General features: G+C 49.2%; 3 protein-coding genes across 3 annotated transcripts; 2 read left to right on the forward strand and 1 right to left on the reverse strand.

Annotated features, from left to right (window-relative positions):
• Positions 1–11275: 11275 nt before the first annotated feature.
• On the forward strand, positions 11276–26528 carry CHRNB4 (cholinergic receptor nicotinic beta 4 subunit). Its single transcript, XM_047101125.1, has 6 exons — positions 11276–11330; positions 15020–15168; positions 21191–21235; positions 21338–21447; positions 22559–23507; positions 26388–26528. The coding sequence occupies exons 1-6, from the start codon at positions 11276–11278 to the stop codon at positions 26526–26528; spliced, it is 1449 nt and encodes a 482-aa protein (XP_046957081.1).
• Positions 26529–29330: 2802 nt separating this feature from the next.
• Positions 29331–44308, forward strand: CHRNA3 (cholinergic receptor nicotinic alpha 3 subunit). The gene is made up of 6 exons (XM_047101120.1): positions 29331–29427; positions 30838–30977; positions 31091–31135; positions 32237–32346; positions 37121–38132; positions 43886–44308. Exons 1-6 carry the CDS (start codon positions 29331–29333, stop codon positions 44012–44014), a joined length of 1533 nt encoding a protein of 510 aa, XP_046957076.1. The 3' UTR covers positions 44015–44308.
• Positions 44309–47766: 3458 nt separating this feature from the next.
• CHRNA5 (cholinergic receptor nicotinic alpha 5 subunit) lies at positions 47767–59889 on the reverse strand. Its single transcript, XM_047101121.1, has 5 exons — positions 59743–59889; positions 54195–54239; positions 52980–53089; positions 50284–51115; positions 47767–47928 (listed from the first exon to the last, which is right to left on the reverse strand). The coding sequence occupies exons 2-5, from the start codon at positions 54219–54221 to the stop codon at positions 47767–47769; spliced, it is 1131 nt and encodes a 376-aa protein (XP_046957077.1). The 5' UTR covers positions 54222–54239; positions 59743–59889.
• Positions 59890–70655: the final 10766 nt, after the last annotated feature.

Consider the following 70655-nt stretch of genomic DNA (forward strand, 5'->3'; position numbering starts at 1 on the left):
CAGGGGTGGGCAAAATCGTTCAGGCTGAATCTTCAGTTTTTCTGACCTAGTTGAGAGAGGCCTCGGAGGAGTCTGGGTGAACATGAATTTGGGGGGGGGGTGTCGTCCAACCCAGCGCACCCCGCAGCTCTCCCATGTCACTGAGTGAGTCGTTCACCCAGTTCACACCGAGGGGTCGTCCTTGACCCTCCCTGCCCCCTCACCTCCCCCACACATCTGTCCTCCAACCTCCAGCAGCTGCGTTTCCGGCGTGGACATTGCTCTCCATCTCCACCTCTCCCACCCAGGCCCGAGCCACCATCACCTCCAGCTGGTCCCCTGCTACCACTTGGATGCCCAGACTGTCGTCTTTATCCAGCGGCCAGGACAAGCCAACTACAGCAACCACGTCACGACACTCCCCTGCTTAAAGCCCTCTGGAAGAAAATCTAAACCCCCGGCTCGACTGCAAGGCCTTAACTGAGGTGCTTCCTGTCCGCTCTCCCGATGCTGGACGGTTCTCCCCCTTGCTCACACCATGCCAGCCGCACATGCCATGTCTGCTCGTCTGTGCAGAGGGGCCATCTTCTACCCCTCTGCCTGGATCAGCCTTTTCCCGGAGTCCCCCCCCCCCCGTCTCCGTCACAGAGCCAGCACCCCCCACCCCCCATCATGCCACATGAATCTGTTGTACTTTCGCCACAATCAGACACTCTCCTCTTCATCTGTGTCTTCACTTGTTCATTGTCCCCCGCCCCCCCCAAACCTGAACAAGAGTAAAACTTCACTTTCTCCCTTACTATATCCCTGAGACTTAACACCAGCTGGGACACAGTAAGTGTGCAGTCGACCCTTGCAAACAAAAAGAGGAAAGACAGGCTTCCTCTCTGCCCTCGTGAGGCTTCTGTGCGGAACCTTCCTGTTGGACTGTTCCGGAGACTGGCTGTTCACCACACCAACCACCCCAAAGCAGGAGTTACGTCACCTCCAGACGAACACGTGAATTTCCAGGGGAGGCCTGGAGAATCTTTATGTGCAGACCACCGTCTTGGATGACCAAGAGCTGGTTCAGGTCAGGGTCCCCGGAGAGAGGCACGTCCCCCCATTCCTGTGGCTGACTGTATGTGCTCTCAGAAGGACATTAACAGCCGTATGCAATCTTCGTTCATCCGGTTATCAATGCCTGGCATGCAGGGTGCACTTAAGAACCATTAGTTGGAAGGAAAATGAAATGAAATTTGTACTTGGCAGTCACATCTTTCCTGGTGGGGGCTGGACACAGTCTGGGAACCTGGATAACTAGGTTTGCACCCCAACATTGCTTTCTCATCTATAATCAGAGAGTCATAGTACTTAGACCACGGGGTTGTTCTCTTTGCTCAATCATGGACGCGTTCCTTCAAATGAATGTTGGTACCATCTGCATTCCAGGACTGAGCACAGGTGACACGGAAATGAAAAGGCGGCGGCCATCACAGGGAATAATGACAGATGTGTCCCTGGCAACAGAAATGCCCCCAGCCTGTCCCTGCTGGTCGCTGCGGTCTTGCTGAGGCCCCAGAGTGACGCAGCTCAGGCACGCAGAGCTCCATGGAGCTTTATTTGAGCCGTGATGCCTCCAGCACTGTGGGAACAGGCCTGGGACTTCCCAAGCCAGCTCACTGAGGCAGCTTCCCTGGAAGCTACAGGCCAAGAAAGACCACTTTCTAGACCACAGGCCTTCACTCACTCATCCTTACAGCAAGTGCTTGTTGGGAACCCCCTGTTACCCCTCTTGGGAGCTGTAAAGGGAGCACAGGATACGAAACAGCCTTGAGGGGAAGTAGAAGTTTGGCTCTGAGGGTGCCGCATTGGGGGGCGCTGTGGGGGGCACGTGCCTGGAGCCAGGGGAAGTCTCTGGGGGTTCCGGGGTCTCGGGCTCCTTGCTGTGCTCACTCACTGGCAGGGAGCTACCCAGCGTGGCCGCATTCACAGGCTGAGGTACGGCTGGCAGACGCCGGCCACGGGAGGCGGGCAGCTAACTGCACCCTTGTCGCTTAGAGATCTGAGCATCGTGGGAGCTGCGCCACACGGGAAGAAACACACCCAGCACCTGCCTGCCCTGCTCGCAGCACCGTTGGAGACACAGGATCTGACTAGCATCTACGCCCCAGAGGCCTAGTGTCTGAAGAAGAAATGACCATCTTTGCCAGGGTGCCCAGGAACACCTGGGGGAGAGGGTGGCACGTGGGATCAGATATAAAGAATCAAATACTGACTGAGGAGGACCGTCAGGAGCTGAGACCATAAAGACTGGGAGTAATCAGGGCAGGCTTCCTGGAGGGGACGCTGGAGGGGAGCCCTGAATGCCCAGACACGTCTGATAAACGGGAAGTGCAGAGGAGACCATTGAGGACAAAACAGGGCAGACACTTTAGACTTAAACCAAGGGTTAAAAGAGTTTGATTTCCTGCCTCCCTCAGAACTCCGAGACACAAACCCACATCATTAGTTATGACCCTGAGGGTTGAAGAAGCGAAAGTCAGGATTACTTCTTAGAAGGATAATCCAACTACTAAGCACCTACTGGGTGCCTGCAGACTATGGAAGAGACAGAGGAAAGAAGAGGGAAGAGGCTGTGTGCTGCCTTCTGAGCCCTTCACAGCCATCATGACCCCGACCAGCCCTGCAGGGAGCAGCTGTGATTATCATCCTCTCTCTGCACATAGAAAAGCCAGGACCCAGAAAGATAGCTCACCCACAGCTGGTGAGCTTACCTGGGTAAGTTGCCCACCACAGCTGCTAAGTAGCCACACTGCGATCTGAACCCACGTCAGGCCGACCAAACATTCTTGCGCCTTTCCCAAGCCATAGATGCCCCCCTCGCCCCCCCCCCCGGGGCATCACTCCCGAGCACTAAGTGCCCAGTCGCTGTGCTCACCCTTGTCCCTCACACAGCTATCGGGACAGTCCTACGAGGACAGGAGAAAGTAACCTGGGGGCAGGTAGCTCCCGAGTAGCAGAGCAGAATGGGAACCCCTGTCTGCCGACCCCACAGCCTTAACCACCACCCTACAGTCTGAAAGCCCCAGAGTCTGGGCCTGGAAGGACAATGGAGACCCGGCGAGGTGTCGAGCTAGCAGCGGGCACCGAGGTGGCACGGAGCCCAAGGCGAGCCCTCAGAGATGCCTGGGTCGGGGCGGCTGGAGGGGAAGGACCAGCAGCCGGTCCTTGTGGCTGCACATGTGAGGTCTCAGTCTGAGTCTGTGCCCCCAGGCCCGACTGTGTCCCCGAGCCCCAGCTGCAGAGCCAGGAGCATTGCTGGCTCTGCCCCCACACTGAACGGGGCTGCAGGAGAGAGGGAGCAGGTGGAAGAGGGAAGCGGAGAGCAGCTGGGTCAGGGAGCGGGCCGTGGGGCCCAGAGGCCAGGCATGGACGGATCAGGACTCCACTTCTCACGCCGGCTGTGGACACGTGGAGGGGCCATGGGCTCGTGCCTGGTAGTCCTGAGGCCACACACCAGCTCCAGAAACCACCCTCCCCTTAGTTTGCTGTAAAACGGGACGCCCAATTCTTGTGAGGAGAAAACGAGAGAATTGATCACAAAGTACCTAGCACTAGGGTGCCTGGGGGGCTCAGTCGGTTGAGTGTCCGACTTCCGCTCGGGTCATGATCTCACAGTTCATGAGTTCAAGCCCCGTGTCGGGCTCTGTGCTGACAGCTTGGAGCCTGGAGCCTGCTTCAGATTCTGTCTCCCCCCCTCTCTCTCTGTTCCTCCCCTGCTTGTTCTCTTTCTCTCTCTCTCTCAAAAAAAAATTTTTTTAAGAAAGATTAAAAACAAAATAAAAAAAAAAAAAAGAAACAAACATAGCACCTCACAGAGGTCTGGCACATTGTGGCTTCCTCCCCCACCTACCCCAAGAAACGAGGATCAAAGAACCCCATCTGTCTGTCCCGGAGCCCTTTCAGACTGGTAGGGGGAACAAACAATCCCACCAAGGGGCCCTTGAAACCAACAATCCCACCAAGGGGGCCTCTGGAGCCAGTCTCCCCGTGGAGCTGCTGAGGGACAGAGGGGAGGACGGAATATTCTAGCAGAGTGCTGGCCACTTCCACCTGCCTGGAGGGAGTGTCAGGGTCCCACCAGGGAAGAAACAGGCCACCAGGAGGGATGGGCCAAGGGATTTAGAGTAGGAAGTAGACCGCATGCAGCCGTGGTAGCGCGGGGACACAGAGGTGCCGGACCATCGGAGACGAGGTCACCAAGAGGTCAGTCGGAGAAGCCAAGTCCAGCCACCCTAGTGGGAAGCCCAAAGGGAAGCCCCGAAGGGGTCTGTGGGCGGCTGTGACTCCCCACTGTGAGCTGGGGAGCTCCCACACCTGCGGGTCTGCCCCGAAGCATCTGCTGGTGGCCTGGGGCCAGCGCCCGCCAGCAGGGCCAGCAGTCAGGAAGAAGAGCTGGACGCCCAGGGCACCACTCCGCCTACCACTGGACATCAGCACGGCCGCCTGCAGTAGTAACGACTGCCTCCTCTCCCTTCCAAACCTCATGCAGATCCCTCTCTTGGCCCGCTCTGCCCAGAGCCAAACAGGGAAGGGGATTCTGGAAAATTCAGTTCCAGCTCAGCCACGCTGACACAGGATAAACCACACAGAGGACGAGTGCACCTAACAAGTCACTTTAGTGCGTGCAATTCATGGTATTTGGTGCATTCACAGTTCGTGCAACCATCGCCCCCACCTACCCTGCCCACTGTCCCACTGTCACCACTGTCACCACTGTCGTCATGGTCATCGCGGTCATCACTGTCACCACTGTCATCATGGTCATCACTGTCACCACTGTCATCACTGACATCACGGTCACCACTGTCATCACTGACATCACTGTCACCACTGTCATCATGGTCACCACAGTCACCACTGTCATCACTGACATCACAGTCACCACTGTCACCGCTGTCATCATAGTCATCACAGTCATCACAGTCACCACTGTCATCACTGACATCACGGTCACCACTGTCACCACTGTCATGGTCACCACGGTCATCACTGTCACCACTGTCACCACTGTCATTGCTGACATCATGGTCACCACTGTCACCACTGTCATCATGGTCATCGCGGTAGTCACTGTCACCACTGTCATCATGGTCATCACGGTCACCACTGTCATCACTGACATCACAGTCACCACTGTCACCGCTGTCATCATGGTCATCACAGTCATCACTGTCACCACTGTCATCACTGACATCACAGTCACCACTGTCATCACTGACATCACGGTCACCACTGTCACCACTGTCATGGTCGCCACGGTCATCACTGTCACCACTGTCATGGTCGCCACGGTCATCACTGTCACCACTGTCACCACTGTCATCGCTGACATCATGGTCACCACTGTCACCACTGTCATCATGGTCATCGCGGTAGTCACTGTCACCACTGTCATCATGGTCATCACGGTCACCACTGTCATCACTGACATCACAGTCACCGCTGTCACCGCTGTCATCATGGTCATCACAGTCATCACTGTCACCACTGTCATCACTGACATCATAGTCACCACTGTCATCACTGACATCATGGTCACCACTGTCACCACTGTCGTCATGGTCGTCACTGTCACCACTGTCATCACTGACATCATGGTCACCACTGTCACCACTGTCGTCATGGTCATCACTGACATCACAGTCACCACAGTGACCACTGTCATCATGGTCATCATGGTCACCACTGTCACCACTGTCATGGTCATCACAGTCATCACTGTCACCACTGTTGTCATGGTCACCACTGTCATCACTGTCACTGCTGTCATTGTTATCATCAGTGTCATTGCTGTCACCACTGTCATCATCACCATGGTCACCACGGTCACCACTGTCACTACTGTCATCAGTGTCACCACTGTCATCACTGTCATCACTGCAGCAGAACCCCCCCCCCCAGTAAGGAGTCCCCAGTAAGACAATTTTAAGTAGAGATAAAATACAGGTTGGGGGGGGGGCCTGGGCGGCTCAGTCAGCTGAGCATCCAACTCTTGGTTTCAGCTCGGGTCACGATCTCATGGTTCAAGATTTCGAGCCCTGCATGGGGCTCTGTGCTTGGGATTCTTTCTCTCTTCCTCTCTTTCTGACCCTCCCCCCACTCTCAAAATAAATAAATAGAACTTTAAAAAAATATAAAGGTGGTGTTAAATGTGTTTTATATATATATTTTTTTAATGGGCCATTACCCTGAACACCTATTCCTTTATATTCCAAAGAAGGAAATTCAAAACAACATTCTTTTTTTTAAGTTTATTTATTTATTTTGAGAGACAGAGATAAAGAGTGAGAAGGGGAGGGGCAGAGAGAGAGAGAGAGAGAGAGAGAGAGAGAGAATCCCAAGCAGGCTCCTCATTGTCAGTGTAGCCCTGACCCCGGTGCATCTCACGACCCCGGCATCATGACCTGAGCCATATCAAAAGTTGAAGGTTTAACCGACTGATCCACCCAGACACCCCCAAAATGGCACTCTTAAAATGATTTATTTAAAATTTCAGCTCCAAGCCTTTCCCCCTTGAATTTAAGAAGAGTAGGACAGGGAGGGAGGTGATTATTCATCTGACTTCTTATAAAACGAGAAGAGAATTGGGGCACCTGGGTGGCTCAGTCAGCTGAGCATCTGACTTCAGTTCAGGTCATGATCTCGCAGTTTGCAGGTTCGAGCCCCGCATCAAGCTCTGTGCTGACAGCTCAGAGCCTGGAACCTACTCCGGATTCTGTGTCTCCCTCTCTTTCTGCCCCTCCCCTGCTCGCACTCTGTTTCTCTCTCTCAGAAATAAACATGAAGAAGAAGAAGGCGAAGGGAACCAAGTGGACCTTCCTTGAGATAAGTTGTTAAATCAAATCCAGAACACCGGTCAAATCTGAGTTTCAAATGAACAATGAATAAATATGTCCCCATGCTTATATCTGGGGCATATTTTGCTAGATTTGACAACCTCACATGGGTTGTGTGGAGAATCACTCGAGATGCCAGGAAACACAGCGTTTCTAAGTTTTGGTGCTTGTGGGGAGACAGCCTTTGGATGCTGCTTCTATGCCCCAGAGCAGCACCCTCCTCCTGTCCTAAGACTGGACCAGCACTAGACCTATCCCCCTGTCCCCCACCCCACCCCTGGCCTGGGGACTGCAGAGAAGTCACAAATACTGGAGAATGCTTTAAGACTCTGCATGGCCTTCCCAGAATTTTGTCCTGATCTTTTCCTGCTTCCTTTCATGCATCCCCAGCAGTGGTTGATCAGGTCTGGTTTGGAGGTGGTTTTGTTTGGTTTTCCTTTCCTTAATTTGTGCTGGTTGCTTATCACCTTTTTTCCCCAAAATTTTAGTATACACAATTTCAAACAAAAGAGAAGTTGACACAACTTGCAGTTTCAAAAGAAGACAGTACCCATCCATATCCTATCACGAATGCAGCCAAAACCCCTTGACCAAAGACAGAGAGAAGGCAGACTGGCCAGGACCCTGGGTTTTCCTTCTGCCTGCTACACGCCCAGCTTGGAGCTAGAGAGGCCAGCAACTCAGAAACACCACTGGGCACAGACAGAAAAGTCTAACCATAAGGCTGTTCTCTGTAAGCACACGATGGGGAAAGGCATAGCCCTGCAAGACAGAAAGATAAACAGTGTCTGTGTTCCAGCCTCACACACCTGCCATTAGCAAACACCTCCATCCCTGCACCCCCGCTGGGGAGGGTGACGGCTGGGGTCACTGAGGAAGAGTCTCCTCTCCCCCTCCCACCTTCCCAGCCAGACTGAGGTCAACCCTGCGCCCGGGCACCTGGGCGTCCACCCACCTAGCACGAAGACGCACACTGAAATAAACTCCAGAGTTTCAAAACAACGCATGTGAATGTCCAGAACAAACCTAACACTCCCCCCCCCCCCGACCCCTGTTGTACAAGCACCAGGAAGAATACACTGTGAATGACAGAGACCAAAGGTGCCGGGGCACCGAGCTGACACGGATGTCTTACCATTCTCTCATCACGACTATCAAACAGCCTCACAAAATGTTTCAACCGTGTTTCGACTGTGCTTGAAGCAAATATAAAAGAAAAGTTAAACCATTTCACGGTGAACCGCAAACTACCCATCACTAGAGTCACGATTAACCTCTCACGGCTCTTACTTCCTCGCCTTTCAACCCATCTGTCTGTCTGTCCAGCACGTCTCTGTGTCCCACCCGGAGCCTCGGGGCAGGGAGACTTACAAGGCTCCACAGATGAGCTCTCCTTGGAGTGGGGATGGGCGAGCAGGCCTCTCGTGGCTGGATGGTACCCAAGAACACGTGTGCGCGAGTGTATGTGCACGCGTGTGTGCTGACGTGCACGTGTGCGGGCGGGCGTGTGCAGGTGTTCTGTGTGTGCATGCTTGTGCGCAGTGTTTCTTTCTCCATAAGAAGGAAAGGCTCCTCCACGTGGGGACCAGCACTGATGGGAAAGGCAGTGCAGGACGGGGGTGAAAAGGCAGGAATTTGGAGCCCAACCAGCTCACCACTATGACCTGGGGCTGGAGCCCACACCAGCAGCCACAGGCCCCGGGACCGACCCCAGACCCAGGGAGACTCGGCTGGAAGAATCCATGCAGACCGTGAAACCCACCGCGTCACTGCAGAAGGAGGAACCAGCCCTGGGTCTTGCTACAGGTTCGTGGCAGATCCCACACTGCTACGCTGTCGCTCTGGCCACAGCCTCTGCAGCCGGGCCTCAGCTGTGAGCCACCCAACCTCACCCACTGCCAAGGCGACTGCAGAGGGAGCATGTGGCGGTCGTGGGCAGAGTCCTGGGCCAGGACGTCAGCCTGTCTGGACCATGGACGACTGCTCAGCCTGCAGCTGGGGCCAGGCCGTCTGAGGGACCAGGCATCCAGCAGGAGGGCCCTGCCATGTCCACGAGTCATTGTTCTCCTGGGCCCCACTCACCAAAAGCCACTCCTTTGACAAGAGACTTCAAATACACATAAATCTGTAGGAAATCCTATAACGAACACCTGGGTACCACTGTCTGGCTTTATCAGAACTTACTAACATTTAGCCATAATTGCCATAGACCTTCTTTTCTTACAGAGATAAAGCATTTTCTTTTTCTTTCCATATTAAAATCTTTTTTAATTCCGGGGCACCTGGGTGGCTCAGTTGGTTAAGCGTCCGACTTCAGCTCAGGTCATGATCTCGTGGTTCATGGGTTCAAGCCCTGCCCTTGGGCTCTGTGCCGACAGCTCGGAGCCTGGAGCCTGTTTCAGATTCTGTGTCTCCCTCTCTCTCTCTGCCCCTCCCCCACTCATGCTTTCTCTCTCTCTCTCTCTCTCTCTCTCTCAAAAATAAATAATAAAAATAAATAAAATTTTAAAAGTAATTCCAATATAGTTAACATACAGTATTCTATTACTTTCAGGTGTACAAGATAGTGATTTAAGAATTCTGTACATCGGGGTCAGTCGGACAAGCATCTGACTCCTGATTTAGGCTCAGGTCATGATCTCAGGGTTGTGAGATGAAGCCCCATGTCAAGAATTCCCTCTCTCTCCCTCTGCCCCTCTCCCCAGTTCGCTCATTCTCACTCTTGCTCCCTCTCTCTCTCAAATAAATCTTTAAAAAGGAATTAAGTATGTTATTAACATAACTCTAGATCAGGAGTCAGCAAACATTTTTGTAGAAAGGTAGATAGTAAGTATCTTAGGCTTTGCTACATTTGGTCTCTTGCTGCATATTCTTTGTTTTGCTTGTATTGTTATTTTGATTTTTACAGCCCTTTAATAATGTAAAACCCATTCTTCTCAGCTGGGGCCTGTGCAAAACCAGGCCATGGGCCAGCCTGGGCTCTAGGTCCTATTCTAATGTATGAATATCCCACAGTTCATGCCTCCATGTTCCTACAGATGAACATTCCAGAGGCTCCCAACTTTTCACCATCACACACAGGACCATGTTCCCTTCTAAAAGTTTTTAGTTTTTCATTTCACAGCTAGATCTTTAAACAACATGGCCATTTATCTTTGATATGATGTGAGCTAGGGATCTAACTGTATTTACTCTTCACATGGATAATCCCCTGTCCCAATACTGTTCACGACGATTCCATCCTTCCCCACTGATCTACAAGGCAACCCCTGTCCATTTCAAGTGTCCACGTGTCCTGGGTCCATTGCTGTGTTCTCATTCTCTTTCCGTGGCCTATTTGTTAATCCCCTTGACAACACTTCACTGTCTTCACTTCTGTGGCGTTGTATCTAACTACTAACTGCGTCTTAATAAGCTCCATTACCCACGGCCCCCATGTCACCTTTATTGCTTAAAAATGGATTCATTTGGGTTCCCCTAGATGCCGAGCCTGAGACAAGGATTTGGATGCAAGGATTTTCTGTAGAAAGTGATCTAGGTGGACACACAAGAAGGTGGGGTAGTGAGACAGTGGAGGGCTGGGGGCCAGGGTGGGCCACGGGCTACAGGAATCACCCGAGGCCCTTTTAGATCCCGGACTCAAGCACCAATTCTGGCCAAGTCCACAGGTAGGGTTGGCTCCCCTGGTGGTCATGCCTGTCCCCGTGAAGTCCCGAACCCCCAGGAAGGATCCCAACACCTGATGAGGACCACCAGGCTGGAGGAGAGAGTGTTTGCCCCCTTGAGTCACCTGAGCTGCCTCAGGTCAGGTCAGGTTGCAAGGCCGAGGGGGGAAGGGGAGGGGACACAGGCAGCCCACCCCGGGCTTTCCCAGCTCCCCAAGCTAGGTCAGGGGGCCCTGAGCTATTTCACCCTCCCCAATGGCACACACTTTTCCTGAGCGCCCCCCCCCCGCCCGCGTCTGCAGAGAGCTGAGCCCCACTCCTGCCAGCTCACTCTCTACTCCCTGCAACGCTCCTTCCTTCCGGCAAACCCCAGGGGTAGGACCCTCCTGGACCACAACCACATTCCCCAACAACGCAGGGACCCCGCGCAAACGTCCCCTGGTCTCCCCACCGCACGAGCGGGGCGGGCGGAGTCCGACCCGCCTCGCGCGGAGAAGGCTACGCCGCGGGCGCTGCGCGGAGCCGGGTGGGGGCGACCACCCGGGGCCGCAGGTCCCGGAGCGCGAGCCGGCCCCGCCCCTCCCGGGTGGGCGGGGCTCGGCCGGGCCCTCCGCTGGGTCCTAGTGCCCGCCGGCGGCGCCGTCAGACTCCGAGGCCGGCACCCGCGCTCCCTCGCTGCTCGCGGCTCTCCCGCGCCCGGGTGGTCCGACAGCTGGGCTCGCCGAGGCTGCCTCTCGGCCCCCGCCCGCCATGAGGAGTGCGCAGCCCCTGGTCCTTTTCTCCCTGGTTGCCCTTTGCCGGCGCGGTGAGTCTTTTTCGGGAAACGAGGGAGGGGCGCCCGGGTCCTATGGCCACAGGTGGGAGGAAGGGGAGGGTGCGGGCGCCCGGGGGAGCGGCCGGAGGTTGTCCCGGCCGGACGGGAGCCCGGGCGGGGTGAGCCCACTGGCCGAGGCCTCGGGGGCGGGCCAGGGCGGTGGGTCTGTGGGGTTTGGGGCGGGGCGGGGGGGTGGGGGGTTGTGCACCTGCCCGGGCAGCCTCCGCGGCGAGTACCTTTGGGCTGAGCCGGGACCGAGTGGCACGGGCCCTGCACCAGCGCGAGGGGAGGCTGCGGGCCACCGATTTCAGGTCCCAGCAGGCTCGTCGCCTGCCAGGTGTAGACGCCAGGGAGCACACCCCGCTGCTCGGCCTTGAGAGGGGCTCCCTGCCGGTAGGGTAGAGATCGGGGAAACTCAGCCCAGGCGGGAACGGACTTGCCCAAATCTCCAGACTTGCCCAAAATCTCCAGTTTTGCAGTTGCGGGGAGGGTCTCCCAAGAAACACACTTTTAAGACACCACTGTTCCTGGTTACCGACCCTTGGGGCTGGGCTGGCTTGGATTGGACAGGGTCAGGCTGGGTCAGGCTGGCAAAGTGGACCCTCTCCAGTCTCTGACGCCTGAAGGGGAGACCCAAACAGCCCTTCCCAGGCAGAGTCCAGTTGTGATTTGGACTGCCTTCTCTGGGCCTCAGTTTCCCCATCTGTTCTATAGGGATAATACACCTTGCCTACATACTTGAGGACTCGGGTGTGTCAGCTACTTCTTAAGCATGGTCCTGGGGCCACCTGCATCAGAATTACCCCGTGCAGATTCTTGGGCCCCACCCTAGCCTCACGGCATCAGAATCTCTGGAAATGGAGGCAGGGAACCTGCCTTTATACAAGCATCCGGGTGATTCTTACACATGACTGGAGAAGCCACTGATAATATATGGTGAGCTTTTTGTAAAAGGTAAAAACTTCGATCTTTTTTTAAAAATCTATAGCCACGTTTTAAAAATACAAATCTCTTGTTCCTTTCGTCACTTAAGACCACACGCCCCAAACTGAAAATCACTCTGCCTCTTGGATGCCAACTTGCCAAGGGTATGCTGTTGGTCTTTTCTTCCTTCCCTAGTTTGTATCCAAACGGTAGGTGTTATCTTTTCAGTTTTCCTATATTAGACTTTTAAATCATGCTTTTTCGACCTGTATACACATCCAACAGAGTCTGGAATTCTAGCTACGGCTTCCTCTCAGACTTTAAGTCCCTTTCTGCTCTGCATCAGTGTTTCCAGGAAAGGCCTCGGAAGGCCAGGCCCTGGACAGAGACAGGTCAGGCCTCGACTCATCAGAATCACTGGGTCATGACCGACCCCTAGTGGTGGCTTCTCTGGTTAACAGGGTATGCCCCAGGGCTGGGAGGTGACCCCCCCCAATGGTGCCCTGGAGGCTTCCACTCATTCTGGACCACCATTGTCATGCAGGGGTGAGAGGTCAGTCCCTTGTCCTTTGAACTCAGAGGCAGAAAAGAACAGAGTGGAAAACCTAAATATGTGTTGTTCTGGGCTCCCACAGACTTTTGGGGAGTACAGTCCAGCCCACAGCAGCCCTGTTGGTCATTCCCACCCCCTCCTACACACTCACACATACAAGCGCAAACACAGGCATGGGCATGAACACACACTCGGCTTTGGTTACCAATAGGGCCTCTGCAGGGAGAGTCTCCTTTGGGGGGAATTAGCGAGGGCAGGAAAGAAGGCACTGGGGGCAGGGAGGCCCCCGTCTCTGAAAGAGGCTCTGAGACCTGGCTCTGCCTCTGACTTGCTGGGGCTTCCCCTCCGTGGTCTTAGTTTCCCCACCTGAGAACCAGGGAATTGGACTAAATGCTCTAAGGTGTTCAAAACCTTTAGCCCATCCTCAAGACTGGGGAGGGTCTTTCAGGCCAGCTGAATGCCCAGGAGGCAACACAGCCCCAAAGGGGAGCAGCCGGAATGTCCCAACTGGGCTCAGAGCTGGAATACAAGCCCCCACAGCCCACAGAGCAGCGCTGGCCTGTCAGGAACCCGGTGGACCAGCCTCCTGGGGCTGCAGAGATGTGGGTTCCAGCGTCCCCATCCTGTAGGACCTGGAGCTGCAGATTCTGACCCCAGAACTGCCTCAGAAATGCCAGATGGGCTTAAGCAAGTGATACCCCCCCCCCAGCTTTCTGAAATGACAGGTCAGCCCAAAGACACATACTAAAGAGGGGCTCTGGGAGGGACCGAGCTTTAGCCTGGGGCTACAGACTGGCTTCCAGGGTATTCAAACAGCTGGCCTCTGGGAGGGGTCAAGGGTTTGAGAGGCAGAGCTCCGAATCTAGGCCAAGCATCCAGAGGACCCCCTCTGGACAGCCCCAGGCAGTCTGGGGGAGGGATGGCGGGTAGCAGGTGCACCCGGGAGCATCTTTCACGAGGCACTAAATATTGCATGTGCTCCAGATAGGCAGCGACTTGGAAAGTGCACAGAGCAGACTGGAGTGGCGGCTGCTCCCCAGGCCACGTGTCCAGCCCAACCCCCACCCAGGAGTCCACCTCAGACTTGCTCAGCGGGCAATTCACACCACGGGCCCACTGGCCCCACCCAGAGGGAGGGATTTGGCAAAAAGCCAGCAGGCCCTGCAGAGAAGGATGTAATCTGAATCCCACCCTGAGGAGACCCAGCCCCTCCTGGCAGCCTCACTCCCACCCACCTCCTTAGCCTCCCTGTTCCCCAGTCCTCCTCCCACCGGCCCTCCTGCCCCTCCTCTGCTTCCTCTGCACAACTCCTCCTCTTTCCCTGCTGCTCTCCTGCTCCAGTGTCCTCGACCTTCCTCAGAGTCTCTTTCCAGGGCACCACCCCCACCCCGGCCCAGTGCTGACACATTCTCCCAGATGCCACAGTAAACAAGACCAAGTCCTGGAACCTCACCTTCACTCCCAGACGTGTGAAGGAGTTGGGACAAAGACCCACATACCGCTTGGCAAGAGATCTAGGGCCGCGGGGGCTCAGGGGGGCCCACGGCTAGGCCAGGCCTCCTGCAGGAGGCTGGATTCCCCGCGTCTTAATTACGGCTCTGAACCCAGGCCTCTCCTTTAAGCTCCAGACCAGGAGCCAAAGGGACCCCGACATGCGCTGTTTTAAAGGCACTTTGCACCCTGAAGGTCTGAACTCAGGACATATCCCGTAGTCAGCCCTGCTCTCCCCGTGTGAAGGCACCACCATCCACCACACTCTGCACATAGAGCCCACAGTAACAGCTCCCCTCCACTGTGCTGGAGGCTGAGGTGGGAGTCATTTCTGGGTTTCTGCTTGCTGTTACCGAGGCACGTGACACGGTACCTGGCACAAGACGGGAGGGGCGGGCGGGGAGGATGGACGCTTGGAGGCACCCAGTTTCTGGACCAACCATCCGCGTGCGTGCGGGCTGCCATTCATCCCAGAGGGAGGTGGGAGAGGAAGAGACAGAGCTGAGCGCCACCTTGGATGCACGGGGTCCCGTGGAGGGGCGGGCCTGCCAGCCCCTTGCTGCTTTGGCCAGCCCGGAGGGCAGCTGCACGCCCTGGCCCAGAGCTGGCCCCTTCACCGCCAGGACAGGCATCAGCACGCTCAGGGCCCAGCAGGGCTGACTGTGTGTGTGTGTGTGTGTGTGTGTGTGTGTGTGTGTGTGTGTGTTCCCAGGGGACTGCCGCGTGGCCAATGCAGAGGAGAAGCTCGTGGACGACCTTCTGAACAAGACCCGCTACAATAACCTGATCCGCCCGGCCACCAGCTCTGCCCAGCTCATCTCCATCCAGCTCCAGCTCTCCCTGGCCCAGCTCATCAGCGTGGTAGGTGCCCGCAGCGATGGCTCCGCAGCCCCGGCTCCAGGCACAGGAGGGGGGCGGGGGGCAGAGCCGAGCCAGAGGGTGCAGGGTTTCACCTCCAGCTCTCCCAGGCTCGTAGACAAGCTCAGATTATTCACATGCATAAATTAAGGAATCTGCCTAAACTCAGAAGGTCCCGACTGCCTCTAAGTCATGACTTTTTTGTTCCAGTCTGTGCCTTTGTGTGTGTTCTTTCTGCTGGGCGTGCCCTGCCCGTCTGTGCACACTAGTCCACAGCTTGGAGCCACCTGCTAGCCCATGATCTCTATATTGATGACAGTGCCTTAACTCCCCAGTCACAGGACATCCGAGTACAAGTGGCTAAAACAGTAAGGACAACCCAAGAAAAGAGCAGGCCAATGGTGTCAATGTCAGTGTCAGAACCCAAGGCTGCTGTCCGTGATGGCAGGATTCTGTGATTCCGTTTCTCCCCCACGATCGTACGATTGTGGCCACCGCTCCAAACAGAAGATCCTCACATGATAACATCTGTGGCGGATCCTTTCTTGGGTGTCGTTTTCAGTCTGAGGAAAACAGTCCCAGAGACCTGCCCTGTAGGCACCCGGGGCTACAGCTCATGCCTGGGCCTTACCCGGAGCTGGCTAAGACTTGTGGATACATGGCAAGGAGGCTGGAGAAAGGTCCGTGAAGCTCATGAGTGTCCAACATCTAACAAAGTCACGGTTTTGTTAACAAAGGAGATGTGGAGGGGGAACGACCGTTGGGTAGACAGCGAACGGGCTTGCCATTAGCAGGTGGGCCCCCAGCATGGCCAGAAACTCCTCCTCGTCCTTGAAGCTCTACCCTATTATCGCCTCCCCTGGCCTGTTCAATAGATGACCTCACATTCCCCCACTTGTTGGGGGAGGTGGGAGCTGGGCTGTGGGAACTGCCTGCAGAGGCCCAGGTGGGACAGGACCAGCTGCCGTATGGGCCCAGCCAAGTGGGCGAGAGTCCGGACAGAGGAGGGCAGCTGTGCAGCCCTGGAGAGGAGGAACGGGTTGCAGAGTTCACAAGTAGGTTGTCAGCTCTTGATGTGTGGGTGTGGGGCAGGCGTAGGGGTGCTGAGGAGGCTGAGGTATCAGTGAGCTCCCCTTCCCCCCCCGGCCTCTGAGCTGGGGGTGTCCAAAGGAACCATGGTCCACAGTTAACCTTCCCTGTGTGGCCCTTCCCGCGTCCCCACCCACGGGCTTGGACCCTGTCCCGAGCAGTAGCTCTGAGGGGAGCATTGTAAGGCGCTGTGTCCGGTCATGGGAAGGAGATAATCGAGGGGCTGAACCTCCTGGGGACAGGTGGCTGCCTCCTCTCTCCCGAGCACAACCGGCCCCCACAAACCCAGCCCCTCCAAGCAGAGCCCTGGGAGGAAGCACAGCCCGAGAATGGGGGAAGGACAGAAAGCCTCTCTGTCCTTCCTCCCTCCGCAGGCCGACTGAAAAGAATAAGGGCTTCAGGCCAGGCCCAGGCTGGTGTCTGTTACTGTCCAGCCAAGGGCTTTTTGCGTAATGGGGTGAGCCCAGCTGCCACCTTGCAGCTGTTGCCCTGGTTAGGGGAAGCAGGCAGGCAGCTCTGGTCATGCCTCCAGGCTAAGGCTGCCCCCTGCCAGATCTACTCCGTGGGCCCGTGACATAACAGAAGTTACCAGAAGGAGGGGACACAGCCTCCATCCCTACGCCTGGGAGTGTCCCCCTGTGTGCTGTTATCACCCTGAAAGCTGTGCACAGAACGAATATCCAGTTCTAGGGGTTTTACCTTCTGTATTCCAGGGTCAGGCTTTCGAGGAGGGAGGATTATGGGCACGACCAGTTTAAAGACGGCAGTTTCTAGAGGGAAAGCAAGGAGTATGTGTTGGGTGAGCGGGCAGGTCCTCAGAAGCAGCTCCCTGGGGTGGCCGGGGTCTTGGGCTGGTATCCTCAGGTGTGTTCAGCAGCCACTGGGGAGTGAACGGGAGTGAGGGACAGGAAGAGGTCCACGACAACTTTCTGAGTGATACGCCTTGAAAGGAGACGGGCCGTGTGGGCAATATGTTTGTTAAAAGTCATCACACTGTACACTTAAGACCTGTGCGTTTCACGGTGTGTAAATTATGCCTCAACTTCAAACAAAAATGTTTTAAAAGACACCTTGTCCATGAGAACAACTAGAAAAGCTGTACAAAAATGCCTCCCCCTGCAAAAAACCGTCTGAAGTTCTTGAGAGCTCAGCCAGGACTTGAGGAACCAGGTTCTGGGAGGTGACCCTTCGGTCTCTGGTACTTTTCCCCACATACGAAGAGCGGTAAACAGCCCAGGGCTGAGGGGCTAAGAGGTTGGAAGCCAAGCTGAATGTCTGGTGCTCTCACAGGGCTGGGGGACACATGCCAGAGTTTGAGCCCCATGAGATGGGGAGATGAGGCCTTGGTGGAGACCCTGCAAAGACCACCCGTAAGAGTACAAATGGATCAAAAATAGACCAGACCTCGCAAAAACTAACCCTGCTTTGAACCAGCTCAGTCACAAACTAGATTAGGATGATCTACTCCTCCTGTAACTGCCTGCCAATAAGCCAAAGTCAGTACTCCCTGGAGGCATATAAAGTCAGATAAAAATGGACCAGGTACACAAAAAGACAAGATGAAATAAGAAAAGACAGAAAAAAGAAGATAATGGAAACAGACCCACAGACGATTCAGATATTGGGCTGATCAGGCACAGACTTTAAAACAACTCCCATTAGCACAGCAAATTTTATGTTATGTGTATTTTACCCCTATTAAAAATAAATAATAAAGAAATTTAATAATAGGTTAATTTTTCTAAGTAAATAAATATTCTTAAAAGGAAAATAATACTTATACCTTCAAGAAAATTATAATATGGAGAATTTAAAATTCATTACGTGGTTTTTTTTTTCTTAAAGATTTTGTTATCTTTAAGGAATCTCTACACCCAACATGTAGAATTACTTAATCTGAAACTTACAACTCCAAGATCAGGAGTCACACACTCCACCGACTGAGAGCCAGGCACCCCCATTGGATGAGTTTAATAGCAGATTGGTAATGTAGCACAGGAGAAGGTTAATGAACTGGAGGAGAGGCAAACAGCAAATAAATCAACAAATGACAGAAAAAAAGGATGGAAAACACAGAAAAGAATATAATGTAGTACACGACAAAAGGGTCAGTTCTGTCACATGTATTTGGAGTTACAGGAGAAGTGAAAATAAAGAATAAGACAGAAACAGTGTGTGAGTGACGCTGGCAGAATTTTCCAAAACTGGCCAAGGACATGAGGCTACAGATTCAAGAGTCTCTGTGAACCCCATGAGGGATAAATGTAAAGAAAACCATGCCCAGGTTCATCTTACTCCAACTCCCAACAACCAAAGACAAAGAGAAAAACATAAAAGTGGTCCCCGCAGGGAGGATGGGGGCAGGGTGGGGGCAATAATAACACCAACAGATAAAAACGGAAGCCAGGAAACTGAATGACATCTTAAAAGTGTTGCAAGAAAAAAAACAGCATGCCTAGAAGTGGATATCCAGTAAGAACTTCAAAAATGAGGGTTAAGTAAAGATGTTTTCTGAGCAAAAAATAGAGAATTTAACATAAGAAGACCCAATATAAAGGAGGCATTAACCATAAAGGAAAATGACCCCAGAAGGAAACACAGAAATGTAGAAAAGGATGAGCACAACAGAAAGTGTAAATGTATGGGCGAATTTAAATTAATATTGACGGTATAAAACAATAACTCACAAGGTTGTAATTAAATACAGAAATTAAATAATGACATTAACCCACAAGTCAGAAGGGGACAGATGGAGCTGAAATGTTCTAAAGTTCTTGCCCCTGTTCTGGAAGTGGTAATCACTAATCTATATTAGATTCTAATACGTCAGGTATATGTGTATCGTAGTCACCAGGGTAACTACTAAGAGTCATGGAGTGCCTGGGTGGCTCAGTCGGTTGAGCGTCCGACTTCGGCTCAGGTCAGGATCTTGTGGTTCATGAGTTCGAGCCCCACGTCAGGCTGTGTGCCAACAGCTCAGAGCCTGGAGCCTGCCTAGGATTCTGTGTCTCCCTCTCTCTCTGCCCCTCCCCTGCTCGCACTCTGTCTCTCTTTCTCTCAAAAATAAATAAAAACATATACAAAATTAAAAAAAATAAGAGTCATGTTAATATACAGAGAAAATGGCATAATAAAATAATTAAAATACAGCAAGAAAAAGAAAAGGGAATGTACAGGAAATAGATGGTAGGTTTAAACCCAAATATAATCAGCACTACATTAAATGTAAATGGTCTAAATACTCTAAGTAAAACAAGACAACTGGCACACATCCTTCTCTTGCTTCTTCCCACCTCTGGAATGTGGACACAATGGTTGGAGCTCTAGCAGCCATGCACTGGACCATGCCTGGACCATGCACTCTAGGTGTGGTAGAGAAGAGAGTAGGAAGGAACATGGGTATCTAAGGATTCTGTAGAGCAAAACCACTATATATGTCCAAACTGTAAACTTTCTCTAAGCCAGTGTTACCCTGGGTCTCTGTTAGTCACAGTTGAAACTCATCCTACTGATATCTTTACCCAGGTGGGGGTTCAGGAAAGGCTCTTTGTGGAAGTGACTCCCAAGCTGAGATCAAGGTGCTAGAAGTTATCTTGGTGAAGAGAAGGCAGGGAAAATGGTATAGACTGTAAACACATTCACAGGGGGAAGGAAGGCCAGGGGGTGGGCAGAGCACAGAATAAAGGGGCACGGGGAGGTGAAATGGGGCCAAGACAGTTGGCAAGGCCTTGCAGACCCTCTGAAGGAGTTAGATTCTTATTATGTATGTGAAGGAAGCCACAGAAGTGACTCGAGCAGGGACAGGATTGAGAGGGAAAGTTTACCTGGCTACACAGGGAGGACGGATGTTGGGAGTGCGGGGTGCAGAATAGACACAGACTACTTGGGAGGGTCTTACGGTGGTCTAGGTGAGAGATGGATTATGGTGGTCTGAATTATTGTGGTAGGACTCTTATGCCCTTCAGAAAATATTCACCAAGTATCTGACACATCCCAGGCAGCCCTCCAGGTGCCCTCTGTCCTCAAGGAACTTAAATTCTATGGCAGAGAGCACACACATAGATGGCATCCAGCAGCCATGGTGTCCAGAGCCATGAAGAAAAATAAAGCAGGGTAAGAGGGAGAGAGACAAGGTTCTGTGTTGTGCAGGAAGGTCAGGGAGGACCTGAAGAAAGTGAAGACATTAGCTGCCTGGGTTTCCAGAAAGAGGGAACAGCAGGCGCAAAGAAAGAAGCCGAAGCAGAATGAGCAGATGGGAGGGCATGAGGTTCTAGAGCTGAGGGAGGAGGGCGGGGAGGCAGACGGAGCAGGGCCATGGGGCCCCGAGCAGGACGTTGGCTTTTACTTTGGGTGGGATGGGAGGGAGTGCAGGGTTTCAGTGGAACAACATAGTCTGAGACGTCGAGAAGAACCTTTTAAAAGCATCACCCTGGGGGCACCTGGGTGGCTCACTCAGTTAAGTGTCCGACTCTTGATCTCTGCTCAGCTTGTAGTCTCGGGGCCATGAGTTCAAGACCCGCGTTGGGCTCCATGCTGGGCGTGAGGCCTACTTAAAGAAGAATAACAATAAGAATAAAAAGGATCGCCCGGCTGCTGAGTAGAGGCTAAAGGCAGGCTGGGGCAGAGCAGGAGGACCAGAGGGAGGCCACTAGAGTAGTCCAGGTGACAGATGGTGGTGGCAGCCAAGACAGGAAGAAGCAGACCAGTCTGGCTTGCGGGGGTCATGGCTGGGGGTGCCATTCACGGGGAAGGCAATGCCAGTGGACGACCGGATCTGGGTGACCGTCACAAGCTTTGTCTCAGACGCGCTGGGTGGGAAACCCTTCTGAGCCACCCGAGAGGTGGTGCGGCTGGGGGGGGGGCGGGGAGCTCACACAGCCCTGGAGCGAGCGTGAGGCCCCTACCGGCGAACCCATAGCCCCGTTTCCCTCCCCAGAATGAGCGGGAGCAGATCATGACCACCAACGTCTGGCTGAAACAGGTAAGTGTCCTCCAGGCCCCGCAGCGCGGGGGGCGTTTCCTCCAGGGCCGCCCCTCGGTGGCTCCGGACCTCCGAGTGACAGGGCCTTGCCTGTCTGCCCAGGAGTGGACCGACTACCGCCTGGCCTGGAACAGCTCCCGCTACGAAGGCGTGAACATCCTGAGGATCCCTGCAAAGCGCATCTGGCTGCCTGACATCGTGCTTTACAACAAGTGAGTGGCAGGGTTGCCGGGGCGGCGAGGGCCAGGCCGGGGCGGCAGCCCCAGCCTCTGGGGGTCGGCAGGTCGTGAGTCAGCCCCGGGCCTCAGCTGTGCTTCCCTCGCTCCTCTAGGCTGTGAGGCTGGAAGAGGAATTAGAATGAGCAGAGCCGGCACCCTCTGCCACCAGCGGGGAGTTGGAGGCCCAGAGAAGGGGAGGGCCTCGCTCGCTCATCCAGCACAGCTGGGGGGCCAGGGCTGGCATCTGCACCCCGCCCCAGGGCTCTTCCTGCCCTCCATACTGCCTCGTTGACCCTCGGTTGCTTTGTCAACGTTGGGCATTGGTAGCATTGGCTGACGATGCGTAAATAGCGTACAGGGAGCAAGAGACTGTTGTGAGGTCAGTGTTACCAGTGGAAGCACGAAACACGTTTGTGGTCTGGGGACAGCAGACCTGAGTTGGGATCCTAGCTGGTAGTCTCACTTCACTTCCCTGAGCCTCGGTTTTCCCATCTGTAAAATGGGGTAACCACAAAACCCAGCTCCTTGCTGTGAGGCTCACTCAGCTCATGCACGTGAAGACCCCAGCCGGGGGTGGGGGGGGTGGGGAGTGACGGGGGTGGGGAGGTGGGGGGTGGGGGGTGACGGGGGTGGGGGGTGATGGGGGTGGTGGGGTGGGGAGTGACGGGGGTGGGGGGTGACGGGGGGTGGGGGGGTGGGGGGATGGGGAGTGACGGGGGTGGGGGGTGATGGGGGTGGGGGGTGACGGGGGTGGGGGATGACGGGGGTGGTGGGGTGGGGAGTGACGGGGGTGGGGGGTGACGGGGGTGGGGGGTGATGGGGGTGGGGGGGGTGGGGGGATGGGGAGTGACGGGGGTGGGGGGTGACGGGGGTGGGGGGGGTGGGGAGTGACGGGGGTTGGGGGGTGGGGAGTGACGGGGGGGTGGGGAGTGACGGGGGTGGGGGGGGGTGGGGAGGGCCTTCTGGAAGGCGGCCTCTTCGGTGAGGGCACCAGAGGCCGGAAGGAAGGATGACCGGTGAGAAACGACCCTCAGGGCCTGTTGGCGAGTTCTGAGAGAAGGCCAGGCCCGCGGACTTCACGCCGTTCTCCTGTCCACGCCTCTAGCGCCGACGGGACCTACGAGGTGTCCCTCTACACCAACGTGGTGGTCCGCTCCAACGGCAGCATCTTCTGGCTGCCGCCCGCCATCTACAAGAGCGCCTGCAAGATCGAGGTGAAGCACTTCCCCTTCGACCAGCAGAACTGCACCCTCAAGTTCCGTTCCTGGACCTACGACCACACGGAGATCGACATGGTTCTCAAGTCACCCACGGCCAGCATGGACGACTTCACCCCCAGCGGCGAGTGGGACATCGTGGCGCTGCCGGGGCGAAGGACGGTGAACCCGCGGGACCCCAGCTACGTGGACGTCACCTACGACTTCATCATCAAGCGCAAGCCCCTCTTCTACACCATCAACCTCATCGTCCCCTGCGTGCTCATCACCTCGCTGGCCATCCTCGTCTTCTACCTGCCGTCCGACTGCGGCGAGAAGATGACGCTGTGCATCTCCGTGCTGCTGGCGCTCACCGTCTTCCTGCTGCTCATCTCCAAGATCGTGCCGCCCACCTCGCTGGACGTGCCGCTCATCGGCAAGTACCTCATGTTCACCATGGTGCTGGTCACCTTCTCCATCGTCACCAGCGTGTGCGTGCTCAACGTGCACCACCGCTCGCCCGGCACCCACACCATGGCGCCCTGGGTCCGCCGCTGCTTCCTACGCCAGCTGCCCACCTTCCTGTTCATGAAGCGCCCGGACAGCAGCCCTGCGAGGGCCCCCCGGCCCGGCCAGCTTCGCCTGACCAGGCTCGAGGCCGCCAGCACCTCCAGCCTCTGCGGGAGCTCCACGTGCTCTGCGGCTCCCCAGTCCCCGGGCGGCTCGGGCTCCCGCACCGCAGGCCTCCAGGATTTCCGGCCAAGGTCTTCCGGGAGGTTCCAGCAGGATGTGCAGGAGGCCTTGGAGGGCGTCAGCTTTATTGCCCAGCATATGAAGAGTGATGACCGAGACCAGAGTGTAAGTCCCTAGCCCGGTCCCTGTCCCCGCCGGTTCCCCACTCCCCACAGCGCACTCACAGGGGACGAGAGCCCCATCTCTGGGCTGGAGTACGGAGTCCCAAACTGGCCTGAGTTTTATCACAGCTCCGTGCGTTGGGAAAGAGGAAGGAAGTACCAGGGCTCCCTTTTTGTTTCGGGGTCCCCAAAAGCAGACACTGAGGTGAGGGCCTGGACACACATTACCTGAGAAGTGAGCTCAGGAAGCACAGTGAGGAGGAGAGAGACTGCGGAGGGCAGGCCGGTCACTGGTTACTGCCCCGGGCTCTGGGGGCTCAGTCCACGGGAGGCCCTCTGAGGGGGCATCAGCACCCACCCCTAGGGCTGAGGGTGGCCCCAGGGCATCAACTCCCCATCGCTTCCAGGCTGTGCAGCCAGCAGCCCCGTGCTGGAGAAAGCCCCAGGACAGAGAAGAGGCAGGAGCCCCAAGTCAGCCCCTTAGGGACGAGGGCGGGACGGACACCAAGGGCACCCGCTCCCATCCTCGTCCGGCTTGCCCAGAACCCCTACAAACACGAGGGCTTTCAGGAGTACAGAAACATCGATTAGAACGTTATCATCGCTACGTTAATAACGTAACGATGTCAGGTAGGGTGATGACAATTACAGATTTTAAAAGGAGGTGAAGTTGACTTTCACAGGACAAAGCAACAGGCGCTAAAGCGTAGGCGTCTCAAGTGATTGCTCTGAACAAACGACACTTCACAGGATGACCCTGTGACAACCGAACGCAGAACGCGATGGCGACGGCTGGAGATTGTCACACATCCCCACACATCCCACGGTGCTGGGAACATTCTCACTTCAACACCTTCTCAGACCAGGCTCTGAACAGGTCTGTACAACAGGCACACGGCTGCACAAACACAGAGGGCACATCCTAGTCTCACCTCCCACTGGCCGCACGCTCAAGGGACACGCTGGTCTCCAGTAGCACGAGGAGACAGGAGCGGGCCGGGAAAACTCCAAAATCACACTATGAAACAGAAAGGAGAGAATCGTAAGCAACAGAAAGCGGGACGTGAGCGCGAGCGGCTCGGCCTGGGGTCCTGGGAGTGAGAAACGCAGCCCCGGCCCCGCTGACACGGAGCTGCGTGTTCACCGGATCCCACGAGGCCACGAGGCCACGAGGCGCACAGCCCGGTGCCTAAAGCTCCAGAGGAGCATCAGATTTCACCTCCTCAAAAATTAATTTGATTGTGCTTCCTTTAAGACCACTGGGTGACTCAGCATCACCTGATTTATTGGGTCCCAGATGTTAATACACGGCATGGGGCCCTGCTGGCTAAGTGAGAACCTCTGGGTGACTTTTCCCAATTCGGGGCCACCCCCCACCCGGAGCCACGCTCTGAGTGAGCCAGGGCCTGTGCGGGAGGCACCCGGAGCCGGCATTTTAAAGCAGACCCCCAGGGATCCCGGTGTACGTGCAAGTCAAGCAGCACTGGTCTCCCGTGCACCCGCCCTGAGTGCTCTCTTCTGAAGGTCTCGCCACCCCTGTGACACTCAGGGCCCTCTGGCCATTTCTAATTCAATTAATTAAAAGCCTCTTGTGGGGAGCAGCCAGGCAGGACCCCCCCCCCCACCATCATCGCGGGTCACTGAGCTGCAAGCACACACGAGGGGCCCTGCCAGGACCTGACAGGATCCCTTGGAAGTGGCACGTACTCCAACCTCATTTCACAAGGGGGAAAGCCGGGTTCAGAGAGGCTCACTGACTTGCCCAGGGTCACACAGCCGGCACAGGGCGGAGCCAGGCTCCGCATGCAGATCTTTCCGACGTCCTTCAACTTCCCTCCCCTGCACTGAGCACACGTGCACTTACTGGGTGGTCGAAGTTCTCATGCTGGGCTTTCTCCCCCCCCCCCCCCCACCGAGCACGGCCACCCCAAAGCCGGCCCAGGCTGCACACCTCGTGCTCAGCACTCCTACCCGCCTGGTGACCAACTGGTCACTATAAATAGCACACAAATATAAAAAGAGGGGAAAACACGCACACACTGAAAAAGAAGTCATCCGAAATTAGGGCTGTCAAAACGAAACCCAAGAAAGCCAGAGAGAGCCCGCCTGGAGAGCCGCTGCTGTTGGGGACAGGCGGCGGTGAGCGTGGCTGGGGTGTGGGGGCTGCCTGACACAGGACGATTCTGCAGGGTAGACGCACACCCCTGAGGCACCCGGACAAACTGGGTCACTGACGTCAGCTTGTCCGCTGCTGCCCACATTTCCAATCCCAGAGCCTCTGCTTGGTTCTGATCAGGCCGCTTTCCAGCAGGGAAGACAGGCCGAGTGGCCACACGGGCAAGCTGTGAGCTTGGGGCCGGGGGGGGGGGGGCGTTCCGGGGGGACAGAGCAGGCCCCGGGTCCCCCAGGCAAAGGTGGCGGTGCCTCTGGAGGCCAGCAGGGTTCACAGCAGGCCCCACACCCCACGGCGGCCTGAGGAGATTCAGTGGAGGCGGAGGCTGGGCCCAGTCACAGGAACTAGTGAGCAGATCAAGCAGCAGGGCATCCAGGGGTCCTGCAGGCCCCACTGCCTGCCCCCCACGCAGCTCAGGGTGAACATAAGAGAGGGGGCCTTGCGTTCCCGGGCCGCGTCCCTCTTATTTACAACAGATTTGGGCTCTCGAGTCACAACGTGTGGTATTAATAACCTTTCTAGCCCAGGCTTCCTGGACAGTCGGGGGCCCTGCCATGCTGGGGGGAGGGGATTGAGGACCTGAGAGGCACAGAGGTGACTCCGGCTGCAGGGGGGGGGGCCTTGCCCGATAGTGATAGTCCCCAACTTGAACGAAGGAGTGGAAGCAGGGAGGTCTGGGCACCTGTAACCAGCCCCTCTGTCTGCCCACAGGTCGTTGAGGACTGGAAGTACGTGGCCATGGTGGTGGACCGGCTGTTCCTGTGGGTCTTTGTGGTTGTGTGTGTGCTCGGCACAGTGGGGCTCTTCCTACCTCCCCTCTTCCAGACCCACACACCTTCTGAGGGGCCCTAAGCTGCCCTGCGTGCCCCGGGGCCCCGGGGTCGTCGGGTGAGATGACATGAGTGGCCACGTGGGCAGTTTCCTGCTTCCTCCTGAGTGACGGCTGAGGAGGCCCCAAGTACCTGAGTCCGTCAGCCATCAGCCCCTTCAAACAGCCACGGCCGGGGGAGGACAGATGGGAGCCCTGGACTGTCCTCTCCGAAGGCCTTGGAGGAGCCCCAGCAAAGTGCGGCAGAAGGAGCTCGGCCAGGCTCTGTCCCCGCGCGCGGGGCATGAGGACCCGCTGTGTACCAGGAATCTTGCCATATCCCGCCCACCTCTCCACCCCCCCCATCACCCTCCACCCCCCAGCCCGCAAGGCTCGCTGGTCTTCTCTCAGACCCTCCCGGCTCAAAGCCCTTGCATTTGCTGGACCTTCTACCCAGACCTTCCTCCCCCGGTGCCTCCCAAGCTCCGGCGGTGGCTGCACCGTCCAGGGCTCTGCTCCGATCCACCCTTTGTGCCCCAGTCACCCCAGGTGCCTCGAGCCCTCCTCAGCTCATTGTCCACACGTCACCTGCTAGAGCACGAGCTCTGTCAGAGCAGGAACCTGGACCTTCGTTTGCGTGCACCATCCCCAGGGCCTCGGACGCAGCTCCGCACGCAGCAGGTGCTTAATAAATGTCTGTTGAGTGAATGGATGACTCCTATTCCTCCTTCGAGCTCCGATGCCCCTCCCCTGAGCAGCCACCCCTGGCTCCCCTCCTGAAACAATGGCCCTCCTCACAGCTCTGGTCACGTCCCGCTTTCTATCAAGGCCAGGTTCAGGGGTCTCGCTCCCGGATGCTCTGACTGGTCCTTCCACATACTGCTTTTGCCCAGTGCCTGGCACGTGACAGGCTCTTAAAGTATCCGTGGAATAGAGGAGGACTTTTAAAGATTCCATTTCTTAAATTACATAATAAAAGTGACTTTCTACGTATCGTTCTCTGAATGCTAACACGTGTGTAGATTCGTGTAATCGGGACGCAGGAGGGCCCCATCACCCAGACGCCTCCCTCCCTGCCAAGCCCCTAGCGACCACTGACGCCTCTCCATCCCTGGGGCTTGGTCCTTCCGAGAATGCCATTCCGATGAGTCATACGTGTGTAACCTCTAGAGAGTAAGCAGCTTCTGTCCCTCGGCATCATGGCCTCTTTGAGACTCACCCATGCTGCTGAGGGTAGCAGGGGTTTGTCCCTTCGTCTTGCGGAGCAGCACTCACTCCGTCCCGTGAGGGCCGAAGCACCAGCTTTGGGCAACTGCGAAAAGAGCCGCTATAAACATTCACACGTGCGGGAGTTTGTGTGAAGCGGCGTTCTCATTCCTCAAGATAAATACCCAGGAGTGTGATCGCTGGGTTATATGGGGACGTACATCTAACTGTCACTCTGTCACACTACCTGCTGGAGCAGCCGCACCAGTTGGCGTCCCCACCATCAAGGTGTGAGAGAGGCGGCTGCTCTGGACCCTGGTCTGCCCTCCGTTTTGGTTTATTTTCGCCATCGCAGTGGCTGCACAGTGGTGCATCAGCCAGGTTTCCATTTGCTTTTCCCTAATGGCTGATACTGAACGGCTTTTCATGTGATCTATTTTATTTATTTAGCCTATGTATATCCTCTTTTGTGAAGTGTCCAATTCTTTTTTTGCTTATGGGCTTTAGTTATTTTAGTGTTGAGATTTTAAAACAACTTTATTAAGGTATAACGTACATATTATAAAATTTGCCCATTTTAAGTGTGCAATTCAAGGAGTTTTAGTAAGTTGATCACCATAATCCAGTTTTAGAACATTTGCACCCCCACCAAGACCCTCATGCCTATCCATTCTTACTTCTGAGTTTTGAGGGCTCTTTATATCCACTGGGTACAAATCCCTGGTTGTATATCTGATTTGCAATCTTTTCCAAATGAAGGGGATTTTGCCCTGAGAATGAGAACGCTCCAAATGGGGGCCTGAGACATTGGCCCCAATTCTTATATTCTGAGTCCCGTACGATGTCTCCTTTTGTTTGGTTTTAATGTGGGTAAGCAACCCATTCTGGACTCACCTGCAGGTGCCGGAGGTGGTCCGGCCCTGGGGGGGGGGGGGTGGTCCGGAGGCCTGGGGGGTCCGGAGGCCTGCTCACCGCAAGCCCTGGGGCAGCGCAGTGTCGACACGGAGGAGGCTCTGCAAGCCCCGCGCGCAGTGTAGACGCGGAGAAGGAGGCTCTGCAGGGAGCGGGGCGGGAGCGCAGGTGCCGCTCTGACGGCTCCATTTCGAAGCCTCATTTGTGTGTGTGTGTCTCTCTCCTTTCTCTTTACCGTTCATCAAGGAACATTCCAAACGTATTCGAAAGCAGCGTGGCCTAAGAACCCGCAGGTGCTCCGCGTCGACCCTCCACTATTACCAACTCAGGGCCGACACTGCTTCCGACGCCCCCTCCCCCTCCTAAACTACCGACGAAACACGAACCCCAGGATCGCACCCAATACACCAGGCGCTTACTGAACGGCGGCGTCGGAGCGCGGAGGCCTCGTTCGGAGGGCGTGTCCGCGCGCAGCTGCGGGAGGGGGTGGGGGCGCGACCCCGCGGGAGGCGGACCGAGCCCGCCCCCCGCGCGCGCGCGCCCCGCCCCCCGTCCCCCACCCGCCTCCTCCGCGGAGCGCAGCCCGCGAGCCTCGGGCGCCCACGCCGGCGGGAGGGGCCAGGGCCGCGCCCCGCGCCCCGCGTCCGCGTCCGGCTCCGAGCGGGCGGGCTGCGCCGGGAGCCGCCGGGGAGTCCGCCTCCGCCTGGCCGCGCCCGCCCCCCGCGAGCATGGGCGCCCACCCGCGCGCTGCCGTGGTCGCGGGGCTCCCGCCGCCCCGAGCGCTGCCGCTGCCTCTGCTCCTGCTCCTGCTGCTGTCGCCGCCAGGTACGGGCGCGGGGTCGGAGGGCCGGAGGGGCGAGGCTGCGGGGGGGACGGGAGGCAGGGCAGAGAAGGGGCGCAGGCCGGGCGGTGCGGGGTCGGGGAGGCTCGTCTCCCCTCCGGCCACCCCGCCCCGGGTCGTCTGGGTGCGAGCCGGGAGGGCCGTCGGTTCCGCTGTCTGCATCCCGCCCACCCCCTCGTCCTATGAATAGATGGCGAAACTGAGGCCGGAGAGGGCTGAAGACTGGGCGGGTGTCACCGTCGGGAGAGGGGCGTCGCTTCGCGGCTGGGGGGCCGGCGCGCCCGCCTCTCCGCGCTCCCGGCGGCGCCTCCCTCCGGGTGTCGGGTCTCGGAGAGGGGCGCGTCCCGGACGAGCCTGCCCTGACCCTGCCGGAAGGCCTGCTGGCGGTCTGGGAGGGCGGCAGACACCGAGGGGCCCGGGATTTGGCTGCAAGGGGAGCCTGTCGGGAGAGCGCGGTTTCTGACCCCTGGACGCTGAGGACCCCACCACCGCTCACGCAGCTTCTGCCTGTAGCCTCTCCCGGGTGTGGGAGGGGGGAGCGGGCAAGACCCCATTTCAAGATTAACCCGACTTCCCTGAGGATTCCCCTCATCCCCCCCCCACCCCCCGCCCCAGTTTATCCTCAGTTCTGTAACTGGGAAGGCACACAGCTGACTCACGTGGCCTGGGGTGTGGCTAATGAACAAAGGGGGTCCCCAAGGTTTCAGAGAGGTAAGGTCTTTGATCAGGCTGTAAAGACACACTCAGCAGGAACCACGGGTCTCAGTTCAAGATCATGGGAGCCATGTAGACACCCAGTTTCTCAGAGCGTTGGTGGCCAAACGTCCGTGGGGTCCCAGGCAGATGAAGGAGAGCCCCAGACCTGGGCTGCAGAACATCTGGCCCTGGGTGACCCTGGGCGGCCCTGGTGCGCAGAGTGGACTGGCCATCTCTCCATCATGGAGGTAGCAAGTGGCCGGGCCTAAGCTGGCTGCGTTTGCATCCCACCATGCCCGTAGTGACGTTGAAGGTAAGGGTGGTGCTTGAGCTCTTACGGGGTGCTAGCACTGAGAACTTCACTTAGAACAACCCTGTGAGGTGGCTGCGTTTTTCTAGGCAAAGACAGTGAGGCTCAGAGAGGTTAAACCCCTTGCCTGAGCTCACACAGCTTCCAAGTAGTTTGGCAGGATTGGCACCAGATCTTTCCAAATTCCAGCCCAGGCTTGTGACCACAGTTTCTCCCTGGAGGAGTGTGACCTCATGTGTCTTTTGGCCTCAGTTTCCCAGCCCGTAACTTGAGGGAGTGGGGCTCGTCTGGGAGTCCGGAGCTCCACAGAGTACCCCCAGCACGTGTAAGGAGGCTGTAGGTGGGTGGTGTCCCTGGTGAGGGGAAAAGTGACCATTACTTCCTGCAGTGGCCATCGCCTCCGAGGCTGAGCACCGTCTGTTTGAGAGGCTGTTCGAAGATTACAACGAGATCATCCGACCTGTAGCCAATGTGTCTGACCCCGTCATCATCCAGTTTGAGGTGTCCATGTCTCAGCTGGTGAAGGTGGTGAGTGCTGGCACCGCAGGCCATGGCCATGGGGTGCGGGGCTTCTGGAAGAGGCTTCCCCAGAACCAGCCTCCTGTTTGAATTCACTGTGCACTTTTTATCTCTCCTTCTAGGACGAAGTAAACCAGATCATGGAGACCAACCTGTGGCTCAAGCAAGTAAGTGAGCGGACCCTGGGCGCTGCTGCCCCCTGGTGGTGTCTTTTGTATTTGCTGTGCGGGACCCACAAAGAGCCCAAACAGCCAGCTTCACTCTGGTGAACCCAGATTGGGGTGACTGGCTAGTGTGTCTCTTCCTGGGCTTGGAGTCACATGCACTACTCCACGCTCCCCCTGGAAGTCAGCCCCCCAAGTCACAGATGACAGATCGCAGCTTGGAGGGAGAGACCTCCTCAGCAACACAGCAAACTAGGACAGACCTGGGCCTGGAGCGCAGCCCCTGACTTTGGGCTGGTGCCTGAGGCCACCTCCTTCCCTTCTTGCCAAAAATTTGCCCTTCAGTTCAAATCAGATGCTGTTGCTTTCTTTGGTAGAGTGGGAGCAGAGGCTCTGGATTTTCCTGTTCAGATTGAGGCCAAAGAAACAGGCTTCCACATGCCCCCCCCACCCCCCCACCCAGGGAGACTTTGCCCAGATCTAGGCAGATACCTCCCTGGACCAGTGTGACCCTTCGCCAGCCCACACAGCCTTTCCACACCCAGAAGGCTGGAAAGCCAGGAGGGCACGGTGCCCATTCAGCACTGTCCACAGGCTCACCTGTCTCTCCTCCCATCTCCCAGCCTCTATTCCCACACACTTCTCAGGCCCCGGTGGGACCATGGCTCCTTCCCCAGAACCCTTCAGACACCAGCCCCGCTTAACCTGGAGGTGGAAGAGGGCTGTGTCATTAGCACCCTGCTCCTGCCGGTGGGGAACACGTCTGAAAAAGCTCCCCGAGAGCTGTTTCAGGGACGTAAATAGCAGGTGCTTACAGCACGCACCTGGCCAGCACCAGCACTGACTGGAGGAAGCACTAGTGACCCTCACTGGTTGGTGAGGGGCTGGGCTTGCCCAGCCACGGAGGCAGTGTCTCCGGGTAGCCGGGAAGCAGCTTGCACACCCAGCCCAGTGCCATCTCCCCCACAGGCGCCCACGTGAGAAGTGGGGCTCCTGGGGTCTGCAGCGTGGAGGTGGGGGCTTCCCCAGAACAGCTGGTTTCCAGGAAGGGGACCGTGCTGTCCTTCCGCTGCCGCCTCCTCTCTCCCTGCCTGCTCCCCGCAGATTTGGAATGACTACAAGCTGAAGTGGGACCCCTCTGAGTATGATGGGGCGGAGTTCATGCGTGTCCCTGCACAGAAGATCTGGAAGCCGGACATTGTGCTGTATAACAAGTAAGGGACTGCCTGGCCCTCCTGGGACCTTTCCCAAGAGGGCTTCATTGAGATGTTAATTCCACAGGTGTTTACTGAGCACCTGCTATAGGCCAGATGCCGGAGAGAGCCACCCTGACTCCAGGACTTTACCACACACCAGGGGACAGGCATGAACTGTGATATCCAAATGTGCAGTAACAGACCAGATAGGGGGGTGGGGGGAGGAAGGGCGGTCTGCTGCCAGGGCCCTCACTGGCACTTGCCCTTCCCTGTAGGTCAGGACCACGGACCACTTGGTTCCTCTGCCCCCGGTGACTGAGCGCGCAGTTTCAGGAAGCCTCTCCGCTGTATCTCACAGCGTCTTCCTCTGCCAGGCTCAGCCTGCCCATCATGGCGCCTCCTAAACTGGCCTCTTTCCACATTTAAGCGTTGTTATTCGGCAAACATAAAATTTAATGGATGTTTTACAGTATGTACTAGTTTGTTCTCTGGGTATTGAAAAACATCATTTTTATACCTGTGCTTTATCTCTAAGGTTATGTTTTAACCATTAAGCATTTATCAGCAGAGTACTTCCTATAGAATTAATCTGATTTTAACGATTGAAAGCATTTCCGTGTTTAGGTTTTCATGCCATATTAGTACAAACTCATATGCTTTAACTATTAGGACTGCAGAAGCTATGTTTTTGGCTGAGTCCCACTTTCTGGTCACTGACTAAAAGAAGGGTCTTTAGCCACTCCAAAGATGGGCCGTGTTTTATTTATTGGCTTTCCAAGGAAATACATCATTCATAAATGTTTCTTTCAGGCAACTTGTATTTGTAAATTTAGTCCTCACAGAACTGGGACAAGGTAAACTCAAGTGGTTTGCAAAACATGAGCAGTCTTACCAGTCTTCTGATCCACAGGCTCTTAGGGAACTGGGCAGTGTTGAGAATTTTAGCTAAGCTAGAATTAAGGAAATGTGCAAAAATTTTAATGTCATGATTTGAATTTTTTTTAACGTTTATTTATTTTTGAGACAGAGAGAGAGAGAGAGAACATGAACAGGGGAGGGGCAGAGAGAGAGGGAGACACAGAATCGGAAGCAGGCTCCAGGCTCTGAGCCATCAGCCCAGAGCCCGACGCGGGGCTCTGACTCACAGACCGCGAGATCGTGACCTGAGCTGAAGTCGGATGCCTAACCGACTGAGCCACCCAGGCGCCCCGTGTCATGATTTGAATTTTATAGCTGTTTTCTAGCCGGCAATCTTGAGTGAACAGCTGGAGGACTTTAGGCTGTGAGTTTAACGGTGCTGCGTCACAGTGAAATGATTCAAATTGAGTGTGGTGAGGAGCAGATATCATAAGGAATTTCCTTTGAGTCTGAAACTGAAGATAGGTTGTAAAGAAAGTCACCCAACCCCTCCAAGTTAGAAGTCGTTTCTCGGGACTGATCCTCCGTTGAGAGTCTCTTCATGTTGACAGGAGAAACACCTTTTACGTCCTCGTGCCAAAGCTTCCCCTATGGTTTGTTTTCTCAAGTTCATTCTCTACCAGGATCCTCAGAAAGTGCTCATGGGCACAAGATGCCTTATGTTCTTACATGTTTATAATTCACTGCAGCCTTTTTAGAGAACATGTTCAGGTTGCTTAGCTGGATAGAGAAACTCCTTGGCTGAAATCTTCCTTCGTGAAAATCTTCTAAAAATGCCGACTGCTCCAGTATGAAGTGTCGCTGTCAAAATCTGATGCCAGTCAAACTGGGTGGCATTGGAAGACAAGGGGGACTCTGCCGATCAGCACGTGGGGACCACAAAGTGAACCAGCTCTGTCCTGGGCGAGCCGGGAGGCACAGTGCTGGCAGGGGGTGTTCTTTCAGCTCGGGCACCCAAAGGCTTCTTCCTTCATCTGGAAAGTCAGCTGTTTGGCTCTGTGCCACGGATGTGACACGTCTTTGCTCCAGGAAAGCTGGTTTCAAGTTCTGGGTCTTAGGGTTTGTTCTTTGGCTTTGGCTTTTCTCTCCAGAACTCCATCTTCGTGTACGTCAGAACTTCACCTACATTCTCTGTTCTTGTTGCTCAAGTTCTTGTTTCTGTTTGATGTAAAACTTGCCCTCTCTCTCTCTGGTTTCACTCCTGTGGCTGCGCTTTCTCTGGCACCTTGTTTCTTTTAGCCGTTGCTTCTAAGATGGTTTTTGACTCTTTCCTAAGGTGTCGGCTCTTGATACACCTGCTGTTGTCTGGCCAGGTTATTTAACATTTTCTGATTATGCTGCTCCTTCATGGCTTCCAGAGATCACTTAGCACTTCTTAATCTGTAATCCCAGGTAGGTTGTCACTGTCACCCGTTCTGGGCCTGTCCTGTTGGGGTCTGGCTTCTCTGCTTGTGATTCAGATATTCATCTTCACGCATTTCTTACAATACAATCTAATCCTTTTCCGCTGCTCTTGTTGAAATAGGTGGCCTTTGCCAAACGTTTAGGACGGGCTCCCAGAGGGAACAGGGTGGGTGGGGGTCTCTTTTCATCAGCTTGAGGGCCCCTGGGAAGGCAGGCTTCTGGGCCTGAGCCCAGCCGCTGCTGGATGCCTGCTTCTCCAGCTTGTAACCCATATTTCTCTTCTCAGCCTGTTTCTGACCTGGTTTAACTTGGGTCCTACCCTAAGCAGCGTTTTTCTGGGCGGGTCTCAGTCCTTCCAGAAGGGAGTCTGGGCGGGGCGGGGGGGGGGGAACCCTCGAGCCCACACCAGCCCCTGAAGGCCTTCCCTGCAGACCGCCAGTGGGCCCCACCACCTTTTTGTTTCCCTCCCCGAAACTGGAAGCTGTAAGGCCTGTGTTTCGCTGTTCCCCTTGCTGAGGAGTCAACGCAGACTGAGGTCCTCTTTTCTGAGGGACAGATGCCTCTTGGTGGCTTCTGTGCCTGGGGCTCTTTCCCTGGCGGCCACCACCTCCAGCTGATCCCGCATGGTCCAGGCAGGCTGCCCTGGGGTTGCTCACTGGACCCCACCCGCTCGTGGGAGGCTGCATGTAACCTGACTGTGATGACATGGTCACAGGCTTTTCTTTGCTGGGAACTTGGAGAATGTTCACACCACTCACCACCCTTGCCTCCCCCGAAGCTCAGTCTCCCTTAGAACGAGCCCTCAGCCGGTTGTGTGCACCCTCCTGGGCGTCTCTTTTTTGACAGCCTCGCACATGGGCTCCTGGGCCCCTCCCACCCCCGCTGGCTCTTACTGCCGACCATCCCCTGGACACCCCAAGGGCGAGACCATGGATCTTCTGGTCATTCTTTTTAGTCCACGAGACCCACCAGGTGCCCTGTCTGTGGCTGAGGCTGTGCCGCACCCCAGGGCCCAGCGGGGTCTTGGCCTTGCCCGTCTACCAGCGGCAGAGAGCAGAGGCCCTGCGCTCTGACCTTTTGATCCCTGGTCAGTAAAGCGAGGGGCTGGACTAAGGCAGGTGCCGGCGTGGGGCTCCTGCGAAGGACTGGGTCAGTGTTTTACATCTGTGGGCCGGCCTCTGCCTCTGAAAGCAGCCTCCCTGTAAATGTCGTCACAGAAGGGGCAGGCCTGCGGGCCGCACTAAGAGGTCCCCTTCTGTCCTGACGTTTTGTTGACCCAGGACACTGTCTTCCAAGGCAGTGAGGGCTGCGTGGGCCCTCCCCACACCCCTCCCCTTACCATGTGAGGACGGAGGGCACAGCAGGACTGTTGTGAGGACCAAACACGAACAAAGCCAGCAGGGCCCCTCTGGACAAACCGGCCGACCAGACAAGAGGGAGGCGGCAGCCTGGGGTCTTAACTGGTAGCAACTATCCTGCTCCACGGAGGCACAGGAAGGGGAGGGCCAGACAGCAGATGGAGGACATGGGCAGGACACGTCCCCTCCTGTCTCCACGTGTTACTAAATCACGGCAGGAACACACGGAGATCCCTGCATGTTTGGGTCTGTCACGTGCGTCAGCTCCTCAGGCAGATGGGTGGTGGCTCCTTCTAAAGGGTCTGAACTCTATGCCGCCAGCAGAGCTGACCCAGGGACATGTGTGGAGCCTGCCCCGGGCAAGGCCACCACTTGAGGGCCGGCTGCTCTGACTCTCAGATGCAGGACTTGGTACATCGGTCTCTGCATAAAAGGAGAGTGCGGGTATTGCAGGGAGACGAGACATGGGGAGAAACCAGGGAAAGATCAGGAAACTGAAGGCACGGGAGCCCGTTGTGCTGGATTTGAAAGACAAGGCATCAGAAAACATGATTGTTCAACCCAAGGCGGGGCGGGGGCAGGGGGAACACAGGGTCACAGTTCAGGTCTGGTGGGAGCCCATCTCAGTATGGTGGGAGTGGGCTCCCCACAGCTGGGCCTCACACACGTGTGTGCACGTACACAGGAGGTGCCCACGCAGAGACTGAACGAGGCTTTAATGGGATCCAAACCGCAGCAGCAGGAGGGCCAGATATCCCCAAAGGTTTCCTGCCTCGAGGACAACATTCATCTCATTTCTTTAAAGGGGGAAAAATCCCTTTCTGGCATTTGAGACGGTCTGCGATATCAAGGCCAAGTTATATTGAAAACAAACCAGTGACATGCCAGGGGTGGGGGAAGCATGTCAGATTGTTGCAGGAATGGAGCCTTGGGCCTCAGTGTCCCCGTCAGTCAGTGGGGAGGTGAACCGGGTGACCGTGCATGGCACACGGGGCTCTCCCGTTCTGTGGTTTTATAAGCCATCACTTGCTGCCTACTGCGGGTGGTGTGAGAAGCTGGCCCGGGCGACCGCGTGGTAACGACTGTGTGTCATTTGCCACCTGTCTCTGCAGTGCTGTTGGGGACTTCCAGGTGGACGACAAGACCAAAGCTTTACTCAAGTACACAGGGGAGGTGACTTGGATGCCCCCCGCCATCTTTAAGAGCTCGTGCAAAATCGACGTGACCTACTTTCCATTTGATTACCAGAACTGCACCATGAAGTTCGGCTCCTGGTCCTACGACAAGGCAAAAATCGACCTGGTCTTGATCGGCTCTTCCATGAACCTCAAGGAGTACTGGGAGAGCGGCGAGTGGGCAGTCATCAAAGCCCCGGGCTACAAGCACGACATCAAGTACAACTGCTGTGAGGAGATCTACCCCGACATCACGTACTCGCTCTACATCCGACGCCTGCCCCTCTTCTACACCATCAACCTCATCATCCCCTGCCTGCTCATCTCCTTCCTGACCGTGCTGGTCTTCTACCTGCCTTCCGACTGCGGCGAGAAGGTGACCCTCTGCATCTCGGTCCTCCTCTCGCTGACCGTGTTTCTCCTGGTCATCACCGAGACAATCCCTTCCACCTCGCTGGTGATTCCCCTCATTGGCGAGTACCTCCTGTTCACGATGATTTTCGTGACCCTGTCCATCGTCATCACCGTCTTCGTGCTCAACGTGCACTACAGAACCCCGACCACGCACACCATGCCCGCATGGGTGAAGACTGTTTTTCTGCACGTGCTTCCCAGGGTCATGTTCATGACCAGGCCCGCGAGCAGCGAAGGCCACACCCAGAGGCCAAGGCCCTCCTACAGTGCTGAGCTCTCAAATCTGAACTGCTTCAGCCGCACGGAGTCCAGAGGCTGCAAGGAAGGCTGTCCCTGCCAGGACGGGATGTGTGGCCACTGCCACCACCGCAGAATAAAAATCTCAAACTTCAGTGCCAACCTCCCGAGAAGCTCCAGTTCTGAGTCTGTCAACGCTGTGCTGTCCCTATCTGCTCTGTCACCGGAAATCAAAGACGCCATCCAGAGTGTCAAGTATATTGCCGAAAACATGAAAGCACAAAATGAAGCCAAAGAGGTAAGGATGTGTTATTACATCAGTTGTTTGTTCATTCGACAAACATCTGAGGTGGGTCAGGAGTCAGCAGCCTGTGCTTGGACCGGCCCCTCCATTTACCAGGTAGGGGTCCCTGGACGTGTGCCTCACTTACCGGAGCCAGTCCCCTCGTGCGCACAGTGGAACGACAGAGCCCGTCAGTGTGCCCTGGCGTTGGCCCCTGAGCTGCCAGCCGTCTGGGCCATCAGGACAGTGCCAACACACTTGGTCAGATGAGCTAGAAAAGGGCACGAGACCAGCCGGTTTGACAGCTTTTACTTTCCGATTGTGTTTTTTCCTTTACTGAGGAATAAAGTGTATGCCTGTTAAGTGTACACGTCTTCACATTTAGGTGTTCTCCCATGTAACCCTGAGTGCAGCAAGCACATGGGATGTGTCCCGTGCCCCTTCCCAGGCAGCAGCCCCTCCCCCTTGCTAACCACTGATCTGACTTCCTCGATTGGTTAGTTTTACCTCTTCTTGAACCTCATGTAGATGGAACTCCATAGTACAGACCCTTTCACATCTGACCTCTTTCATTCAACAAAATGCCTTGAGGCTTATAATCTTCGTGGTTTTTTACTGGTGGATAGTATTCTACGCTAGGGCTGCGCCACCTTCTGTTTGTTTATTCTACAGTTGTTGGACATGGGCTGTTTCTAGTTTGGGGCTATTGTGAGGAAAGCTTCCATAAATATTCTTACACGTCTTTTGGTGAACACGTATACTCATTTCCCCCGAATGTACACCTAGGGGTGGGATTGCTGGATCACTGGAGAGATGTATTTTTAACTTCAGTGGCTACTGTAAGGTTTCCGAAGTGTCTGATGCGTTGATACCCCACCCTGGGCAACGTTTGAGAGTCCACTTGCCGCACACCCTCACCCCCATGTGTGAAGTGGTACCTCATCGCTGTTTAATTAGCTTTTCCCTGTTGAGTAACGATTAGGAATCTTCTTCCTATGCTTACTGGCCATTTGTACATCTTCTTTTGTGAATTATCTAGTCAAACTCTTTTGCTCATTTATTTTAATTGGGTGAACTTAGATTTCCTCCAAAGATCTCATGCTAGAATTAATGTCAAGTATTAGGAATAGGGAAGTTTTACACTTAATAATATCAAATGTCTGGCTGCTCCCTGACCCTGTTTACCCCCAAGGTTATCAGAATCAGATCTGATAATTTTATGAGAAGTTTTGCTTTAAAATTAATTGGCTCTGCCTTAAGCTGCTTATTAGCAAAGAGCTAATTAACTGATCATTTCAGCTCCTCACACACTGTAGGTGATTACCGTTGACAGGGAATGACGGGGGCCTCTTTTATTATACCCTGAATGGCACATGAAAGTGAAGGAAACAGGAGGGAGAGAGCAACAGCTGTCTGTCCATGCACCCCACCCACCGGCACAGTTGCGGGCCCACCATGTGACTCTACAAAGGCAGAGCCTCCTGCTGAGCCTGTAATTTAGCCAACAAGTCAGGCACACCTTTAACTTCAGCTGAAGCAACCGTTGGAGCGTAAGTAAATGATCCGTGAACATCTCTCGTTTGTGTAACACTGACAACGTTTGCAGGTGCTCTCTACCCCTTTCTTTATCCATCTTGAAAAGAATCATTTCAGGTAGCAAAAATTTAATAAAGATTGAGATCTAAATACTGAAGACTCCATCAAGTTATTAGAAATTAACTCTATTTCAAAAATTACTTACTAGGCACCTGACAAAGTGTTAGTTTCACGAGGGTCTAAGACCTATTGTACAAAAGGACATTTTAAAGATTATTACTAAAAGGGAAGTCACAACCAAAGTGACCAGAAGATACATTAGTGGCAAACTGTGGCAAGTGGTTCATCTCAAGTGGCAACCACTGCTCATCTCTGGTCATCTGTCACCACAGGGGACTTGGGCCCAGTCATAGCTCTCCCATTTTTCCAGAAATAGAAATTGGCCCACAGGCCAGCATAGCGCAACCTGTCCATGCTGAGAAGACTCGAGCTGTCGGAAGAAGGTCTTCTTTGCCTGTGTTGTGTGACTGCCACGCCACCAACACGGTTTTCCAGAGAGGCTTTACCTTCCTAGGTCTACAGCTCAGCATGGCTGGTTCGCACTGTGAGTGGCCCCCAGGGACCTCACTGAAGGGCTGCTTTCCCAGGCCGCCTCCTGAGGGTGTGGGGAGCCTGTGTGTGACTACCATGGCCCTTCCGGCAGGGGAACACCATGGTGGCTGCCTGCCTTGGCTGTTCCCTTCTCCAGGCTGTTCGTGTGGGTCACTGCTTGCTCACGTTTGGCCGTATTAGTAAGAAGTTTAATTACTGTTAATACGCAAACTTGGGGTTGCACGGAAGCGCTCTTTGTTGGCGTATGTCTTTCACCCTGGGGTCGGCTCCACCATGCGAGCAGTTCTCTCAGTCTTGGAGGTGTGCCCAGGCCAGAGCCACGGTCTTCTGAGCTGACATTCTGAGATAGCTGGCTTCCTGTTGGGCTGAGACACACATGCATAGACACACACAGATACGTCTCTGTGTGTATACATCTGTACCTAGGTGTGCACGTGTATCTCTACGCGCATATTTTCATTCCTTCCAGAGTCTGACTTTCGATCAGCGATTTGGGAGTTTCCATTTGTTGTAACTACTGTTTGATCAAGGCTAAATTTCTGTCATCTTATTGCATGTTTCCCGACTTATTTTTCTTCTTTGCCTCACTTCGTGCTGAGCACTGGGAAGTCTGAATTGTTTCTGCTGGCTGGAAAGCCATGTGTTCCGTTTCTGTTCTGGAAGCTGTGCCTCAGTGACTTAGACCCACATGCGAGCTCTTCCAGATCCGTCTCCTCACTCCTTTGCATCTTGCCCCTGACCCCACTGTCCTCCCCTCTGGTCTTCCTTACTGCCTGGCCACACTGGATATGACCAGAGCTTTAGTTGTGGATTTGCGGGAATACAGCTTTGGGTTTTGCCAACCCTTTCTCTAGTCTATATCATTTTTTTTTTTTTTTTACGTCATCTTCACTAAACCACTGACTTACCCCCCTGCCCTCCTGGCTTTCTGTCCACACTGACCCACCTTGATCCCAAGTGTTCATGGTTAATCCTTCTGAGGCCTGTAGGCTTAAAAGTGTAAAAACTCATTTTTATGGCAGTTTAGCTGGATACAAAATTCTAGAAGTTCTTTTTCTTAAATACTTAAAAAATCCTCCTCCGTTGCCTTTTTGCTTCAGTATCACTAATGAAGTTTTAAGTTAATCTGAATGCTGTTTCTTTGCGATGAATCGATTCTATCTAGAAGCTACTGGAATTTGTAGAGAAATCCAGTGACCTCAAACACAGTGTGTTGGTGTGGATCTCTCCTAAACTGTTCGGCATCCTTAGGAGCCATTTTATCCTGAGGTTTTTCATCTTTGGTTCAGAGGGAATCGAGGTTTCCTCCGTGAAGATTTCCCATCCCCATGTCTCTCCCTGAACTGCACACATCTGCTTCCAGCCCCCCACCTCTTCCTTCCTGCCACCCTCACCCCTCCTCACGGGTTCCTTTCTGCCAGCTGTCCCCATCCTGAGTCTTTTCCTCCACTTTTCTGTCACATTTTTACTTGGTTCTTCTGTGACATTGCTTCATGTTCCCTATGCTCTCTCTGATCTCTGGGGATATCCTCTGTAGTTTAAACCCTTAACCTGTCTGTTCTGTGAATTTCCTTCCAGATAGTTATGTTTGTGTTCTGAGGCCTGTAAACTCACTTTTTCAGGGGCATCAGCCTTGCTGGATGGTATTTGGGGAGGCTCCACAAGGCAGGAGACCCATGTAGCCAGACTAGACTAGGCCTCCCTTCAAAGGTGCTTCCTTCCCTCCAGGTGACCTTGTCCCTCAAGGGATGTCTCTCAACCTCCCAGCTTTTCACCTCAGCCAGGCTGTCCTCACTCACATGTTACCTGCGTCTCTGGGCTGGGACCAGGCAGGGAGCAAAGAGGCAGAGCCGTAGGGGTGAGAACAGCACAGCCCAAATCTTCCCCACCCCCTCCCTGTCCCTGAGGCCCTCCTCTGGCCCCCCTAGTGGAACCCGGCCGGTGCCACAGCCTCTAACATATGGGCTCCCCTTGCTTCTGGGACATCTCTAGGGCCGGGCGAGGAGAAGGAGCCAAGAGCTTGCACTAGTTCACCATTTTGCCTGACGCTTCTTTGTTATCATTAGTCCCAAAGTTTCCGGGCCCATATGATGCCTTCAGGACTTTCAGAGTTAGACACAAATTGTCACCCAGCTGTGTTTGTGCAGTACATTTGTGCTCACGTGGAAAACTCGAGACCCGTCTGTGTTCACCAGGCAAAGCCGTGCAAATTGCTGTCAGAGGAAGATCTGTGGTTGGATGAGGGTCATCTTTTTTTTTTTTTAATCAGTGTGACTATCGATAGGTACTATTCATTAAGGACTCTGTGCCAGAACATTATTTCACTTAATCCTCATCATAACCCTCTGAGGGGAGTACTGTTCTTATCTGCATTTCACAGATGGGGAAATTGAGGCAAAGAGAGGTCACGTAACTTACCCAGGTTCTCAGACGCTGCGATGAAAATCAAAGTCTACCTGCTACAGCCTTAGGAGGGTTAGCTGGTAGGGGTGGGTGGGAACCACAGGTTCATTGTGTGTTTGAGGCACTTAGAAACCAGCCTTAGGAATCCACACAAAGTACTAGCGTTATAATTCTAATTTTAGCCAAATTCCTTAGTATCTTCAGGAGGACACATCTCCAGTTCATGGCAGTAAAAGAAAACCCTTGTCTCCCAGTCCCATTTCAGTGTACTTAATTAAATCACTAAATCACATGCTGCCTCTTTTTTATGTGATTATTTCTTCAAAATCAGTTGATTCATTGGTTCTCTCTTCCTCAATTCAATTACAGTTTCCTTGTCTTCCCAGTTGTCTAGGAGTGTAATTAACATACAATTCTCCTTCCTATTTCAAGCCTGAATTAGGGCTGTGTTATAGACAATTAGTCTTGCTCTTTCTACCGTCTTTTACTTTATTGTCAGCAATTATTTCTGATTTTCAGCCTGTCCTCTCACTGTTCAGAGTTCCACGATACTTTGGCCTTAGTGTTGAAGAAGATATTTGGTTAGCTGGGCAGGGCCAGGGGGCAGAGGGAGAGAGATGATGGCCTTGCCCTGCTTTACTTATTTCCTTTTGGAACAGATGTTAAATGGAAATTAGTATCTAACACTGGATAAGAACCAGCACTTTGAAGCAATAGTAAACGATGGTTGGATTGTATTAGTTACTCTAACAAAGTCCAGGAGTCCACAAGTCAAGTAACTGGTTTTCCTAACTTTATAAATTAGAATTCAGTTTAGAAAAAAATAGGCTATGTATACATGAAGACATTTCTGGTTGTTTCATTTTTTGTTTATTTTTAAGTAAGCTGTATGCCCAACTCAGGGCTTGAACTCACAGCCCTGAGATCAAGAGCTGTTACACCCTACCGCCTGAGCCAGCCAGGCGCCCCAAGAAATTTCTGATTCAAAACAGACCGAATGTGAATATTTTATACCTGCCTCTTGTAATGCATAAAGGGGGACTTGAGAACAGTGTTTCCTCAGACTCCATTAGGAAACAGGGCTTCTTGCAGAATGGCTTCTGCTGCCGCGACATATTTATTCGGTATTCAGTTCTGAAAATGTGTCCACTCTGCCCTTCCCTTCCTGCTTTACGTTTTCCTCTTTCACAATTTTTGTTTTTGTTTTTGTTTTCCAGATTCAAGATGATTGGAAGTATGTCGCCATGGTTATTGATCGAATTTTTCTGTGGGTTTTCATCCTGGTGTGCATTCTAGGGACAGCAGGATTGTTTCTGCAACCTTTGATGGCAAGGGATGACGCTTAAGCACCAAACTGTGTTTGCCAGAGGCTTCCTGGCATGCAGAGGGGGACTCGTTTGTTTTTATTGTGTAAAATACACTTGGCCGTAAAATGTACCATCTTCACCGTGTTCAGGCCCACAGCTTGGTGGTGTTAGTCATCGTTGTGCAGCCGCCACCGCCATCTCCAGGACTCTTCGTCTTGTAAGACCGCATCTCCGCACCCACTGAACACTAACTCCCTGTCCCCTCTCCCCCTGAAACCCACATTATACTGTTTTGACTACTTTAAGTACCTCATATAAGCAGAAGTGCACACTATTTGTCTTTCTGTGATCGGCCAGTTTCATTCAGCATCATGTCCTCGGGGCTCACCCATGTTGGAGCAGACGTCAGAATCTCCTTTCTTTTTAAGGCTCAGCCGTGTTCCATCGCACGTCTATTCATGTTGCTTATCCGCTCATCTGGCAGGGGACACTGGGGCGGCCCCCACGTTTTGGCTGTTACAGATACGTGTGCATCCATGTTCACAGCAACATTATCTGTTTGAGACCCTGCTCTCGATTCATTAGGATATATGCCCAGAGGCGGAATTGTTGGGTCCTGTAGTAATTCTATTTTCAACTTTCTGAGGAACAACCGTACTGTTTTCCAGGATGGCTGCACCAGTTTGCATTCCCACAGGGGCTCCAATTCTCCGCATCCTCATCAACATTTGTATTCTGTTTTTTTTTTATAATAGTCATCCTAACGGGTGTGAGGTGGTATCTCATTGTGGTTTTGATGTGCATTTATGTAACGATTAGTGATGCGAAGCATCTTCTCCCGTGCTTATTGGCCGTTTGTGTGTCTCTTTGGAGAGGTGTCTGTTCAGGTCCTTTTCCACTTTTTTTTTTTTTTTTAAGTTTATTTTAAAGAGCACAAGCAGGTGAGGGGCAGAGAGGGAGGAGACAGGATTTGAAGCCAGCTCTGCGCTGACAGCAGAGAGCTCAAGGCGGGGGCTCAAACTCACAAGCCAAGCTATTGAGATCACGACCTGAGCTGAAGTCAGACGCTCAACTGACTGAACCACCCAGGCGCCCTTTCTTTTCCACTTCTCAATTGGGTTGATTGTGGTTTTTAGTTAAGTTTTAGGAGTTCTCTATATGTTCCAGATATTAATCTCCTATCAGAAACAAGATTTGCAAATATTTTCTCCCACTCTCTGGGGTGCCTTTTCACTCTGTTGATAGTGTCTTCTGATGCACAAAATTTTTAACTTTTCATTAAGTCCAGTTTATCAACTTTTTGTTAGCTGTGTTCTTCTGTGTCATATCCGAGAAATCACTACCAAATCCAGTCTTGTAAAGAATCTGTCCTGTTTTCTTCCAGGAGTTTTACTGCTTAACTCTTACATTTTAGGCTCTTTCTCACACTTTCTATCATCAAGCTACTGGCACTGTTTTTAGCATTTCAAGGTTTACTTATTTATCCAGTTGTCTTGGTTTTTATCAAAAGAGATTCGTGCAAGAAAAAAGTCAAGAGTATTTATTATAGATAACTGATCATTTAACCAGCCTTTTTGGTAAGGTAGAGAAACATCAAAATATAGTTCTGCAGTGTGAAGTAATATACTCTACTAAAGAATATGTAAATATGGGCTAAATATGAAAACGGTTTCCTCTTTGTGCTGGTTGAGGCATAATTGGACAGGAAAACTTGCTCACAAATGTGGAAATCCATCTGGTTCAGTATCACAACAGATTTCCCAAGGGTTTTCTTACTTGGCCTGTGATCTCCTTGAAGTTTTGTACCATTTCAGCAATGCCCTACCTACTCCCATTTCCTCCCATGTTCACTCCTTGTCCCACTCCTTGTTCATCGTTGGTTTCCAAGAGTCTGAGGGCCGTGCCTCCTTCACAGAACGCCTCAGCCTTTATCTCGCATCATCCTAAGGAACTATGCTATGAAAAGGTATGCCCAGTCACACATCCATTGCTAGTAAACCGTTGGAGCAGCATTTCTCAACCTTGGCGCTATTGGCATTTGTGGCCAGATAACTCTGTGCTGGAGAGACATTGTAGGATTTTTAGCCTCCATCTGGCCTCTACCCACTAGATGCCAAGAACATACTCCCGGGTCCCTTGCCAGTTATAACAACCAAAAATGCCTCCAAAAATTAAGTGGTCCCTCAAGCACAAAACTGTGCCCGATTGAGAACCACTGCTGTAGACAGATTATTAAGAAGACGGTATTCCAGTATGGAGTACTGCAGTCCTGAATCTGAATAGGTAGGAGATGAGGGTTTGCAGAGACCATTTTAATCTTCTCACTAGTCATTTTGATGTTTTGGCTTTGCGAAAATAAAACTGACAAAATCGCAGCCAACTGTGACTCATGTTTTGGTAAGTCAAAGGAAGATTTCTACAAAATTTACTCACCTATAGAAATTTTAAGTAACAGTAACAGAGGTAGAAGAAGAATCAGGGATATATACGTGCTAAGAGATCGAACAGGCATTTAAACTCACCAAACCAGACTTTCACTCATTAAATGACATTAAACATGTACCTACAATAAAATACAAATGAGACAGGATCCCCTCTGCCTTCCAAAGAGTGTTGACCTGACCTTAGATGGGTTACTTACTATAAATAAGGCATTTGTTCTCTCAAGGGCTAAGAGTTCCAGATAAAATGCAGAGCTTCAACAGTGTTTTATTCCTGATCGTAGCTGAATCAGGGCATTCAGAGATGGAATCTCACTTGTTTACCTGTGACGCGTGCCACTACGGTCCTGAATGAGCAGTAATCGGTGAGACTGCACCACACCTAGAGGCCCTGCAACTCTATGGCTCCAGTACTGTGACTGCTGGAAAGAAGGAGATGGAACTATACGTGACAGCCATGTGACAATGAGCTTCCACCTAATTAGAAACCATCTTTAATCTTGGAAGATGGTTTTTCACAGTATGATTTGGTGGCATCCATGGACGTGTTTTTAAAATGGGATTCACTTAATTGTAGAGGACGCCTTCTAAGATGAAGGGTACAGAAATGCTACGGTTTATATAGAAGATGGTTAATTGTGGAAAATGTGGGTAAGGGGGTTGAAATTAATGTTAAGAAGATACTAGTGCATGTCCACAAGTTACCTATTGTGTGATTTTACAATTGAAGGTAAGCTACAAAAACAGTTAATACAATAATTGTTCAGTTTAAGCATCTAAGAAATAAAGTAAGCTTTAAAGGAATTCCCATTTTTCATTCTTTACAATGTTGGTTATAGAAAAGCAGCATCACATTAAATTGTTATCATACCAAGGAGTTAGCTTATTTAACATAGCAGTATAATATTATGCTAGAGATTAGCTGTTACTCCGTGGATACAGGACAGAAAGAAAGAAATTTAAAATGTGTACCTTTACCAAATGCAGAAAAAGTCCTGAAATCAGTCTTCAAATACAACAGGAACTTTCCAATACAATCAAAAGATGAGCTTCACGTTGATTATGAATTGGTACTGTTTGCCAGGACACCAACATTAGGTTTTCACTAGTACAGTTCAGATAACATTTTGCTGCTATTTTTAGCTCAAATGCTGAGTCAGCTATCACTTCAGTCATGCAGGTAAAATGTTCTCAGGGCAGTCTATTAAGATAAACCAAAGTTAGCAACTGTTAATCTGACAAAGCTTGCTTCAAATTTTAAACACAATTTACATTTTCTAATTTTAAGGGTGCCAGAGGCATAGGTGCCTTTGGTAACTAAATTCCTACGATGACACCACTACGGAAGGATCACTTATTTGCATCTCCAATATGAACCGGTACTATTATATTTGCCCACTTATAAATAACAGGAACGAAAAGCCCAAGAGATCCAACAATTGAAACCAGAAGAAAAGTCCATAGAAACATCCGATCAAGCACCTGTGCTATGAATTTCCAATCTTCAACCACCTGTTGCAATAAAAAAAAAAAAACATTTTAAATACATAATTTAAAATTGTGTAATTACTTTAAGATATTACACACTGAGTCAGAGGCCAGATCACTTTCTGCCTCCTGCTACGGCCTCACAACGTAAGTGACCTTGTACTCAGAGCTCAGGGACAGACACTCCCCTGACAATCTAGAACATAGAGCCTCCACAAGCTTTCAGAGATGCTACACAATCTATTAATGTACTTCTTGACTTGTAATATATTACAAGTGACATTTTTTATAGACTTTTAATAAAATTAGAATATTTATACTACTTGGATATTTTATAATAAACTAAAAAAATCACTTTTATTCATATTACATACAGTTATTTCTGTCATTTTTTCTTGTCCAGCAGTGCTTACTTATTTTAATTTCTAAAGAGAATCCAGCCTGGGATTAATCTCAAGCCAAATTAACAACTGGTTCAGAATGATTAGAGGGCACCTGGGTGGCTCAGTCGGTTAAGTGTCCGACTCTTGATTTCGGCTCATGATCTCACAGTTCATGAAATCTGACAGTGGAAAGCCTGCTTGGGATTCTCTCTCTCTCTCTCTCTCCCCCCCCAAAATAAATAAACTTTAAAAAAAAAAAAAGGATAATATGCATTGGCTATTAATCTTCTCACCCCACAATGTGCATTATTTAGTTTTGGATTCCCCAGGGGCTATTTTAATCTAAGCTCACGAATTCAGATCTGCTGGTTGGACCTCATTTCAACCCCCGTTTTGCAGCCTAAGCAGGGAGCTAGCTCAGCAGTTCCAAGTGACCTCAAAGAAAGGGCAGGCTGAGACAGGCCCCTGAACACCAGAGGCTCCCCTCACAGGGCCTTCCCTGGCCCCTGCCTTTACAGTGCACGAGGTCCCCCACAAGAACTCTGCCCCCTCAGCTATGAGAGAATGTGGACTTTAGGTAGCTGTCAACACTCTACTGCTTTTCTAAGTACCCCCCCCCCCCCCTGAAGACAAATACCATTTACTGGCCTTAGGGGGATGAGCCCTGGCCCTTCTGCACAATACTTTGCAGACATTTATTAATCCAGATATTATATAATCCAGATCATTATTTAACTAATATCTATATTTTAAAGACTCCATCGATAGCTTCAGAACTTATATACTAATCATACTACCATGAAATAGAAATTTTACAAATCCACACATTTAAAGTCTTTCAGAAATCTGTTATATGTTCTTTCTGTGAGGAGGACTGTAATTTTACCAGATTCACTTTGCTTCCCAAACCTGCTAGAAATTTTTCCATTTAAAAAAGGTTTGGAAATGAGAATTCATACAATTGTAATGGGGACTATTCAAAGCAAATTCAATTATGAAAATACTACTATAGTCCTAGCTTTAAAAATATCACACAGTAGGGGGCATGTGGGTGGCTCAGTGGGTTAAGCCTCAAACTTCAGCTCAAGTCATGACCTCACAGTTCATGGGTTCAAGCCCCGTGTTGGGCTCTGTGCTGACAGCTCAGAGCCTGCTTCAGATCCTCTGTCCCATTCTCTCTCTGTCCCTCCCTGCTCTCTCTCTCACACTCTCAAAAATAAACATTTTAAAAAATTTTTAATAAAAATATAACACAATAGAAATATAGTGACAAGATTAAAATTTGACATGTTTTGAAAGAAAACTTAACATCACATTAGTAAAATGTATTCATGTTCAATTCTTACATTGTAAATATTGATCTTAAGCCAATGAGAGTTATTTTTCTATAATAAAGTTTTAAGCAAATTTTTGGTTTTAAGCAAATTAAGCATATTACTAAGCACTATTTCTAACTTTCACATGAACGCTTTGACATATGATATATAACATCCAAGAATATCTTACTGCTTTCAATTTCACTGACATTCTCTTATAAATGAACAAGAAAAAGACATATTCTAGAAAAAATACCTCGGCTGAAATTTATAGAGCCTACATTAGGCTCATTTTTTAAAAAATAAAATAGCTTTTGATAAATTATAATGCCCATTGTGCCTACAGATTACAACAGAATTCAGAAACAAAGTTACAGAAGATAGAATTAAAATAATAATGTCAGAGTCAAAAAAACAAATGGCAGTGTTACTACTCTTTAGAATAGAGTAACAACAGTCGGCACAAGGCAAAGTTGCTAAGGGGAATGGAGAGGTGAGATCTGCATAGATGCCCACTGGCAGATGTTTTAACTGAAACAAATTTTGGTAAAGATCTTCCACCGAACAATGTGTCAGCATTTCTGGCCCTCAACCTACACTGAGTCTCAAGGGCCATGCTGATTACTCCCAAACTCAGAATGGAAGCGGATGAGCATTTGTAAACACAACATGTCACAAACCTCACGGACGTCATTCTCCTTCATGACGTGTCTTGTAATGTAGCGGATGGAATCAAGTGCAGCTTCCAATGTGTTTCTAGAAGACTCTGGTCTACCACCGCCCTCAGTTTCCTCTTTCTGAGCGAAGTACCTGTCTACGTGACTCCTCATGCACAGCAGTTTGGGAAGCTTGTGGAGAAATACCTTGCGGACCCAAGGTGCCATTGCATCGTGTGTTGAGGAAGAACGATGATGGATATTGATAGCGAAGACAGTCACCATGATTGACAGCGTCACAAAAATCATGGTGAACACCAGATACTCTCCAATCAGAGGTATTACTTTGGAAGACGAGGGTATGATCTCTTCAATAACCAGAAGGAAGACAGTCAGAGAGACCAGGACTGACGTGCAGAGACTGAGCTTCTCACCTTCGTTTGAGGGGAGATAGAAGACAAGCACAGTTAAAAACGAGAGCCCGATACAGGGTATAATAAGGAACAAGGTGTAAAAGAGAGGCAGACGCTTAATTACAAATGAGTAGGTGACATAAGGGTACCAGCAGGAGCCATCTGTTCTGTTTCCTTTGCTTCCCATTGCACTCACAATCTCCCATTCTCCATTGTCAAAAAAATCTCTCTTGTCCACGTCTTGGTCCTCTAAAATTATATCAACCTGTGATCCATCGTAAGTCCAAGAACCAAATTTCATGGAGCAGTTTTGGAGATCGAATGGGAAAAACGTGACATCTATGGTGCAAGAACTTTTGTAGTTTGCTGGTGGAGTCCAGGTGACAGTGCCATCATACCTGATGACCGCTTTCGTGCTGGCCCCTTCAAAACGTCCATCTGCACTGAAATAAACACACGCACGTAACAATACAGAGACTACACAACGCAGGCCTTCACAAGCCTGAGATGAGAGAAAGTCGACACCATGGCATGAGATACTTTTTAAACTATTATGCTTGAGATATACCTGCTATGTGTAGGGGACTCTGTTTTAGGGACATCTTATGTAAATATCCGACTTTACTAGAACTGAACTCCTTCCACATCTACTCCAGGACTGATAGTCGATCTCTATTTCACAGAATCCTGAGATTTTAGAGGCTGAAAGATTTCCCTTTACATACAAAATATAATTAGGCTACTGAAACAATAAAATATTGGCCAGAACCCGAATCCACATTTCTAGGCTCTCCACACAGTGCTCTTCTCCTCCATCACAAATACTGGACAGTTACTACAGGGGCAGGAAGGAACATTAGCTCTAAGCTGTGCCTCTCGAGTTCTGCCACCATGTGAGCTCCTATACTGGAAAAGTCTAGTAGGAACATAAGATTTCTATAAAATACTGTTTTTTATCTTAAAACTCATGTGACTTTTGCACACTACTCTTTTATACACTCATGTTTATGTAAAAATGTTTTTCAGAGACTGGGGCGCCTCAATGGCTCAAGTCAGTTAAGCGTTGGGCTCTTGATTTCAGCTCAGGTCAGGATCTCCCAACGCGCAAGTTCAAGCCCTGCGTCAGGCTTTGCACTGATAGTGCAAAGCCTGCTTGGAGATTCTCTCTCTCCCTCTCTCTCTGCCCCTGCCCCACTCACATGTGTGCGCTCTCTCAAAATAAATAAATAAACTTAAAAAAAAAAAATGTTTACTACGACCTAGAGTAAAATGGTGCTCTGGGAAGCTATATCCTGCTACCTTATAGTTTTGTTTCCTCTTTACCTATTGAGAAACATGGAGGAAAAAGGTGTTTAGAGACTAATATTTTTCACACAGCATTTGCTCTGTCTTCATGCCAAATGCCTGCTTGCAAATAATACAAAATGCTTTAGGATAAGCACAAATTCCCAAGATTTACCCTGGGTTTGTCCTAGAAAAAAATGAAACTCACACCCAGAATCATCCTTTCCCCAAGTTAAAAACCATCCTCAAAGTACACCTAGGTAGGGTGCCTATAAAGATGAGTTCACTCAACATTCCTCATCATGGGATAATCTAATACAGTATTTAAGCAAAATTAGAAGGACGCACATTTGAACATAAAGTATGACTTCAACTATTTTTTAAACACCCCCAAAATCTTGAAGGCAATCTGCCAAATATATAGTCTATTAAATAGGAGGATAAATAGGGATGTCGGGCCGCCCTGGTGTGAACCCCACCCCGCCACATGCAAACTGTGCGACCTTGGACAAGGTTATAATGCCCTCACCTGTTGGACAAGGTTATAATGCCCTCACCCGTTGGACAAGGTTATAATGCCCTCACCCGTTTCCTCATCTGTCAGAAATGCCATTTTAAAGGTACTGTTGGGAATCAAATGAATAAAGCAGAAAGGTACCGCCCATGCGGCCAGGCACAGAGTAAGTTCTATGTGTGAGCTCGTGCAAATGGCTGCCTCTAATGCTGGAATGAATAATGGGACTGATTATAGGTGACACCCCTCCCCCAATTTTACACCTTTCTAGACTTCCCAAATGTTTTACACGTTTTGGAAAGCAAAGAACACTTTTATGATCAGGAAACAAGACACCAAAAACAGGAGAGGACCCAAAGAACCTATTTGGAGGTTCACAACAGAACACAGATCAAGTCTTTTGATTTTATACGTAAACAATTTTCAGAAGGAAGAAAAATTACTAGTGGCTAATATACAAGCATTTTCTTTTGAAAACATAAAGTAATATTTAGTAAATAAAAACTTACTTATCAAACAAAACAATGTCTGGGGTCCAGAGAGAGTCCGAAGGGACGCGTATAACTTTTATTCCGCCATAGTCGCCAGGGCGCCATCTTAACTTTACGTCTATCCACTCCTGCAGAGCAAAGACAACAGGCTCAGTTTCGATGAAATTGATAGTCATAAGTCATAAAAACTATGCTCTTTATGCCAAGTCCAGAAATCCTAGACATAAAATCATCTCTACTCGCCACAGAGAAAATTCACCTCCAAGTCCTTCTTAAGAGTACAGAAGCATAGCCCTGCCCCCGTGTGGTGACTCCAGCCCCGGTCCTCCTGAGACACAGGTGTGCGCCGTGGGGGTGTTCATAGCTCTGTTCAGCACCTCCTCTCACACCAACTGGCCACACCCAGGAGCCGAAGCCATGGGCATCTAAGGTCCCGGTTTAAGGCCTTAAACCTTTTCCATTGTCTTTTCCAGGTGCATTGTCATTGGCTGGACTGGTGCATGCCAGGGGAATTGGATTTATTACATAGTCCACATTTAAACACCTTGTCCACGCTCCACATAGTGACAATTCTGTGATCACGTCAAGTTAGGACTCGCACACCAAGAAAAGCATACAAGCCTTGTAGGAGTTAGAGTCAGGGAACTGGTAGCAGGTACTAAAATTAGGGATGATAAAGAAAGAGCAAAGGGAAGCACATAACAGCAGCTGAGGACAAAGCTATGATGGCATCGAAGAAAAAGCAGTCTCTTCTAAAAAGGGGCTACGTATGTAAAACTAATTCATCGCCCATTCCCATCAGCTCCAAGTAAACACCACAATCCTCACAGAGGCCTAGATGCTCGCTACACCGCTGGCTTGCCACTGCTTCTCTGACCTCATCTACACACCCCTGCTCACCTCTACCCACACCGAATGTGTTCTTCTCCAAGCCTGTCTACTTCCGAGGTACTGTAACAGCTTACCTGTTCCTCTTCCCCAACTCGAATGAAGTTCTTGCCAGCCGGGACTTCTGTCCGTTTTGTTGCCTGTTTCCCCAGTGCCCAGAACAGCGTCTGGCAGACGGCAGCCACTCCAGCATTGCCTGAACGAATACGAGAACCCCACCCACCCTCAACCCTCTGCATCCTGCCAATCCACCAAGACCACATGCTCGTGTTTCTTTACGCTGCAAACCCTACAGGCACAACAGCACCCGTGATCAGTCAGGTGCCTTCTGAGCTTCATACACACCTGTTTCAACCAGACATTCGTTGTCATTAACTGATTTTTCTCATCCTGTGAAACGAAAATTTAAATAAGGCTGATTATTTCAAGGACAGAAGCAATACTTCTTCAAATACGAATTTTCACAGTTTTACACAAACATGCCTGTCCACATAGTACCTATATCCTGTTCATTGGTGCAGCTCTCTGGAAACGCAGGATCATTTTTCCAGCCTAATTTCACATTATCCCTTTCCAGATGCTCTGAATTTCAGCTGAACCGCCCTGCAGTACACCGCTGGCATTAGATCTAACATTCATACACTCCCACTCTACATCCTGAAATCTAAGATACAATCTAAGAAACAAGCGCGCACATTAGTTTATGTACTTGGCACTAAGAAAGGAAAAGGCTGACAATGAATTTTAAGTTGCCATTAATTATAATACACATCTTGATTTCAGAAGTGCTGAAATGTGGAAGAGTGTGCACATCAGAATGAGAGATACACTGTTTCTGTGCCTTCCTGCAGGACTGTAACTTGCAGTTATGTTCCTCTGCTGAGGCAGGGATTTGAATCTCTGAGGAGCTGCTATGTAGAAAAAAAATACTGGGGCCACTGTCCGGAGTGGCAGCTTCATAAGCTTTCACAGCCTGCTTTTCTAGAAAACTGGGGTCTTTGATATTTGCTACTTACACCTTTCTGCCATTGTATCTTTGCTAAGACCAGTTTTTCACTGAATTCTCAAGGCCTAATTAAAGAGACAGCTCAGGACGCCTGGGGGGCTCAGTCGGTTAAGCGTCTGACTTCGGCTTAGGTCATGATCTCACGGTTCGTGGGTTCGAGCCCCGCGTCGGGCTCTGTGCTGACAGCTCAGAGCCTGGAGCCTGCTTCAGACTCTGTGTCTCCCCTCTCTCTCTGCCCCTCCCCCACTCATACTCTCTCTCTCTCTCTCTCTCTCTCTCTGTCAAAAATAAACATTAAAAAATAAAAATAAAAAAAAAGATAGCTCTTCCATTACATTTTACTGAAATATCATGGAGCCAATTGGACCAGTACAAGACCATCATGATGACCAAACACAATTCCACTGTGGGCAGGACAGACCCACAGAAGGATGAGGCAATCCCCATAGCCGGGGACAAAGGACAGAGGTTTAGGTGGCTCATTCCAAAACACATGAGTGGCCCAGGAGAAAGAAGGAAGACGGAGGAAGCACATCCCTTGAGATAAAGACATCTGTGACGTCCCTACATGGGAACAATTGCTAGGAAATACAGCATGGCCATCACTCTTACACTGTGGTTCCAAAGGGCAATTGTCCTTGAGTAAAACACTAGAGCTGAAAAGGACCTATAGATCTCATCTACTTAAATCATTCATTCTGCAAAAAGAAACTAGCCCAATGAGGCAACTTGCCTAAAATCACTCCACCAATTGGTAGTAGAACTAATGTTAGACTTCAAAGCTCCTGAGTTTAAACTCTGTGCCACCAGCTCTACTGTCTATCCCAAAGGCACACGCCATCCAGAGAAAGTGCTGACCTCTGCATCAGAATATTCCTAGTAGGCAAAAGTTCTAAACAGAGGCATTAACAATTAGGAAAGTTCCGGTATACTTATTACCTGTGACGCTGTAAGGCAATAGGTCATCTTTGAGAAGCTAATGAAAATTATACACCTTTTCCCCAGAAAAATGTGAACACACATAAATTTTGCACTATGGAGTAGGACCCAGTCAATACTTAGTATCCTCAACAGGAACACAGATACAAGAACAATACCTAAGTTCACAACTGGCCCCAGATGTGAGGGTTAGCCACTACCTTAGGGGATACAGCCTAACTTAAGGTGACCTCAGGTATCTCCCAAGCACCTATAATGTGCTCAGCACAATGCAGGATGCAAAAAAACAAAACCAAAACAAAACCTAGGACGAAGGACAAACGCAGGACTGCACCCAAGAGGACGAGGCACATTAACACAGAGATGTGCCCACACGTAAGTAGAGCAGAAAAGTTTTAGGGGTTTTTTTAAACCCCGAATAGATTTTTTAACCTGACCATAAAACTAGCATCCAACAAGCAAGCCGGCGTGGGGATTTGAGAGACAGAAAGAGTTCGAACATGTAGGAAATAAGGCAGGAATCTGAGCGAACTTTGAGGAGGAGCCCCCAAACATGACCACAAGCCAGAGGGGTAAGAGCTTCACAATTAAAGGGACATGAAGCTTCTACTCTCCATGTCCAGGGCCCTCGCCTCCTCTCCCTCTGCTCTTGTCCTCTTTCTCTCTCATCGTCACTGACCTTACATGTCCTGGGCTCTTCTCACAGGAAGCAACCCATCCCCGACTTCTGTTCTGGGCTCATCCTTCCTTCACCACCTTCTATGAATGTTCCTCAGGATCAACTTGCCTGCATTCCCTGCTCACTTTAAAACTCCTCAGTCCAATGTTTTCGATGCTCAGCTGGGCCAAGGTCTCCACACTGACACCCTCAGCTCCTCTCCGCCCACAGAGCCAGCACTGACTTTCCAAGGGCCTCAGGAATGTGGCACAATCACCTGCCATCACAGCGGAGAGCATCATCTTCCCTGTCCTACCCCACAGCAACTGATTCCATCTTCCAGATCCGTCACTCTTCTAACCACTCAGGCTTCAAAATCTGACGCCTCCCTCGGTGCTCATTGGTCACGACCTGCTCCTGCTTCTGCCTGGCCTTCTAACCAGCCTCCGAAGCTCCTCTCTCTCTCACTCCTCAAAACCACGTATTTAACTGACCTGCAGCCCTTCCTAAAGCACTGCTGTGACCACATCTGTTGCCTGTCACATCTGCCACTCACTCAGCAACTGCCATGTGCCAGGAACCACTCTGGGCTCTGGGACAGAAGCAAGGGATGAAGCTTAGCCTGCTCTGAGGGTGCCATGCCAGGGCACACAGGTGCCAGCAGTGCAAAGGGCTACGTGAACAGAGGAGACTGTCTTAGGAACTCTGGAAAGATTTCACAAAGAGTCAGACAAATAAATTGGGCCTTGAAGGATAAGTGACTTCTTCCAAGAGGTAAAACTCTCCAGTCAAAAAATGGCAGGAGAGAAAGCACAGTGCAGGCCCCTCCACCGCCCATCAGATGATCCCAGGGAGTGGCCTCCAACAGTGACCTTCTGATCCGAACAGCTGAACAGAAAGGCTCCCTCTCACTGCTCAGCCTAGATCATACTGCTCCTTGTTACCCTCCTCTCCGCGTGTCCGATCCTATACTCCAGACAAGGCCAGCTCGAGGGCCTCCGCCTGTGTTCTTTAGTGACCTAAATAATCAAAGTCTGAATCCCCAGATTTTTGTGGTATCACAATTTAGTCCTGCAATGTCCTATAGTCACTCTACTTACTTGCTGATAGTCCCAATTGGAAAGACAGGTCTTTGAGAGGGAGCCCCACTCATCCTCCTACTTCCCTATTTGTACTTATATTGAAAATCTCCTAGCAGAGGGTGAAGGATACAACACAGTCCATATTCACGGATCTTTCTGGAGGCAATTAAGGTGACATCATCAACACACTAGACTTTTTAAAATGTATACCCTTTGGGGTGCCTGGCTGGCTCCTTGGTCAGAGCAGATGACTCCAAGCCTCATGTTGGGCATGGAGCTTACTTTAAAAAATAAAAATAAAAAAATAAAAAAGTGTATCTTTTGATTCATTAACTGCCTTTCTTAAAGAAAGGAGAAAATCGGACATTTGTGTACAAATATATTCATCATTGTCATTTATAATAGGAAATCCTGGGAATTAACTTCTGCCAACAAGAGAATATTTAAATAAATTATAAATGGGATATCATATAGCCATTAAAATTATATTTGAAGATTATGTAATGACATAGGGAAATGTTCTTCATTTAACAACAGGAGAGAAAATGAGCACTAATACATAGAAGTGTTGGATCACTATATATTGTATACCTGAAACTAGCACTGTATGTTAACTAACTGGAATTAAAATTTTTCAATTTTGGAAAAGGAATTGAAGGGAAAAGATTCTTCATTAAGTCTAAATTAATACTCCAATTTTAAAACATACACACAAAGAAAAAACTAGCAAGAGAAACAGCAGAATGGTATCATTAGGCATCTTTGGGTGGTAGAATTGCAGTCAATTTTTATTTCCTTATTTGTATTTATTTGCACTTTCCAAATTCTCTACAAAAATTATGTAGAAAATAAAGGCATGCCTATAAGTGTTATTGTACAATCTCTCTCTCTCTCTCTCTCTCTCTCTCTCTCTCTCTCTCTCACACACACACACACACACACACACACACACACACTCACTGTTTTGGGAACTCAGCAGGGAAATAACTATTGACTGACATGACCAGAACAAGAAGGAACTAATTTAACAATTAGCATGAACTTTTTAGTTTAAATAGAAAGGATCTCTTGACAGTCAGAACGAGTTACAAGGGAACTGATACTCCCTGGGGGATGTCATACTGAAAAATCTCTGGTATAGTTTAAGTGTGATATTGAAACAATGATCTGAGATACTTTTTGGTCCTAAAAATCTACAAATCTACTCTTGGACTTTTTCTCTTTAAAATGTTGACTTTTTTGGGGCGCCTGGGTGGCGCAGTCGGTTAAGCGTCCGACTTCAGCCAGGTCACGATCTCGCGGTCCGGGAGTTCGAGCCCCGCGTCGGGCTCTGGGCTGATGGCTCAGAGCCTGGAGCCTGTTTCCCATTCTGTGTCTCCCTCTCTCTCTGCCCCTCCCCCGTTCATGCTCTGTCTCTCTCTGTCCCAAAAAAATAAATAAACGTTGAAAAAAAAATTTTTTTAAATGTTGACTTTTTATCATATCTTTAAACAAATTTAATAAGAAACTTCCATATAAAATGTTTAATATCAGGGCGCCTGGGTGGCTCAGTCGGTTGAGTGACCAACTTCAGCTCGGGTCATGATCTCTCATGGTTTGTGAGTTCGAGCCCCACGTCGGGCTCTGTGCTGACTCTGTGTCTCCCTCTCTCTCTCTGCCCCTCCCCCACTCATGCTCTGTCTCTCTCTCTCTCTCTCTCTCTCAGAAATAAACAAACATTAAAAAAAATAAAATGTTTAATATATTTCAACTTATTAAAAATAAACTTATTACTTGGGGCACCTGGGTGGTTCAGTTGGTTGAGCATCCAACTCCAGCTCAGGTTGTGATCTCACAGTTTGTGGGTTTGAGCCCCACATCAGGCTTTGCAATAACAGTGCAGAGCCTACTTGGGATTCTCTGTCTCCCTCTCTCTCTGCCCCTCCCCTGCTTGTGTGAGCTCTCTCTCAAAAATACATAAATATTTTTTGAAAAATTTTTTAAATTGACCTATTACCAAGTAAATGATTTCTAATATACAATATTATATAAAAAGTGTATTTCTATGTCTATTGAGTAATAATTATCCTTCCCTGCTGAGTTCCTTTAGGAAAATGACTATGTCTCATTCTCCTTTGTAATCCGTGCCTCCCAACACAGTGCCTAGGCACCCATGATGCTCTCAGGAAGCCTGTATGAAATTGAGTATGTAATGATATGCACACCTACCACATCCACTAATTGAGATATTGCCAGGCCAAACTTTATTTTTATTTTGTCATTCAGGTGTTCCACAGGACGAACCCATCTTTCGTAGTCTTGAAATAAATCCTTTAACAAACTATCTTCATGTTTTGCAACAAAGGATGGTTCAGCTAACCCTGTACAACAAATTTTGAAAAGTTAGTGTATCAACTTCTCTCCCACCAAATACCTCTACTTTAAAAAATGTTTGGCTTTATCAATGAACCAAACTATTATTTAGGTTATTAATGGAGCTCTTAAAATAAAACATTGATACAAATGTTTATGACCAATAAGGGACACTGTGGTTTAGATACATTTCTTAGTTAAATCAGATTACTCACACGGAAGTACACTGAGTTCCTTAGGAAACATTCAGTACTTAATACAGAGTACTGTAATAAAAGATTTTAAGCTTTTAAATAAGTTACCAGGGCTAGAGGGGTTGCCTGTCATAAAATTCCAAACCTAGAAAATAGATATGTTCCAGTAAAGTTCATTTATCAACTGTAAATATAAATACATAAGCTTTAATTTACATGATTTTAATATACAAACATACAAATACTGAATGAATTATTCAGATTTGTCATACCTTTGTTTGCTATCCATTTGTATAAAATTACCTTAGGACCTAACACTTAAAAGAGAGAGAAACAAAATTTTAAAAATTTTAGATGCCATAGCCAAAGACTGGTTAGATTTATGGGTCACAGTTATGTTCAGACTTCTATGGAGCTTAGTTAAACATCTCTGAAGAAATGAGAGTTTCAGTGTTGAACGGGTTGGAGTCTCTGTTAGGATACCTGAAATGTGTGAAATTCAAGCATGACATTGACTCAAGACTCATGATTTTACAAAGAAAAAACATTTACTTGAACCAAAATATCACTGGCTTATTTATCATAAAGTCCACATGCAGGGATTTATAGCTCATTACGGTCCTTCCCCAACCTCAAGAAAATGGTCTGACAGAGAATTAGCACTTTCACAGAATCTTCTCTCTTTATTCTAACAGACCATGTTTTCTATGTGCAGCTATCAAAGAGCATCTCATTCCTCCAGCCAGAGGAAATGCCTATTTCTCCATCAGGAATGCAGCTTATTCCTAGAGTTTATGTCTTGCTCCCCTGGGCAATTTAGGATACTTGATTTAATCCCTAAATACCATAGATTTTGCACCATGCCTCCCATAAAAGACTCCTTATGTTAAAATGCACAACGTTGGTGGGGTGCCTGGGTGACTCAGTTGGTTAAGCGTCCGACTTTAACTCCGGTCATGATCTCGCGGTTCGTGGGTTCGAGCCCCTCCTCAGTGTCAGGCTCTGTGCTGACAGCTCAGAGCCTGGAACCTGCTTCAGATTCTGTGTCTCCCTTTCTCCCTGCCCCTCCTCTGCTGTCACTCTGTCTCTGTCTCTCAAAAATGAATAAACGTTAAAAAAAAATTTTTTTTAATGCACAGTGTTGGAGAGATTTCAATTCAACTAGAATGTTTGTATTAGAAAGTCATTCTTTTTAATGTTTAAAAGCCATTAATTTTAGACCTTCATGTTAAAATAGCATCACTGGGGTACCTGGCTGGCTCAGTGGGTACAGCATGTGACTCTTGATCTTGGGGTTCTGAGTTCAAACCCCATGTTGGGTATGGAGCCTACTTAAAATTTTAAAAATTTTTAAATAAAATAGAATTACTGAAACATTTCTCCTTTCCTAATCCTGTTTAAAAATTTTATGGACTCTGAAAAAAAAATTATAGCCTCTGAAACACCAAAAGTTTGAGGTTGTTTGAAGGATAAAAATAACAAATAATATGTATTTTCATAGCACCTAAGAACCTTTTGCCTTAGGGGAAAAGATACTAGCTTGAATAGCCACTTCAAATCTTGTTTGGAAGAAAGAAGATAGGACATAAATAAATTGATAAATTAATCCCAACATTCTACTAATGACAACCCTTAAGATACTGCCTTGTAAATATCTTCTTAGTACATTCAATATTATAAATGTCATTTTTTAACACAGTTTTACACAAATGGCAGATACTAATGTCTGTGGTATTTTAGCACAAAACCTTAATCATGCATTCAATTGTTAGAGAATTTTCAGCTGGCTCTAAATGTTTTAGGCTTATGCTGCTCATAAACCTCAGAATGTTAAGAAGGAGAAGATCCAATTCATTCCCCTCACTTCAAAACAAGGATATATGACCAAAACTGCCAGGACTAGAGAGCTGGTTAACGGCGGAGCTGGGAAGGGCACCCAGGGCTCCCCTCCACCTCCTGCTCTTTCGGCCCTAACATCTTCCACCTGTGACAACTCTGTAAAAGTGCTTAACTGGTGCTGCACTCTCTGAGAGCTCCAGCCCATACTGATTTTTGCTCATTCCACAAATATTTATTGGGCACGTGCCTCATATTAGGCACTGTGCCAAGTACTGGGAACACATGGATAAACAAAGACAGTAGGAAAGACTGGCAAAGTGTATGTGATACGGTATGTAAGCTACATTCTATAGAAACTGAATCAGGAGCCTGGGTGGCTCAGTCAGTTAAGCATCCAACTTTTGGTTTCAGCTCAGGTCATTATCTCACAGTACATGCTTGGAATTCTCTCTCCCTCTCCTTCTCTGCCCTCTCCCACTCTCTCTCTCTCTCTCTCTCAAAATAAATAAACTTAAAAAAAATTTTTTAAAGAAACTGAATCAAACGGAAATAGTCTTTTTAAAAACTTGTTTTGAATAGTTAACATTTGCTCATTCTACTCAAAATAAATGACTTAAATCAGTTACTTTTGAACCTCGGTTCCTTAGAGTCCCAGGGCATTTCTTTTTCATACTATTTTTGACCAAGATTGTATACTATTTAGCATATACCGTTCTATGCTGTTTTCCAATTATATCACATAAGTCTTGGATCTCCAAAGAAACCAATGTCCTAAAAGGTAAAAATCATTTCTATACTTTAGCATTTCTACAGCCCTAAGTATAATGCTGATCACAATAGTTCCCTTAATACATTTTAGTTTTCCTTCCCTTACTGACTTAAAAAGAGAGAACTAGGAGAAAGTATTTGCAATCATTTATATAAGGGACGTATGTCTAGAATACATAAAGGACCATTACAAACCAATAATAAAAAGACGAAATAACCCAATTTTAAAATGAGTAAGGGATCTGAATAGACATTTTTCCAAAGAGGAACAGCCAGTAAGTATCTGAAAAAGATATCCAACACCTTTACCATCAGAAAAATGCAAATCAAAGCTACCATTTCCCACCCAGTAGGAGGGCTGCAGTCAAACACAGAGACAGCAACAAGTGTTGGAGAGGGTGTGGAGACACTGGGACCCTTATACACTCCTGATGGGAATGTAAAATGGTGCAGTTGCTTTGGAAAACATTTGGCAGTTCCTTAAAAAGTTAAATATAGGGTCACAATACCTAACAATTCCATTCCTGGTACCCACCCCAAAGAAATGAAAACAGCTGTCCACACAAAACTTGTACCCAACTGTTCACAGCATTATTCATAAGAGCCAAAAAGTGGAAACAACCCAAATGTCCATCAAATGATAAATGGATAAAATGTGGAATATCCAATGGAATATTAATTTGCCATTAAAATTAATGAATTAATGATACATGATACAGGTGAACTTTTTAAGTATTAAGTATTATGCTAAGTAAAAGAAGCCAGTCACAAAGACTATATATTATACGATTCCATTTACATGAACTATCCAGAATAGGCAAAGAGGATGGTTTGGGGGAAGAGGGAGGAAAAAAATGTTCAAATGTCAATTTTGGTGACAGTCACACTAGCCTGAATATACTAAAAATCAGTGAATCATGCACTTTAAATAGGTGAACTAAATGCTGTGGGAATTATATATGGATAATGCTGTTACTAAAAAGAGAAACTTACAGCACTTTGGTGGCTCAGCCAGTTAAGTAGCCTACTCTTGATTTTGGCTCAGGTTGTGATCTCACAGTTTGTGAGTTCAAGCCCCACGCTGGGCTCTGCACTGATAACGCAGAACTTGCTTTGGATTCTCTCTCTCTGCCCTTTCCCTGCTTGTATTCTCTCTAAATAAATAAATAAACTTTAAAAAAAAAAATATATATATATATATAGAGAGAGAGAGAGAACCTCTTTATGACTGAATTATGACTAGGAAATACATGTACAATACAGCAGTGAATCACAGTTGAGAACATGTAACAAGCAATATAACTATAACCTTTGGAAAAATTTTATTTGAATAGTTATTCCACAAGTTTTCCTTTGCAAATAATAAAAATAAAACCAAATGTGCAATGCCACTGCACTTATTTTCTTTATTTCTTTCTAATATTTTATACCTTTCCTAGTAATAGTCTATTTTTTTTTAATTAAGACTTTATTCCTCTAAACAAACACTGGTGAATTCTACCAAACATTCAAAGAAGAATTAACACTAACCCTTCTCAAATTCTTTCAAAATACAAAAGAGGAATAAACACTTTCAAATTCATTTTCCCAGGCCAGCATCACCCTGATACCAAAACCAGACAAGGACTCCACAGAAAAGAAAATCCAATCCAATCCAAAGGTCAATATCCCTGATAAACACATATGCAATAATCCTCAACAAAACATATTAGCAAATTGAATCAACAACACATTAAAAGGATCATACACCATGAATGGGTGGGATTTATTCTAGGGATGCTACATGGTTCAATATCAACAATATCCACAAATCAATATGATAAACCACACTTAAAAAATGAAAGATAAAAACCATCCGATCATCTCAACAGATGCAAAAAAAGAATCTTTTTTTTCAACATCCATTCATGATTAAAAAAAAAAAAAACCTTTCAACAAAGTGAGTAGAGAGAAAGCATACTCAATATAAGAAAGGTCATATAAAGGAGAGCCCGGGTGGGTCAGTCAGTTAGGCATCTGACTCCTGATTTTGGCTCAGGTTATAATCTCATGGTCTGTGAGTTCGAGCCCCATGTCAGGCTCTGTACTGACAGTGTAGAGCCTGCTTGGGATTCTCTCTCTCTCCCCTCCCCTGCTCGCTCTCTCTCTCTCTGTCTCTCAAAATAAGCTTTTAAAAATGAAAGGCCATATATGACAAGCCTACAGTTAACACCATACTCAAAAGTAAAAATCTGAAAGTTTTTTTCTCTAGGATCAGGAAAAAGACAAGGATGTCCACTCTCACCACTTTTATCCAAAACAGTACTGGAAGTCCTAGCCACAGCGATGAGGCAACAATAAGGAATAAAATGTATGTAAATCAGGAAGAAGTAGAACTCACTATTTACAGATGACATGATGCTATATATAGAAAACCCTAAAGACTCCATCAAAAAATGGTTAGGGGGCATGTGGGTGGTTCAGTTGGTTAGGCATCCGACTCTTGGTTGCAGCTCAGGTCAGGATCTCAACAGTTTGTGGGTTCAAGCACCACATTGGATTCTGCACTGACAGCACAAAGCCAGCTTGGGATTCTGTCTCTCTCCCTCTCTTTCCACCTCCCTTTCTCACTTTCTCTCTCAAAAATAAATAAATAAACATTTTTTTAAAAATGGTTAGAACAAATTCAATAAATCAATATACAAAAATCTGTTGCATTTCAATACTGAACTGATAATGAACTATCAGAAAGAGAAACAAGTAAATAATCCCACTTACAACCGCATTAAATTATAGTTATAAACTTAATCAAGGAAGTGAAAGATGTGTACACTGAAAACTATAAGATATTAACGGAAGAAGTTGAAGATGATACAAATAAATGGAAAGATATTCCATGCTCGTGGATTGTAAGAATCAGTATTGTTAAAATGTCCAAACTATCCAAAGCAACCTACAGGTTCAATGTAATCCCTATCAAAATTCCAATGGTCTTTTTCCACAGAAATAGAATAAATAATCCTAAAATTTGTATGAAACTACAAAATACTCTGAATAGCCAAATCAATCTTGAGAAAGAACAAAAAAGCTGGAGGCATCATGCTCCTTGATTTCAAACTATATTACAAAGCTACAGTAAAATATAATCAAAACAGTGTGGTCTAGGTATATAAACAAAATAGATATCAATGGGACAGAATATAAAGCACAGAAATAAATACATGCACATATGATCAATTAATTTATGACAAAGAAGCCAACCCAAAAATATACAATGGGAAAAGCACAATCCTTCAGAAATTGTGTTTGGAGAACTGGACAGCCACATGCATAAGAATGCTACTGGACCACTATGTTACACCATACACAAAATTAACTCAAAATGGATTAAAGATTTGAATGTAAGACTTGAAACCATAAAACTCCGAGAAGAAAACATAGGTAATAAGCTCCTTGTCATTGATCTTGGCGATGATTTTGTGAACTCAACACCAAAAGCAAAGGCAACAAAAGCAAAAATATTTAATTGGAACTACATTAAACCAAAATTCTTCTGCTCAGCAAGGGCAACCATTAACAAAATGAAAAGGCAACTACTGAATGGGAGAAAATATTTGCAAATCATATATCTGTAAAGGGGTTAATATCCAAAATTTAATTTAAGGAACTCCTACAGCTCACTAGCAAAACAAACAATCCAATTTAAAAATGGGCAGAGAATATGAATAGACATTTTTCCAAAGAAGACATACGGATCACCAACAGCTACGTGAAAAGGTGCTCAACATCACTGATGATCAGGGAAACGCAAATCAGAACAACAATGAGATACCACCTCACACCTGTTAGAATGGCTATCATTAAAAAAGTCAAGAAAAAGACAAGCGTTGGCAAGGATGTGGAGAAAGAGAAACCCTCATGCACTGTTGGTGTGAATGTAAATTAGTGCAGCCATTCTGGAAAACAGTATACAGATTCCTCAAAAAATTAATAATAGAACCACCACATGATCCAGCAATCCCACTTCTAGGTATTTATCCGAAGAAAATGAAAACGCTGATTCAACACTAACCCAACTCAACTCCAAAGAAGGAAATCTTGCCATTTCTGACATCATGAATGGACCTTGAGGGAATTACGCTAACTGAAATAAGTCAAAGACAGACAATGTATGACCTCACTTATATATGGAATATTTATTTTTAAAAGGTCACAAATGCAGAAAACAGATTGATGGTTAACAGAGGCGAGGGTGGAACGGCTGGACAAAATGCATAAAGGGGATCAAAAGTACAAGGCTTCAGATATAAAGTAAAATGTCATAGTGATACAATACACAGCATGGTGACTGTAGGTAGTAATACTGTGTTGCATATTTGAAAGATGCTCAGAGAGTAGACCTTGAAAATTCTCATCAGAAGAAAAAAATTGAAAGTGTGCATGGTAAAGGATGTTAATTAGACTTATTGTGGTGATCGTAAAAAATAATTTAAAAACTGTTTTTAAGAGATTATTTTGTAGAGCAGTTTAAGGTTCATAGCAAATTTGAGGGAAAGGGATAGAGATTTCCTACATATTCCCTGCCCCCCAACATGCACAGCCTTCCCGTTACCAACATCCCCCACCCGAGTGGCACATTTGTTACAAATGATGAACCAACACTAATACATCATTATCACCCAAAGTCCATGATTCACACTATGGTTCAGCCTTAGTCTTATATATTCTATGGGTCTGGACAATGTAGAATGGCATGCATCCATCATTACCATATCAGAGTGAGTGTTTTCACCGCCTTAAAAATCCTGTGTTCTGCCCATTCGGCCATCCTCACCACAACCCCTGGCAACCACTGATCTTTTTTACTGTCTCCATAGTTTTATCTTTAACAGTCTATTTTTGAGGACTATTTTGACAAATAGAAAAAGACATTTGCTATGGTCTGAATGTTTGTGTCCCTCCCCCCCCCCCAAATTCAGGTTGAAATCATCCCCCTCAAAGGTGATGGTATGAGTAGGTAGGGCCTTTGAGAGGTGCTTAAGTCATGAGGAAGGATGGAGCTCTCATGACTGGAATTAGTGCCTCATAAAAAGAGAGCTTCCCAGCCCCTTCTGCCATGTGAGGGCACAAGACGTGTCCTGGAAGAGGACCCTCATCTCAGACTCCCAGCCTCCAGAAGTGTGAGAGATACATCCCTGTAGTTTACAAGCTGCCCAGTCTGTTACACTGTGTTACAGCAGAACCAACTGAGACAGCATAGGAGCCCCGAAAATGTCATCTGCACATTCAACATCAACAGCAAAAGCGCAGACACCCTTCATAAGTGAACAGGCTGAAGTGTGAGAGGTTGCCCAGGATCGTACACCAAAAGGCTGGGAGGCTGACTTGTCATCAGGCTGCGAAGCCAGATTTGTCACCAAAGCCCATGTTTTTCCACATCAACTGATTGCACCTGCTTAGTTAAGTGCCAGTTAATAGAACTCTGCCACTCAGGTCAGTCCTCTTTCCTCTTAGGTTTCCTGAGATTATAGAAATTTGACAATAGGGATTCTTTATGCATTTAAATGTTAAGCACTAACATATATAATGACATAGAGAAATATCTTTATGTTTTTTAGTCATAGATGTGATCCCTCCCCTGGGAGAGGCCTTCCTGATGCCAATTGTCCCAGAATTACATAAAGAAGAATAAATACTACTGCTCTCAAACATTAGTGGTACAAACGAAAGTGTTACTGCCTCTTTGAAAAATAATCTTGTAATATTTTAATCTTGCAAAATTTATCAGAAAGTATATATTCCTCTCATCCAACAACCCCACACCTGACTCCCAAAGCAATAAAAGCACCGATACATTGGGACATGCTTACACCAAAGTTTACCTCCGTGAACATTACAGCAAATACCTGGAAACAACACAACCAAAGAGAGTGGGGTTTGTCCATGACATACATGATGCAGTTGTTAAAAGGCTTACAATGGTGTCAAGACCACTCATAATGGGGAAAGGACAGTTTCTTCAACAAATAGTATTGGGAAAACTGATACCCACACACAAAAGAAGCTGGACCCTTACCTTACACCATATATAAAAATCAAAATGGATTTAGTTACATTTAAATGTAAGAACTAAAACCATAAAACTCCCAGAAGAGGGGCACCCAGGTGGTTGGTTAAGCCTGATTTCAGCACAGGTCATCCACCACCATGAGACTGAGCCCCATATGAGCTCCGCGCTGAGCATGGAGCCTGCCTGGGATTCATTCATTCTCATTCTCATTCTCATTCTCATTCTCATTCTCATTCTCATTCTCTCTCTCTCTCTCTCTCTCTCTCCCCCTCCCTCCCTCCCTCTCTCTCTCTCCTCTCTCTCCCTCTCTCTGCCTCTCCCTCTCTCCCTCTCTCTCTCTTTACCCCTCCCACACCTCTCTCTCTCTGCCCCTCCCCTGCTGGCGCATGCGCTCTCACTCTCTCTCAATCAATCAATAAGTTTTTTTAATTTATTAAAAAAAAAAAAAACTCCTGGAAGAAAACACAGGGCAAAAAGCTTCATGACACTGGACTTTGTGATGATTTCCTGGTTATGACAACAAAAGCACAAGCAACAAAAACAAAAATAGACAAATGGGACACCTCTAACTCAAAAACTTGTGCACATCAGTGGGGGGATAAGACTGATAGTGCTCAAGGGTACAAACTTGTAACAAGCAGTAAATAAGCCATAGAGATCCAAAGTAAGATATGACACATATAGACGATAGTACTATACAGTAATTTTGTCATGTGATAAATATTGCTTATTACAACATATAAATGGATCATAGTAACATCTGTACATCCTCAGTTTATACAATGTTAAATGTCAAACTCACTCAGTTAAAATAAATATCTTTTTTTTTTTTAAAAAATTTTTTTTTTCAACGTTTATTTATTTTTGGGACAGAGAGAGACAGAGCATGAACGGGGGAGGGGCAGAGAGAGAGGGAGACACAGAATCAGAAACAGGCTCCAGGCTCTGAGCCATCAGCCCAGAGCCCGACGCGGGGCTCGAACTCCCGGACCGCGAGATCGTGACCTGGCTGAAGTCGGACGCTTAACCGACTGCGCCACCCAGGCGCCCCATAAATATCTTTTTTAAAGTTTCAAAATAAAACTACATCAAAGGACACAATCAACAGAGTGAAAAGGCAACCTACGGGATGGGAGAAAATGTTTGCAAATCATGTATCCACTAAAGGGTTAATATCTAGACTACAAAAAAAACTCCAACTCAACAACCAAAAAAACCCACAAATAATCAAATTTAAAGATGAGCAAATAGAGATTTGAACAGACACCTCTCCAAAGATGACATTAAAAAGGGAAACAAGGGGTGCCTGGGTGACTCAGTCGGTTACGTGTCCAACTTCAACTCAGGTCATTTTCTCACGGTCCGTGGGTCTGAGCCCCAGGTCCTGCTCTGTGTTGACAGCTCAGAGCCTGCTTTGGATTCTGTCTCCCTCTCTCTGCCCCTCCCCCTTCTCAAAAATAAACATTACAATTTTTTTAAATGGTGGGCAAGCATGTGAACAGATGCTCAATATCACTGATCATTAGAGAAATGCAAATCGAAATCACAAGGTATCACCTCTATCAAAAAATAAAGAAAAAAAGAAAGAAAAACGTGTGGGAGAGAACTGGAGAAGTTGGAGCCCCAGTGCCCCATTAGTGGGAAAGTGAAATGATGCAACAATGTGGAAAATAGTATGGAAGTTTCTCAAAAAATTAAAAATGGAATTACAATAGCATCCACAAATCCCAGTTGGGCATATATATCCCAAAGAACTGAAAGCCAATCTTGAGGAGATAACTTGCACACCCACGTGTACAGCAGCACTAGTCACAACAGCCACGTGACGGAAGCCACCCAAATGTCCATCTGCAGATGAAGAGATGCACAGAATGTGGGACATGAGACACACTGGAGTCTCATTCAGCCTTAAAAAGGAA

This window comes from Lynx rufus, unplaced genomic scaffold, assembly GCF_022079265.1.
Source record: "Lynx rufus isolate CCGP_SWC_20201006 ecotype Redwood Valley unplaced genomic scaffold, mLynRuf1.p SCAF_57, whole genome shotgun sequence".
Taxonomy (NCBI): Eukaryota; Metazoa; Chordata; class Mammalia; order Carnivora; family Felidae; genus Lynx; species Lynx rufus.

What these genes read in the sequence shown, in the direction of transcription:
- CHRNB4 (XM_047101125.1), top strand. Translation starts at nt 11,276, where the DNA reads ATGAGGAGTGCGCAGCCCCTGGTCCTTTTCTCCCTGGTTGCCCTTTGC. An exon ending in GGTTGCCCTTTGCCGGCGCG is followed by an intron (nt 11,331 to 15,019) that starts GTGAGTCTTTTT and finishes GTGTGTTCCCAG; the next exon opens with GGGACTGCCGCGTGGCCAAT. An exon ending in TGGCCCAGCTCATCAGCGTG is followed by an intron (nt 15,169 to 21,190) that starts GTAGGTGCCCGC and finishes TTCCCTCCCCAG; the next exon opens with AATGAGCGGGAGCAGATCAT.
- CHRNA3 (XM_047101120.1), top strand. Translation starts at nt 29,331, where the DNA reads ATGGGCGCCCACCCGCGCGCTGCCGTGGTCGCGGGGCTCCCGCCGCCC. An exon ending in CCTGCTGCTGTCGCCGCCAG is followed by an intron (nt 29,428 to 30,837) that starts GTACGGGCGCGG and finishes TACTTCCTGCAG; the next exon opens with TGGCCATCGCCTCCGAGGCT. An exon ending in TGTCTCAGCTGGTGAAGGTG is followed by an intron (nt 30,978 to 31,090) that starts GTGAGTGCTGGC and finishes CTCTCCTTCTAG; the next exon opens with GACGAAGTAAACCAGATCAT.
- CHRNA5 (XM_047101121.1), bottom strand. Translation starts at nt 54,221, where the DNA reads ATGACAACGAATGTCTGGTTGAAACAG. An exon ending in CGAATGTCTGGTTGAAACAG is followed by an intron (nt 53,090 to 54,194) that starts GTGTGTATGAAG and finishes TTTGCTCTGCAG; the next exon opens with GAGTGGATAGACGTAAAGTT. An exon ending in AGGAGAATGACGTCCGTGAG is followed by an intron (nt 47,929 to 50,283) that starts GTTTGTGACATG and finishes TTATTGCAACAG; the next exon opens with GTGGTTGAAGATTGGAAATT.